General features: G+C 52.7%; 4 protein-coding genes across 11 annotated transcripts; 3 read left to right on the top strand and 1 right to left on the bottom strand.

Annotated features, from left to right (window-relative positions):
• The first annotated feature begins 2,554 nt into the window (after positions 1–2,554).
• On the top strand, positions 2,555–17,467 carry PTPN7 (protein tyrosine phosphatase non-receptor type 7). 8 transcript variants are annotated; one of them, XR_010140794.1, is made up of 11 exons: positions 3,368–3,842; positions 4,924–5,097; positions 6,083–6,266; positions 6,561–6,645; positions 8,773–8,849; positions 10,059–10,196; positions 10,585–10,695; positions 11,714–11,871; positions 13,992–14,105; positions 15,704–15,849; positions 15,980–17,461. XR_010140794.1 is itself a non-coding variant. In XM_054523168.1 (11 exons), the coding sequence occupies exons 1-10, from the start codon at positions 3,700–3,702 to the stop codon at positions 15,795–15,797; spliced, it is 1,278 nt and encodes a 425-aa protein (XP_054379143.1). In that variant the 5' UTR covers positions 3,368–3,699; the 3' UTR covers positions 15,798–15,822; positions 15,980–17,461. The 8 variants fall into 8 exon arrangements, 4 of the variants coding, with proteins under 4 accessions (XP_063581893.1, XP_054379143.1, XP_063581891.1 ...); XR_010140795.1 differs by having other exon boundaries at positions 16,024–17,461; XM_054523168.1 differs by having other exon boundaries at positions 15,704–15,822.
• A 2,273-nt stretch (positions 17,468–19,740) lies between these two features.
• On the top strand, positions 19,741–31,080 carry ARL8A (ADP ribosylation factor like GTPase 8A). Its single transcript, XM_009239332.4, has 7 exons — positions 19,741–20,037; positions 26,025–26,105; positions 26,433–26,506; positions 28,683–28,776; positions 28,957–29,024; positions 29,260–29,330; positions 29,970–31,080. The coding sequence occupies exons 1-7, from the start codon at positions 19,915–19,917 to the stop codon at positions 30,017–30,019; spliced, it is 561 nt and encodes a 186-aa protein (XP_009237607.1). The 5' UTR covers positions 19,741–19,914; the 3' UTR covers positions 30,020–31,080.
• Positions 31,081–33,236: 2,156 nt separating this feature from the next.
• On the bottom strand, positions 33,237–41,933 carry GPR37L1 (G protein-coupled receptor 37 like 1). Its single transcript, XM_002809608.6, has 2 exons — positions 41,215–41,933; positions 33,237–37,049 (listed from the first exon to the last, which is right to left on the bottom strand). Exons 1-2 carry the CDS (start codon positions 41,842–41,844, stop codon positions 36,234–36,236), a joined length of 1,446 nt encoding a protein of 481 aa, XP_002809654.1. The 5' UTR covers positions 41,845–41,933; the 3' UTR covers positions 33,237–36,233.
• A 22,114-nt stretch (positions 41,934–64,047) lies between these two features.
• Positions 64,048–64,536, top strand: LOC100454845 (large ribosomal subunit protein eL32-like). Its single transcript, XM_054523203.2, has one exon. It carries the CDS (start codon positions 64,075–64,077, stop codon positions 64,480–64,482), a length of 408 nt encoding a protein of 135 aa, XP_054379178.1. The 5' UTR covers positions 64,048–64,074; the 3' UTR covers positions 64,483–64,536.
• Positions 64,537–68,761: the final 4,225 nt, after the last annotated feature.

The raw sequence follows: 68,761 nt of genomic DNA on the forward strand, positions 1-68,761 counted from the left end.
CCAGGGACAACACAGAGCGGGAGGGAGACGGGAGCCCCTGGGAAGAAAAGGCCACATTGTAGAATAGATGTCCATTTGGCTGGCTCTGGGCTTGGGAGAGAGGGAGGGACTCTTCTACCCTAAAATCTTCCTGCCAGGGTCCTGAGTTCCAGCATCGGGCAAAGAACCAGGCATTTTCCTGGACCTCCTGGCAGGCTGGCCCTGGCATCCCAGTGCCGAGCAGGGCTGGATTACTGGTCCTCTCAGCCAGGGGTAAAGGGTATGGGATGTTCCCCTTCATCCAAAAGGTAGCAGGAGGTCCTAGCTGGCCCGGCGCAGGGTTGAAGCTTTGAGACAGGGGTGCAGTTGTCACTCTGGTCGGCCTGGACTCATCCCATGTCCCTAACAACACTTCCTTGCCCCCTCACCCTGTCTCCCCTGCTGTCTCCCTGCTTCCTCTGGGATGAGGCTTCCCAGATCCAGTTCTCAGTGTTTCTGTCTCCCCCACACAAACAGGAACAAGCCAGAGCCTGTAAAGTTGAGGCAGAACAAGCCAGCTCAGGCTGGCCTAGGATTTTGTGGGTGGGAAGGATGGAGAAGCAGCCACCCAAGATCCTAGTGCTTCTCCAGAGAGGAGCCGAGGAGGGCAGCTAGGAAGGGGGCAGAGCAGGTGGAGTGTGCAGGACCCAGCAGTCCTGGCCCCCAGCAGCTGACTCTCTCGCCAGGATCCTCCCCTTGGATTGTTAGAAGGTGGCAGCCTTTGCCTCTGGGGGCCAACTGCTCCCCAGCAAGGAGCTCCCTACTCCCTAGGGGCTGGCAAGGAGCAAAGACTTCTGGGAATTCCAGATGTAACGGCCGCCTTTCCCCAGGCCGGGGCTGGGGAGGGGGGTGCTTCTGACACTTGGGGCAGGGAGCTGCGGCTCACAGCCCTGGAACTGGGAATCACTAGAGGGGGAAACAAGAGAGTCAAGACGTGTGTGGCCAGAGCTTGGGAGGGCTGAGGGCACCCACCACAGCCTCAGATGGGACAAGGCTGACTCTCAGGATGCGTCATGCCCTGCACCAGTCCCTCCCCAGCCTGGCCTGGTGGCTTGGGACATCCCTCTTTGTCCTCCCTGGAGTGGACTCTGTCCCACCCGGGATGCTGGGAGACCCCTGGGAGTGACTCCTTCCTGAACTTCCTCAGTGCTCGGCTGGAAGTGCCCCGGCAGCCCGGGTTGGGCTGAGAAAGTCAGCAGTGAGGAGGAAGAGGGAGGCTGGCGAGAGGTGAGACCCGGCAGCCATGACCTCCTCACCCTGTGCTGCTCCCAGGCCCGCTTCCCCAGCCAGCTCCTCCCAGCTCCTCGGTCCTCTGGCTGCTGACTCCCAACCTCTCCTCCGTGAGCAAAGCACGCCATGAGCTGACAAGGGAGGTGCTATGATCATCCCCCAGTGGAGGGAGGAAGCTGAGGAGGAGACTGAGACTCAGCAATTTGCCCAAGGTCACACAGTTAATAAGCTACGTTTAGACTCATTATGCACAGATCTTTCTGATTTCCAACTATTACTATACTTTCTCTGGAGTCGAGGGTGGCTAGAACCTAAATCTCAACCCAGGAACACAAATCAATTCGAGTGATGGAAGTTTGAGAACTGCTGGGACCTTTTAGCCCCAGGGGTGGGAAGGTTCTGGAGGGGAGAGGGAGTCACTCCCAGGAGCCTTCCAGCAGCCCAGATGGGACAGAGTCCACTCCAGAGAGGGCAGAGAGGGGCGTCCCAAGTCACCAGGCCAGGCTGGGGAGGGGCTGGCGCAGGGCGATGACGCGTGTCTTGTGCCATCTGAGGTTGCAGTCTGCATCCTCAGCCCTCATGAGCTCTGGCCACACGCCTCCATGGATGTCCAGGAATCCCTAAGCACAGGAGAAGAAGAAGTGGGCAGGAGCCAAGGAGTGACGGTCCCCTCTACCCCACACCCACCCAGAGGGACCAGGGGATCCTTGAGAGGTCTTGCCTAATGCTCAGCCACTACCCGCACCCCCAACCCCAACTATCTTCCCCATCTCCTGGCTCCCAGTTTCCTTGCTGTGAAGCTCAGCTTCCAACTGTCCAGCCACTGCTAGGCCTCGGTCTGTGGGGGAAAGGGGTGGGCTCACAGCCAACAGGGCTCAGACCCTGGAAACTTGGGGGGACCAGGCAGACCTGTGTGGGGAGGGCTTTGCCGCTTCCTCCTCCCACCCTGTGGTGTCCTAGCTTCCTGTTCTTGATAACAATCAGCATAGGCTCAGAGCTGGGCCCTCTTTCCAACCCCCACCTGCCCCCTCCTGTGTCCCCAGGGCCCCCACTACCCACCAGTGGAAACACTGACTGGTGTAGGGGGTGAGGCAGAGGCCAGTCTCCAGGTCACTGCCCGCAAGCCTGTTAGGGATTCCCAGGTTCCTGCTTCCCTCCAGTCTGTCCTGAGCACGGGAACCAACCCCTTTCCCAGCCCTAATCGGCCTCCTCCTCAGGGAAACCCACCCCCTCTGGAGAGGAACGCAGGCTGCAAGGAAGGAGGCGCCAGGATCAGCTGGCCATGGAGGGGCTCAAAAAAGAGCCAGCCCCTGTCCCCACTGCCAAGAGCAAGGGCGGGTGCTGGGAGGCCTTCTGAGCCTCTGAGGGCCGTTCGTGTTCTTCATCTCAACCCTCCTCCCCAAGGGGCCAGCAGAAGGCCAGCCCCCTCCCGACCACCCCCTCCGGCGTGCCTACCCCCTGTGCCTAGGGTACCTCGTTTCTTTTTTGCTGTCACCGTTTGACAGCTGAATCAGGGAAGTAGGAGGAAGAAAGAGGACGTGGATTGCGCGTGCTGGGGGCCGGGAAGGGAAGGGCGTTTGAAATGTTATAAGGTAAAAGGAGGCATGCAGCGAGCATGAACCGGCTGGGCTGCTGGCCCGCAAGGAGCCTGCCAAGGTCAGGCAGGGGCAGTGGGCAGAGGAGTCTTGGACTTGGGGGCTACCCTTCAGGTCCCAGGCATCCAGGCACCCCAGCAGCGAAGAGGACATGGGAGTCCCCCGGTGTGAGGGCCAGAGACTGTCCACTGTCTGTAAGTCTTCTAAGTAGATGTCAGGGTTCTGGGAGGAGGACTACAGGGGGCTGGGGGCCCAGGGGAAGCCCCTCAGACTCCCTCCCACAAGTGGACTCTGCTATCTGCTTCCTGCTGGGCTGGCCTACACTCAGGCCGTGGGCTGTGGAGAGCTGGGCCATGGCTGTGGAGACGACCTTTTTGGCCTGGCCCCAGCCCTTTCCTTCACATTGTGAGGCATGGATTCTTGCCTCCTCTTTTTCCCCACCCCAAGTCTGTGCCACATCTGCTCTGGGAAGATGTGGTCTGTGCTTGGCCATGAATTCCCAAGGCTTGAAGCAGCAAGGGCTTTGAGGGAGAGGGCTGTGGGGCAGAAGCAGAGAAGGAGAAATAAGCCTCCGCAAGGTCAGGTTAAGCAGGAGAGCCTTGGGTTCTTTGTGGGACAGCACAGAGCTGGGGGTCAGGCGAGCTGTGCCCAGCAAGTAGGCAGCGGCTGGATGTGACAAAGACCCAGAGGAGAAACACAGAAGAGGGGAGAGGGTCTGGAAGCTGGGGAAAGCAGGACGGTCGGGAAGGCCTGGCCCCTCACCCATTCCCAGGGAACAGGGCCTTGGGCCCCAGAAGGGCACAGGCGGGAGGCAGCCGACCCCTGGTGGCAGCGGCAGCAGGCACAGGAGGGCAGAATGCAGCTGGGGTGTGCGTGGGTGGCAGCAAGGAGGGGCGGAGGGAGGAAGCTGGCTTCCTGGAGCCTTCTCAGCCCTCAAAGACAGACTGACAGACAGACAGACAGCTGGCAAGAGGCAGCCTGGGGGCCACAGCTGCTTCAGTAAGTATCTGAAGGGGGGACTGGGAGTCCTGTGGCCCTGGGGGGTGCGAACTCCGGGGATATAAGAGGGCATCTCTAGGAGGGAGAGCGGGAGGGCAAGTGGGGTGCCACAGTGCCTGGCTGGGGTATGGGTGCTCACAGACCTGATGTCCCCAAGACGGGGGTGAGCAGGGAAGCCACAGGGAGCTGCAAGGAGAGCAGAGGCTGAAGGGACCCTTTCTGCTGCCAGAGACCCTCGCTCTACCACTCACACCTGTGCCAGGCCCACTCTGTCCCCTCACCTCCGTCCCTGCTGCCTTGGTGACTCAACACCCCCGCCACCTCGCCCACTGTGACCCTGGCTCTGGGAGATAGGGACTGCCCCCAAGAGGAGATGGTCCCACCACCTCCGGGCCCCCTGTCTTGCCCCCAGCTGTCGCCTCACCATGCGCTGTCGCTCAAGGGCTTGGTGAGGCCATTTCCTGTGACGGTTACAGAGGCGGGAGACGGGGGATGGGCAGGAGGAGGAAGGAAACACCTCCAGGCTACCTCCCTGGACAGAGACCCCAGAAGCCAGAAATAGACTTGGGAGTGGAACAGCAGCAGTTAGGAGAGGACCCTGCTGGGGTCCAGGAGCCCGCCTGCCTGGCTGCCCAACCAGCTCCAACACTGCTGGAGGCCTCCATTCCCTGTTCAGGAGAAGGCCCACTGGTTAGCTCAGAGATGGCTTCTGCACGCTTTCTCCCTTCCGTCCTAGAGAACACATGTTTTCTGTTTCCTCCCTTGCCTTCTCCCACTTGGACCCACTCAGAGCCCTGTGTACTCTGGTGTGTGGCCTCTCTCCCCTCTCTCTTTTCCTCCTTCTGGATTCTTTCCTATATTCATCCACAATCTCTACCCTTTATCTTGCCGTTACTCTACCCCCAGATTGCCTTCTGCCCTGGGTCCCACCAAATAGATCCTGTCCTTCCCTTAGTGAAAACGAGACCACCTCCTGGGGAACAGAAGACGCCCCAGTGAAAACAGTGCAAACCCGGCCTGGCATGGGAGCCTCCTTCTGGCCAATCAGGCAGGCCAGAGACAGGAGGGCCCTGTCTTTCAGGCAGACCTCATGGCTGAGTGAGCCTCACTTGGGCCCAGCACCCCACCCCAGCATGGTCCAAGCCCATGGGGGGCGCTCCAGAGCACAGCCGCTGACCTTGTCTTTGGGGGCAGCCATGACCCAGCCTCCGCCTGCCAAAACGCCAGCCAAGAAGCATGTGCGGCTGCAGGAGAGGTGAGATCTTCCCTGGGGGAGGGGTCTTCCCAGCCCTGAGCCCCCATTCCGCTCCTCCCTTCCCTCCATCTGCCCCTCCAGCTCTGACAGCAGGGTCCAGAGGGCCCTCAGTTGTTGACTCCAATTTGGAAAGGAAACCAATAGTGCTCATTTGCATGTCCTTTGCATGTCTGGAGCACAGATTTTCACATCAACCATGAGCCTGCTCCCTAAATTCTAGGCAAGGCCAGCAGCCTTCTTGGTGCTGGATGCATGTCGGAGCCACAGGGCCTGACTGGGAGTGGGAAGAGGCAGGCAGCTGGAAGGAGCAGTTGAGTTCAAGGCTGCCCTGTTCTGGCTGACAAAGGGAGAGGGCTGAGCCAGGCATGGTAGCTCATGCCCCAAATCCCAGCACTTTGGGAGGCTGAGGTGAGAAGATCTCTTGAGTCCAGGAATTAGAGACCAGCCTAGGCAATATAGTGAGACCTCCTCTCTCAAAAAAAAAAAAAAAAAAGCGGGTACACAGCAGGGGCCCAAACCCTAAATTTACTGGGCCTCCAGGTTAAAGGAAAGATAAAGAGTGGCCCCCTCAGAGGTGCCTCATAACAGTAATACTTGTAAGAAAAGCAAATATGGTCAGGCACAGTGGCTGATGCCTATAATCCCAGCACTTTGGGAAGCCAAGGCAGGAGGATCACTTGAGCCCAGGAGTTCAAAACCAGCCTGAGCAACAGAGCAAGACCCTGTCTCTCCAAAAAAAAAAAAAAAAAAAAAATTTAAATTAGCCAGGTGTGGTAGCATGTGCCTGTGGTCCCAGTTACTCTGGAGGCTGAGGTGGGAGGATCGCTTCAGCCCAGGAGTTTGAGGCTGCTGTGAGCCATAATAGTGCCATCACACTCCAGGCCTGGGCAACAGAGAGAGACCCTATCTCTAAAAGAAAAGATAAAAAGAAAAGAAAGCAAATATGATTGGGTGCTCACTAGGCAGTGGTGGGCTATGCCTGCAGGCGGGGCTCCAATGTGGCTCTGATGCTGGACGTTCGGTCCCTGGGGGCCGTAGAACCCATTTGCTCCGTGAACACACCCCGGGAGGTCACCCTACACTTTCTGCGCACTGCTGGACACCCCCTTACCCGCTGGGCCCTTCAGCGCCAGCCACCCAGCCCCAAGCAACTGGAAGAAGAATTCTTGGTAAGAAATTGGGGTCCCCTCCGAATCGCTCTGCCCTCTGTATCAGAGGCAGCCAGCTGGAACCATTCTCTCACGGGCACCCTGGGCAAGTCTCCTCTTTGGGCCCCTTAGGAAAGAGAACTTCAGGGCCAAGGGAGGGGCTGCCCCCAGGCTTCCCCTTCTGCCCCCACCCCATCTAGGCCTACATACTAATGTCAAGAAGGAATGGCCAGAGTCCAGCTGTTCTAGAAAAAGGTAGAAGCAGAGAAAAGGAGGCTAGGAGTCAGCTGCTCACCCATTTCCTCCCTCTGCCAGAAGATCCCTTCAAACTTTATCAGCCCCGAAGACCTGGACATCCCTGGCCACGCCTCCAAGGACCGATACAAGACCATCTTGCCAAGTAAGAACTGCAGCTGGGATGAAGGGAGTTGGGTACAGTCCCTGGGCCTAGAGAACTTCAGAGGACAAAGTACACAGTTTCAGTCAGGGAAGACCAACCTTGCTTGGCACATCTTCTCTCAGCAGAGAAAGGGGGAAGAAGGAGCAAGAATCACAACAGCAGCAATAATAATGTTTGCAGATATGTACCCTGGGCCAGGCCCTGCTCTCAATCCCTTTTTTTTTTTTTTAAGACGGAGTTTTCACTCTTGTCACCCAGGCTGGAGTGCAATGGCGCAATCTGGGCTCACTGCAACCTCCGCCTCCCGGGTTCAAGCGATTCTCCTGCCTCAGCCTCCCGAGTAGCTGGGACTACAGGCATGTGCCTCCATGCCCGGCTAATTTTGTATTTTTAGTAGAGGTGGGGTTTCTCCATGTTGGTCAGGCTGGTCTCGAACTCTCGACCTCAGGTGATCCACCCACCTCCGCCTTCCAAAGTGCTAGGATTACAGGCGTGAGCCACCGCGTCCAGCCTCAATCCTTTATATTCACTCATTTCTCACAACAATCCCATGAAGTTGGTACTGTGATGACCATTTTACAAGTGAGGAAACTAAGGCACAGAGAAGTTGGATATCTTACCTAAGATATTCAACTTAGCTACTTGCACCAAGCCCTTTTCCTTGTCTTCCTCTCGCATGGGAAATGCCCAGCCAAGGCTTGCAGTGAAGGAAGCACCACCAGGAGGGGTCCCAAAGAGACTGCTTTGAGAAAGTCAGATGGAGACAGGGCAACGGCCAGGAAGAGAGCAGTGGAGGGGGGGATGGAGGACACTGTGCTAGGAGGGGGTGAGCTGACAGACCTGGGACAAGCTGACAGACCCGGGACAAGCACCTTTTATTTTTCAGAGGCAGGCATGAGGCCCCGGAGCCTCTCCCTCCCTCCCCTGCTCTCCCTACAGGGAAGCTACTCCCAGCTTGAGGCTTTAGCTCAGTGAGCACACGGGCCCTGTCTCCTGCTAACCCTCCTGGAGTGTCCTCTGCCTGCATGGGCGGATCAAGGTGCTATTAGCGCTATTCCAGGCCAGGGGGAGGAGTAGCCCTTGTTCTTGGCCTAATTCTAATCAGCCCTGCAGCCACCAGAAAAGGGAAAAATTCCTTTGCCTGAGATTCCCCTGGTCCCCAGGGTACCTTCTGTCCATGACCAGGCTGGCATGAGCAGAGCGAGAGTCTCTTCTCCTTTCCTCACAAGCCAGCTTCTTCATCCATGTTTGGGTTTCATTTAGAGAAATCCTTCCCCCTTAGAGGCAGAGGCCAAATGCCTCCTGGCTGAGTGGAATCTCAGTCCTAGTCCCACTTCACAGCTATGTGATATCTGGCAAGTTGCTCATCTGAATCCCATATTCACCATTAGAAAACAAATTCTTCTTCCTCTACATCTCTTTTTCCATCCCTAGTGGCATAATCTTATTCTAAACCTGTACTGATCTCAAGGATAGAATACTATATCTATTAGAATATTATATCTAATATTGTATCTTCCCATTTGGTCTCTGCTATTCCATTCCCTTTCTTCTCTAGTCCATCCTATACAGCACCACTCAGTTAATCTTCCCAAACTATTGTTTTGATCATGTCACTCTCCTGCTCAAAAACATTATATAGCTTCCTACTGTCTGCGTATAAAATACTTCAATAGGGGCCAGACATGGTGGCTCACACATGTAATCTCAGCAGTTTGGGAGGCTGAGGTGGGAGAATTGCTTGAAGCCAGAAATTCAAGACCAGCTTGGGCAACAAAGTGAAACCCAATCTCTACAAAAAACAGAAATAAATAAATAAGCCAGGTGTAGTGGCATTTGCCTATAGTCCCAGCTATGTCAAAGGCTGAGACAAAAGTATCACTTGAGCCCAAGAGTTAGAGGTCACAGTGAGCTATGATCACACCACTTCACTCCAGCCTAGGCAACAGAATGAGACCCTGTCTCTAAAAACAACAACAACAACTTCAGTGGGTATAAGGCCACCTGCTATACACAAAGTGCTATGACTGTGATGAGCACAGGAACTCTCCTCTTTCTGACCCTGCTGGAGTCTGTGTTAGTTGGTCACCTTCTGACCTCTGACCTCTGCTGATTTTTATTTCCTAGATCCCCAGAGCCGTGTCTGTCTAGGCCGGGCACAGAGCCAGGAGGACGGAGATTACATCAATGCCAACTACATCCGAGTGAGTGGCCTGGCTTCAGTGGTGGGCGGGGAATGGGGGAATTCTCAGACGTCTGAGAATATCTTCCAGCCCTGGCTGGTGGATCAGGTGCCTGCATTTTCTGCCCTCCCTGCTCCAGCTCACTGCTGTCATAGCCCTACCAAGCTGGGCTAGTACTGAACATGCCTCAAGGCACCAACCTAAAAAACGGAGCAGATGTTGAAAAATATCTGGAGAGACCACCAAGTCTCCCTAACCTCCGCTATCAGCCCTCCCATGCCGCTCTCCAAACTTAGCAGGAAGTTAGCATTGTTGAACCCAATCTCCAGCTATTTAAGGGCTCACAGCTGCCGAGAACTGCATAGGTGATTCCAGCACTAATGGGACCTCCCTGCCAACTTACCTTAACTGTCCCTCAGATAGCCCCTTTTATGTAAAGATGGTTGATTGATGTCAAGCTATAGGAAGCTCCAGGCTGGGTGGGTGCTCCACGCCAGCTTCTCGCTGCTGTGGGCCCTAAGGAGATGTAAAAGCAGTGCTCTCTAGTGACTCAATGTGGATAAGACATCAGTCAGGGGCGCAGGGAGGCGTAAAGCTCTTAGCTAGGGAAGCCATGGGGAAACATGATCTTACATCTGCCGGCCAATACCAGATCAACTGCAGTCTGGATTTCACCATCATCCTGAGAAGCAGGAAGCTGAGGATCCTGAAGGTGAGAAAATCAGGTTAGGGAAAGTGTGCTACATTTTGCTACTACTTTTATAGAAAAGTAACATGTAAATGTGAAACTGTCACTAAACAAATATTAAACACTGTTTAGGTATTTTGTGCTAGAAGAAAGCAGCAGAGGAGGAAGGAAATAAACATTTATACAGCACTTGCTAATGGCTAGACTCTCAATATATCTTACTAAATTTAATCCACTTTATATTCCTACAGGATAGATATTATTATGCCCAATTTACAGATGATATCACTGAGGCTTACGGAGGCTAGGTAACTGGCTTATAGTGGTACAGCCAGGAAACAGCAGAACAGGGATCTGATCCTCATTCCAGAACCCGTATCCTTTCCATCATGTGGCTTCTGAGTGTGCATGTTCGTGCATGTGTGTGTCTACACGTGTGGTTCACAGCTTCAAGCTGACCCCAGCACCTGAGGCATCCAGGATCTCCCCAGAGCTCTGCTCTCACTGCTCCCCACCCCTTCCCCTGTGCTTCCACCTTCCAGGGCTATGATGGGAAGGAGAAGGTCTACATTGCCACCCAGGGCCCCATGCCCAACACTGTGTCGGACTTCTGGGAGATGGTGTGGCAAGAGGAAGTGTCCCTCATTGTCATGCTCACTCAACTCCGAGAGGGCGAGGAGGTAGGAGGCAGAGCCACAGTTCATGATGAACCCAGAAAGTGCTATGCCTGCCCCACCCCCACCCCACACACAGGGCAGCTCAGGACCCCCACCCCCACCCCACACACAGGGCAGCTCAGAGAACCAGAGGTTTCCCTGGGAGCCAGCCCCAGCTCATACCTCTCAGAAAGTTCCCTGAGATGTAGCCCTGGGAGGCTGTCTATGGCCAAAATATGGGATAGGGTGAGCACTCTGCTTGCAGGTATCAAGCTCAGAAGAGCCAGGCTCCCTGTTGCTGACCTCCCATCCAGTAGGGGTGGAGGATGGGGAAGAGATACCAGCCCCTCTCTGCTACTCTGTCACCTGCTCCAGCTGACCCTCTTCTGACTCCCAGCTCCCTCCCTCCTAGAAATGTGTCCACTACTGGCCCACAGAAGAGGAAACCTATGGACCCTTCCAGATCCGCATCCAGGACATGAAAGAGTGCACAGAATACACTGTGCGGCAGCTTACCATCCAGGTACCACCCCCCGGAGCCAGGCCCAGCAGGAAGTTGGGCTGCCCACAGCATCTCTGGAACTCAGGCTGGCTCTTCACTAGGAGCTAAGGGTTTGCTCATCTAAACCATCTTAAACCCACATCTATAGAAGAAAGAGAAACTTGAGCACTGTCCTCAGCCTCTAGTCTAATAGGGCAGAGCCAACAAGCCAAATAGGACTATCAGGAAGTACCCGCCCATCTGTGTAAATGGTCAGGCAAGGACAGGCAGGATCCAGGAGCTGGGCCACGGCAAGGAGAGGAGGTTAAAGGAGATGTGGAAGGCCAGGTGTGGCGGCTCACGCCTGTAATCCCAGCACTTTGGAGGCTGAGGTGGGTGGATCACTTGAGGTCAGGAGTTCCAGACCAGCCTGGCCAACATGGTGAAACCTTGTCTCTACTAAAAATTACAGCTACTTGGGAGGCTAAGACAGGAGAATCACTTGAACCCAGGAGGCAGAGGTTGCAGTGAGCCGAGATTGTGCCACTGTACTCCAGCCTGGGTGATGGAGTGAGACTGTCTGTCTCAAAAAAAAGCAAACAAAATAAAACAAAAAAAAAAAAGAAAGAATAACATGTACACAAGGGCTTTTAAAATGCCTTCTATTATTTTATGGTGTTTTATATTTTTGAAAGCATTCCTTTATCAACTCATTCTCCTCCAAATATCCTGGCAAGTAAACCAGTAAGATACCACTGTCCCCATTTTCCAGGTGAAGAAAATGAGATCAAGGGACTTGCCCAAAGTCATGTGCTTACGGGAAGCAGAGCCAGGATTTGAATTTGGGTCTCTCCCCTCTCCCAGGACAATGCTCCTTCCCACGATTTTGAAGGGAGAAGTGGTGGAGAACGATGGGCACGAAAATTGCAACCTAGCTTGCTTTGAGTAGATGACACCCCCACAGGGTAATTCCAGCCCTTGCCCTATTCAGGCACCAGAGAAGAAGGTAGACAGTGCCCTCCACCCTGACCTTGGTTCTCATGCCTTGTCTCCAACCCAGTACCAGGAAGAGTGCCGGTCAGTAAAGCACATCCTCTTCTCGGCCTGGCCCGACCACCAGACACCAGAATCAGCTGGGCCCCTGCTGCGCCTAGTGGCAGAGGTGGAGGAGAGCCCGGAGACAGCCGCCCGCCCCGGGCCCATCGTAGTCCACTGCAGGTGCGTCGCCCTCCCTTCACTGCAGCTTGTGGACTGTGCTCCCCTCCCCTGCCCCCTGGGTCTCTCCTGGGGAAGGGTCTGAGCAGAAGAGCATCAGGCAAGCCTAGTCCTTACTCGGACATGACTCGCAAGGCCATTCAGCAAGGGCTCTGTTCTTTTCACCTCCTTCATGCAGAACCTAGACATCTGGGCTGGACACCCAGGCCCCATCCACAGAAGGGACAGAATATCAGGAAGGTCCCAGTTAGCTGCAGGAGGACATAAACAGGATTCCAGCTGTTGGGGAACTCATTTACTCATCCAACAAATATGTATTGAAAATCCTATTATTGGCCGGGCGAGGTGGTTCGCACCTATAATCCCAGCACTTTGGGAGGCCGAGATGGGCAGATCACTTGAGGTCAGGAGTTTGAGACCAGCCTGGCCAACATGGCGAAAACCTGTCTCTACTAAAAAATACAAAAATTAGCCAGGCGTGGTAGCACACGCTTGTAATCCCAGCTACTTGGGAGGCTGAGGCAGGAGAATTGCTCGAACGCTGGAGGCAGAGGTAGCAGTGAGCCGAGATCACACTACTGCACTCCAGCCTGGGTGACAGAGCGAGACTCCATCTCAAAAAAAGAAAACCTATTATTGTCAGGCACAGTGTTAGATGCTAAGGAAACAGCTATGAACCAAGCAGTTTGATTTCTTCCCAGACAGGTTTATAGGCTGGTGAGAAAGAAGGCAGATTAGGTTGGGCACAGTGGCTCATGCTTATAATCTCAGCACTTTGGGAGGCTGAGGCGGGAGGATCACCTGAGGTCGGGAGTTCAAGACCAGCCTGACCAACATGGAGAAACCCTGTTTCTACTAAAAATACAAAATTAGCCACACATGGTGGCGCATGCCTGTAATCCCAGTTACTCGGGATGCTGAGGCAGGAGAACTGCTTGAACCCAGGAGGTGGAGGTTGTGGTGAGCCGAGATCGCACCATTGCATTCCAGGTTGGGCAACAAGAGCGAAACTCTGTCTCAAAATAAAATTAATTACCACACAATGTGATGAGAGCTATGATGGGGATATTATGGGGACCATAGAACCAAGTCTCCAAAGCCAGACTTTGACCAGAGAAAGTTTTGCAAGAGAAAGGCCATCTAAGCCAAGCTAAGACCTGAAAGGTGAATTAGCGAAGTGAAGAGAGGGAAGGGAACATGTTCCAGGCAGGTGAAACAGCATATGCTAAGGCCCAGAGAAGAAATGTGAAAATGGATACACTGCTGGGAGCAGGGTTATAGGTTAGGCCCAGAGGTTATGTGTGGTAATGATGAGAGATGGGTTTGGAAGGCCAGTGAAGGTCAGATGATGAGGGGCCTTGTAGGACTGGCTAAGACACTTGGATTTGCCATTTTAAAAGAACACTTTGGCTATAGAGTGAAAAATGGATTGGGCTAGAGTGAGGGGGTGTCGTAGGGGACAAGACTAAAGAAAGAGACCATTTGGGAGTGCATATCCTAAATAAAACAGAGCACAGAGGCAAAAGGCATGACACAGGGGCCTCCCAGCCCACCCACAGGTAGCACTGGGACATGTGCAGGGAGGTCATTAGGGGCACATGCAAGAGGAAGGGGAGGCCCAGGGGTTTTGAAATAAAGAGAGGGCACGATGGAGCAAGCAGAACAGAGCGGAGAGAAGACTGTGGGAGGGTGCCACGGTGGGAAACAGAGGGGCCGGGCGTGGACTGCGTGGAAGATGAGTCTGAGCTGAGAGGAAGACAAGGTTAGATAAGGAGGGCTCGAGGGTCAGCACACCCACAAGTGGGAAACCGTCTGTTGGAAACCACTGTAGACTCAGCAGAAGGGAGATGGTCAAAACGTCCACAGGGACCAGAAGGTGGCCTGCAACAGGCTTACAGTGAGGCTGGTAAGAAATGTAAACTCCTCTCGTGCCAGTTAAAACCTGCCTCCAGCAGGGCCCCCAAGGGGACTGGAATGCAGAATACTGCTACCTGCCTCCATCTCCAGAGCCCTATCCCCAAAATATAGCACCTGCAGGTCCCATTTCTTTCTCCATAGTTTGGGGCCTGGCTCTCATATTCCCTGGTATCCCATGACCTCCCTCCGTCCCTGGCTATCTCCAGTGCAGGGATTGGCCGGACGGGCTGCTTCATCGCCACACGAATTGGCTGTCAACAGCTGAAAGCCCGAGGGGAAGTGGACATTCTGGGTATTGTGTGCCAACTGCGGCTAGACAGGTGGGTCTGTGGGTGTAAACAAGGCCAACAACGTTAACGGGTGGCATCAGTGCCTCTGGGCCCCAGAGCTCTGCTAGGCCCATCACCATCAAGCACTCCTGCAAGAAAGGAAGAAACCCTTTCTGCTTAGAGCTGTTTATTTTGCAACTAACAACCAGGAAAAAATATCTATCTGGATGGCTGGGCGCGGTGGCTCACACCTGTAATCCCAGCACTTTGGGAGGCTGAGGCGGGTGGATCACCTGAGCCCAGGAGTTCGAGACCAGCCTGGCCAACATGGTGTAAACCCTGTCTCTACTAAAAATACAAAAATTAGCCAGGCCTGGTGTGGGCCCCTGTAATCGCAGCTACTCAGAAGGCTGAGGCAGGACAATTGCTTGAACCCAAGAGGTGGAGGTTGCAGTGAGCCGACATTGTGCCATTGCACTCCAGCCTGGGTGACAGAGCGAGACTCTGACTCAAAAAAAAAAAAAAAAAAAAAAAAAGAATATCTATCTGGAATGTTGGTTTGGATGCCTGGAATTAAACATGATATGAGGCAGCAACAAGTAGTGCAAAGAAGCTCACTGGGTGGAGGCAGAGCCGGTGTTCAGATTCCGACATCTGTCTCACTGAGATGTCACTAGATTTCTCTGAGCCCCCATTTCTTTTTTTTTCTTTCTTCTTTTTTTAATAATAGAGATGGGGGTCTCACTATGTTGCCCAGACTAGTCTCGAACTCCTGGGTTCAACAATGCCCCCTTGGCTTCGCAAAGTGCTGGGATTACAGGCTTAAGCCACTGTGCCCAGCCCACTTCTTCTTTATCTAGACAGAGATAATGGCTTCTTCCCCTAGAAAACTGTTGTAAGAAATGAGTTAACTTATATGAAAGTGTTTTGGAAATGGAAACTACTATACAAATGTATGGAATCATTATTTTTACTTTTAAGATTATTAGAAAGAAGGAAACTTGAGGCTCAGGAGTATTCCTGGCCCGACCCAAGGCTTCAGAGATCTGGTTTTGTCCCAGGAGCTGAGTGGATCAAGGAAGACCAAGTGTCAACATGGGGCATCACCCCTCAGCACGTGTAAGGGGCAGAGGACTTCTCTCACAGCAGATCTGAGGAGCAGCAAGGAGGAGTAGCAAGTAGAAAAGATGAATACAGTGGTGGGGCATGGTGGCTCATGTCTGTAATCCTAGCAGTTTGGGAGGCCAAGACGGGCCAATCACTTGAGGTCAGGAGTTCAAGACCACCCTGGGCAACATGGTGAAACCCCATTTCTACTAAAAATACAAAAATTAGCTGGACAAGGTGGCAGGCACTTGTAGTCCTAGCTACTCAGGAGATTGAGGCAGGAGAATCACTCGAACCTGGGAGGCAGAGGTTGCAGTGAGCCGAGATCATACCACTGCTCTCCAGCCTGGGTATCAGAGTGAGACTCTGTCTCACAAAAAAAAAAAAAAAAAAAGTGAAAAGATGAATATAGGCAAAGGAGTTGGCATGTTCTTTGAGAAAGTCAGGACTTTCCCAGTAGGACCACAAGGATGTTTGACTGGAGCCATTCTGCCAGCACCCTGACCCTCCTTCACTCATGGTCTGTGTGTTTCTCCTTGCAGAGGGGGGATGATCCAGACGGCAGAGCAGTACCAGTTCCTGCACCACACTTTGGCCCTGTATGCAGGCCAGCTGCCCGAGGAACCCAGCCCCTGACCCCTGCCACCCTCCAGCGGCCCAGGTGCCTACCTCCCTCAAGCCTGGGAAGGTGGGTCTGGGGAAAGTGGGCCGAGTGATCTGGGGGTACCCCTTGGGTTGGTGTGGGGAAGGAGTGCCTCCTTAGTGGTGCTTGCAGTCACCGGAAGCAGCATCAGTAAGGACAAGGGGCCGGATTCCAGGTCTTCAACACTGGCCACTCCTCTGCTTCCTCTGTTGGCCCCAGATGGACAGTAAGGGGAACCTCCAATGTCTCTCTGAACTTAAAGACAGGAGCTGGCATTAATGACAGACAAAGAAAGAAGCCCAGATGTCCTGGACTTCTCTGAGACACTCTTTGTGAGCTTCAGTTTCCTCTTCTATAACATGAACATTAAGTGCTTAGCTGCCATGAGGGAAAAGCAATGAGAGAAGTTTCTAGAAACCACTCCAGCCACTCCTTCCTGGGGCTGACAAAAGGGTGATTCCAAGATCATCCTTCACCCGAGGTCCTACCCAAGCACAGGCCAGATGCAAGAATGGGGAAAAGTCTGGTCTTGATCTCCAAGTCTCAACATCTGTGCAGTGACTCTGCTCCCTGACCACACATCGGAAGGGCTGGACAACCCCAATCAAAAGAAAGAACAAGGACTCTGGTTACCCTTGCCTCCACCCATGTGTCCTAAGAGTAGGCTACAGAGGTGACCAGGCCTGGCAGTTGAAATCTCTGGAAGAGGGAACGTGTGGGGACTACTCAGAGGCAAAGAGGGGCTGCTCCTGCCTCCATGGTTGCTGGCCACTCCCACCAACTACTCTTAGGGAGGCTGAGCAGTCTGTGTTTTGCTTCCATGGCTCAAATAATACCCTGGGTATGCAGGAAGACAAAAGAAACAGGCAAGGGGAGAAGAGGAGGCAAAGTGCTCAGTATGATTTTAGATGACCAACCCCGCCATGACCCTCTATACCTTGCATTTGCTGAGTACACCCGGAGAGCTTGGCTGTTTCCAAAAACAATCAGGGTCATAACCATCCACACAGACATGGAGGCTCGGCTGAACCAGGACTCCTCACTGTCTACCCAAGAGAATGAGCGCCCCTCATCCATCTCAGCATCAACACAATTTCCAGGGGACCTCAGGTCTATCTCAGGACTGAACGCCACACCTCAGGATTCGTCCTCCTTGAATCTGAGACTGGCTGCCCATTCTGAGATGGGGATGAAGGTAAGATGCCGCATCACCGGGCACGCTGCCCCCGACAGCTGCCTTGATACCAGTTCTCTGTGGAAACCCCCAAGGAGCTGGATCTGGAGAACAGCTGGGCCTCCTCACTCAGGACTTCTCTCCTGAAGAATACGCAGTGCTAAAACTGAGGATGATTTCCCTAATGCTTCTGCTTGGCCTTATGGAGGAGCTGCTCCTTCCTTACAGCCTTGGGGATGGACTTGCCCATACCTCCGCCTCCCCTGAGCCCTGTGAAAGGCACGACTGTCTATGCCAATGAGGCTCGGTGGGGAGCTCTCAAGTGCCTGATCCTGCCCTGGGCTCAGAGCCAGCCCAGAGGAAAGCAACTGCACAGCCCCACAGGCCCTCCCTGGCACTGTCCCCCCAACCCCATCTCAGAGCTCAGAGGGTACAAGCTCCAGAACAGTAACCAAGTGGGAAAATAAAGACTTCTTGGATGACTGACTCATTCCTTCTTTCCATCTTCTTCTTGGCCCTTTGGGGCCTCTTTGTAGCAAGAGAGAAAGACTGCAGACCAGGGACAGGCAGGCTGCAAATCTTTGCCCTTGGGATATGCACTTTTCTAGCACTTCCAAGGACATAAAATAAGGTGAAACCAAAGTCAATTTAGGAAGTGAGACAGGGTGGACCCTCATAGCCTACTCAGGCAGCTGTAACAATTCACACTACCATAAACCGTGTGGCCTCTAAACAACAGAAATGTATTGCTGGCCTGGCGTGGTGGCTCATGCCTGTAATTCCAGCACTTTAGGAGGCTGAGGCAGGCAGATCATGAGGTCAGGAGATCGAGGCCATCCTGGCTAACACAGTGAAACCCTGTCTCTACTAAAAATACAAAAAAAATTAGCCGGACGTGGTAGCACACACCTGTAGTCAGCTATTCGGGAGACTGAGGCAGGAGAATTGCTTGAACCCTGGAGGTGGAGGGTGCAGTGAGCTATCGTGCCATTGCACTCCAGCCTGGATGACAGAGCAAGACTCCATCTCAAAAAGAAAAAAGAAAAAAAGAAATGTATTGCTCACAGTTCTGGAAGCTGGGAAGTCTAGGATCAAGACCCTTGCAGACTCAGTGTCTGGCTATTAGGCAGAGCCTTCTTTCTGTCCTTGCATGGTGAAAAGGTTGTGGGCTGGTATTCTTCCCCACAACCCTACCGGCCCCCTTTATAAGGCCCCACCCTCATGACTTAATCACCTCCTAATACCATCACCTTAAGGATTAGGACTTCAACCTATGAATTTGGGGGGACACAAACATTCAGTCCATAGCCTTTATCTTAGGAGCTAGAGGAGGACTTATAAAGGGCAGAGGTTAGAAAGATGGTGCTTAATAAACCAGAATATTGGCCAGGCTCATGCCTGTAATCCCAGCACTTTGGGAGGCTGAGGCAGGCAGATTGCTCGAGCTCAGGGCTTCGAGACCAGCCTGGACAACATGGCAAAACCCCGTCTCTACCACATATACAAAAATTAGGCGGGCATGGTGGTGCATGCCTGTAGTCCCAGCTACTCGGGAGGCTGAGGTGGAAGAATCACCTGAGCCCTAGGAGGTGGAGGCTGCAGTGAGTCGAGATCCCACCACTGCACTCCAGCCTGGGCCATACAGCAAGACCCCGTCAAAACAACAACAACAACAACAACAAAAAACACCCAGAATATTATGCTAGCCCAAACCTTGTGATTCTTCTACTTTGGTAACTGTTTGACTATTTGGGGTCATCTAACTCCAGTTGATTGGACAGATATGGTTGATATTGATAGTTTACCCACTTTTGACTAAAACAACAGACTACATAGGACTACATTTGAAAACCAAATCCCAACGGGCAGCCAGCATAGGCTGGGGACTGCCCGAAGCCTGAGCCTACCCGGGCCGGCCAGCTGGGGTTGTCAGCCTGCCTGAGCAGGCCCTATGGGTGGGTCCTGCAAGGAGGGGGGCAGGAGTAAGGCATCTTTGCAGGCACTCCACACCCACTTCAGGAGGAGAACTATCACTTCTCCTCCTGAAGAATACTCTGCTTTTCACCAAAACAGGGCAACATTTTCCGTTGTCACAGATGTTCCTCACTGGAAACCCCCTGCCAGGACTGTATCTGTTTGGGTATCTTGGGGATGCTGGTAAAAATCCGGAGCAAGTTCAAGCGTCCGTTTCACTTGGGGCCAGAGGCTTCCTAACAAGTGGTCGGGGTAAATTGTGGTGAACAAAACAAGATGGAGTATTAAAAGACCCGAATACGGTTGTCCCTCTGCACTGGGTGCATTTTGAGAGGATGGGACTGTACCCAGGGATGCTCAGAGGCAAGGGTTCAGGGACAAAAAAGCCTCCATCTGCCTCCCTGTCGTAGAGATCTAATCTCCGTGTCCTGGAAAGTGGGTGACCCACTCTCCTTCAACCTGGAAAGGCTCCTGCTTAATCGGGACCTCACCCACCTCGAGCCCACCACCCTTTAAGAAAGGGAGTGCCAGTCAGGGCGCGGCACTCGGGGACAGGGTCTAAAATAAATTAGACCCCATTTCCCAAGCGCCTCTCGACGCCAGCTGCCAGTCATCCCCCGCCGCTGAAGCCTGCGGGTTCCCTGCTCACCCCACCTGCGGGTGCGGCCCCTGGCCCCCCAGCTCCAGCGAGGGAGGAGCGCGCGCTCGGGTGCGAGCAGGACACGGCCCGGCCGCGCGGGAGGGCGGCGGCGGCGGCGGCGGCGGCGGAGGAGGGCGCTGAAGCCACACCCATCGGCGAGCCGATTCCGGGGCAGCGAGTCGTCGGCCGCCGCGCTCGAGCCTCCGCCCGCACCGAGCCGCGGGACCCGGGCCGTACCGGGGAGGGGCCGCTCCGGGCCGCAGCGCGAGGGCAGCGAGGGGCGGCGGGGACCTGGCACCGGGCGGGGCCGGCGGCAGCGACCATGATCGCTTTGTTCAACAAGCTGCTGGACTGGTTCAAGGCCCTATTCTGGAAGGAGGAGATGGAGCTCACGCTGGTCGGGCTTCAGTACTCGGGCAAGACCACCTTCGTCAACGTGATCGCGGTACGAGGGCGTCGGGCGCTGGGTCCCCGGGCGCGGGCCGCGGGTCAGGCCTGTCCCCGCCCGCGCCGCGCCCTGCTGAGCCGGGGTCGCCGCCTGGCATGGCCGGGCACGGCCGGGCGCCGGGCGGGGGAGGAGCCGGCCCCGAGCGCTTGGGGCCTAGTACGGCCCGTGCCGTGGGGGACCGGGGCGGCGCGCGACCCGCTCTCTCACCCAGGCCGGTACTGCCGGGGCAGGGGAAGGGGGACGAACAGACAGGGCCGGTGCCACGGGGCAGGCGGCACCGAGGGGCTCTCGAAGCAGGAGGGACCCGCTGCCGGCTGAGACAGACCCCCTCTGGCCCCCGCGCAAGGGGGCATGACGGGGCGAAAGTGCCCGGGCCTTCCTGTCCCGCGGGTAGAGGGTCACGGGACGGGGCGGCCGAGAGGCTTGAGGAGGGGGTCTGGGCAAGCCCAGCCCCACCCTGAGGGCTTAACCCCTCCTTGCCGGAAGAGGAAGCCCCGGCCCTGTTGAGGGGGAGGGGAGGTATCCCCCAGGGTAGAGGAGTCAGCTGAGGCCCTTGGCTCAAGCCCAGACTCCTCCCCAACTTCTCTCCGACCCGCAGTGTCTAGCCGGGGGTCCAGGGAGGATGGCATGGTAACGGGAGTTTGGAGACTCCGTCTGGCTCAGAAGTTGCAGGAGCAGGTGCTCCCGACAAGAGAGGATGAGGTGTAGGGGCACTGCCCACTGGAGCCTTGGGACAGTGGCTCTAAGGGCTTTGGGTAGTCAACACTGAAGAGGGTGATTGTAAGTCTTTCAGTGCCAGGGGAGTGGTGGGGAAGGAGTTAAAATCTCTCTCAAAAAAAGGGGAAGATGAGCTCCATGGGTGTGAGCTGAGGCTGCAGTAATGGCTGCGGCCTGCCTGTCAGAGCCAGGCTAGACAGGGCTTGTGGGTCGAGGAAGCATGGGACAGGGGCTGGGGTTGTCCAGGGACCTGGCCCCAGTCCCAAAGCTGAGGTTTCCAACAACTGTGAGTTGGCCAGATAGTAACCAAAGTATTCCTATACTGATGAGATAGGTCAGCAGAGGAATGTATCCAGCCGGCCTAGGTACCTCTACCTGTCCGTGTTGTTGCCCCGCCTTGCAGAAGATTGGCCTCCCCGACAGTTCTTAGCGTCCTAGAAGGGAGGGGATGTCACTTCATTGGACCTGAGGCATGAAGGCAGATGGAAAGCTCAAGGGGCGGGCATCCTGTGGTTACACAATTGAATACTGGCTTCCTTTCCCAAACGTGCTCTGCAAATGACCTCTGCCCTTCCTCGACCCAGTGTCTCGTGTCTCCTGTCTCCTGACCTGACAGGGCAGGATCATCAGGCCAATGCTGCGGTTTTGGCACGGTAATTTTCGGAACTAACGCCCCTGGGCTCTGTCTGCCTAGGCTCTGCCCTTGGGGTCAGAGACCCTCTGGTTAAACTTGGCATTGACTTAGGCTCTTGGATTCCCAGAGCAGGCACATAACACCTGGACTCTGACCTGACTCTGCAGGCCTAGGTGGCTTGGCTTCTAGGCGTTTAGGTCTGAGAAATGCAGCTGGGCCTAGGTATCTCCTCGTTCCCCAGGGTGTTACTACAGCTGTGCCCTAGGACAGGGATCCACAGGTACCCAGGTGGGTTTGGTTTCTGGGTCTGCAGTTGAGCCTTTGACAGGAGGGCCCCCTCTAGACCAGCATCATATCCAGAAAGTTGGAGACTATAGCAGGCCAGAAACAGAACCCAAGAGTCCCAAATTCCCTTGCCAGGGTCAAGAGTTTCTGTGATATACAGGAAAAGTCCCCCATTTCCAGCCCACATGGTCCCCCTTTTTATCTTAAATTTGCCACTTCCGCTGGCACATTCTAAAAGAGCAGGCAAGCTAAATTCCCTTCTTTAAAGAGGCTTCCCAAGGAAAACCACCCCATATGGGCTGCAGTTGGAATTCCAGTGTCCCGGTCACTCCAGTGTTTTCAGATCCTCTGGGGCTACCACACTGGCATTTCTGCCCACCCCGTGTATAATCACAGTTGAGTGTCTTCCAGAAAGAAACGAAGAGTTGGGACCCCTGGGCTCTGTTCCCATGCCTACCACTGAATTTCTGAATTACCTTTGCCTGTTCATTTGGCCTCTGTTTGTCTCAGATCTTTCGCCATTGGGTTTTTTCTACTCGCCCTATGAGGTCTGGCTGTAAATAGAAATTGAGTTTAGTGTGTCTAGCTGCTCAGCAGGTTAATGTGAGCTGGAAAGAAATTATATACAAAGCTTCTAAGAACCTGAAACATCGGCCGGGCATGGTGGCTCACGCCTGTAATCCCAGCAATTGGGAGGCCAAAGTGGGCAGATCACCTGAGGCTAGGAGTTCAAGACCAGCCTGGCCAACATGGCGAAACCCCATCTCTACTAAAAATACAAAAATTAGCCAGGCATGGTGGTGGCCACCTGTAATCCCAGCTACTTGGGAGGCTGAGGCAAGAGAATTGCTTGAACCCAGGAAGCGGAAGCTGCAGTGAGTTAAGATCGCGCCGCCACTGCACTCCAGCCTGGGCAACAAGAGCGAAACTCCGTCTCAAAAAAAAAAAAAAAAAAAAAAGAACCTAAAACATCCTTTGAGTTCTGAAAAAGTTGTGATGCTAGAAAAGTGGGAGATGTTTCGTCCTAGGAAACAATAGGGTCATTTTCAAATATTTAAAAGTGTCAAAGACTGTCCTATGGAATAACTAGTCTTGGAGTGGTGCCAAGGGGACTTAGGAACAATGGGTGGACATTCTAGGAATGATAGATTTTTTTTTCTTTTTTCTTTTTCTTTTCTTTTTTTTTTTTTTTTTTTGAGACAGAGTCTCGCTCTATTGCCCAGGCTGGGAGTACAGTGGTGTAATCTCGGCTCACTGCAACCTCCACCTCCCAGGCTCAAGCAGTTCTCCTGCCTCAGTCTCCCGAGTAGCTGGGATTACAGGCATACACCACCACGCCTGGCTAATTTTTGTATTTTTAGTAGAGATGGGGTTTCGTCATGTTGGCCAGGCTGGTCTCGAACTCCTGACCTCAGGTGATCTGCCTGCCTCAGCCTCCCAAAGTGCTAGGATTACAGGTATGAGCCACTGTGTCTGGCCGGATTTTTAACTCAATATAAAGAACTTTCTGATAGTTGGAACTGACCCAAGAGGGGATGGGGCAGAAGGGATTGAAGTCTGAGACAAGTTGGGCTGCATGACTTCAGGTTACTTCCAACCTTAAATGAGGAGCTTATGAGACAGGGAGGCATTAGCAGGGAAATTAAGTCGTAATCTGATTCCACCTTAGCTCCGATTCACAGCTGAACAAGACCTACTGGTGCTGGGGAGCCTGGCTCCTTGAAGGCCCTCCCAGCATCCCCCTCTGCCAAGGTCACATTCTGCCAGGCTGGGCTTCTCATTTACTTGGTAGCCTGTGGATCTTCTAGTTGCCAAAGAGCAGTGATGGTTCCCCATGCTATATCGAAACCATTTCCAAGCACGTCGTGAGTCTTATTTACAGTTCCTAGGAGACTGAAACCCTTCTCCCCAATTTTACATTCAGAAACCCTGAGGTCCAGAGAAGTTCAAGTTTCTTATCCAAGCACCCCCTGGGATGAGAGACAAACAAGAACTGGGCCTCCTTCCTCAGACTCTATTGTTGGGGAGGGGGTAGACTGCAGCGTGCTGCCAGGGTTTGGGTAATTACAGCACATTTAATTCTCCCTGCTTAGCTAGAAGAAGCCATTCCCTCTTCCTCAGTGGTTCCTAACTTTTGGGGCTCTCAGACCTTTTAGATATCTGAGAGAAGTTACAGACCCTTTCTCCAGAAAAATGTACACACAAACAAAACTTTGCACACACACAGATTGTGTACAATTTCAGGGGGTTCAGGGGATCTCTGAAGCCCAACTGTGGACCTCAGGTTGGAAACCGCTGCTGGACTTTGTCATTGGGTGTCAGTCCTGGGTACTCAGTAATTACATCATCCTAGGGCCCTGATGAATAGGTGGTTCCTGCAGATAAAAGGGAATTGGGCTGGGCGCGGTGGCTCACACCTCTAATCCCAGCACTTTGGGAGGCTGAGGTGGGCGGATCACGAGGTCAGGAGATAGAGACCATCCTGGCCAACGTGGTGAAACCCCGAATCTACTAAAAATACAACAACAAAAAAAATTAGCTAGGCGTGGTGGCACGCACCTGTAGTCCCAGCTACTTGGGAAGCTGAGGCAGGAGAACTGCTTGAACCCAGGAGGCAGAGGCTACAGTGAGTCGAGATCACACCACTGCACTCCTGCCTGGGCAAAAGAGTGAGACTCCGTCTCAAAAAAAGAAAGGGAATCAAAGCACTCTATTCAGATGAGACATCAGGGGTCTTCATGTGGACTTGGAGGCACCAAATAAGAGCCGATCATCTCCTACATCTTGGCTAATGGTCAGGGCCCCTGATCTCTTTATGTAACCCAAGGCAAATTATTCCTACCAGCTGGTGGGAGAAAAAGGCATGGTAAAGGAACAGGGCTTGGCCGGGCACTGTGGCTCACCCTTATAATCCCAGCACTTTGGGAGGCCCAGGTAGGCAGATCACTTGAGGTCAGGAGTTCAAGACCATCCTGGCCAATGTGGTAAAACCCTGTCTCTACTAAAAATACAAAAATTAGCTGGGTGTGGTGACACATGCCTGTGGTCTCAGCTACTGGGGAGGCTGAGGCAGTAGACCCTCGCTTGAGCCCAGGAGGCAGAGGCTGCAGTGAGCTGAGATCACATCACTGCACTCCAGCCTGGGCCATAGAGCGAGACTCTGTCTCAAAAAAAAAAAAAAAAAGGAACAGGGCTATCACCCTCAGGTTCAACGTTGAGTGAGCCTCATCTTTTTTTTTCTCGAGCCGGAGTCTTGCCCTGTCACCCAGGCTGGAGTGCAATGGCATGATCTCAGCTCACTGCAGCCTCCACCTCCTGGGTTCAAGCGATTCTCCCGCCTCAGCCTCCCAAGTAGCTGGGATTACAGGCACACGCCACCACACCCCGCTAATTTTTAGTAGAGATGGGGTTTCACCATGTTGACCAGGATGGTCTCGAACTCCTGACCTCGTGATCTGCCCCCTCAGCCTCCCAAAGTGCTGGGATTACAGGTGTGAGCCACCGCGCCCGGCTGAGCCCCATCTCTTTAGCCTGCTTCCAAGGGATAAGCAGAAGTGTCTTGCCTGTGAACATGGAGATACGACCTGGGAGGGAGTTGGGTCTGGCCTTATTTGAAGCCTATAGGTAGTTTAGAAGAATCCAGAAATCTTAGAGACAATACAAAATGGATTTTGGAAAATGGAATTACAGTCAACCCCCCAGTATTCAGCAAACATTTACTAACGGTGTTACTATAGACCTGGGTCCTCTCCCAGGAAGTGTTCTTTCTAGTGAGGAGACAGATAAGTAAACAGACAATAGAGTGTAGGTTATCCTTCCCAATAACTGGAGTACAGTACAAATAAACCGAACCATGGATAATCCAGAAATTGCTTGGCATGCACTGCATTTTCAGGATGACCAATATACTCTGCCTTAAAAAGTTTGATTTTTTAGTTTGAAAATGCATCTGCTTTCTTTGAGATCCTCCTTAACTATTAGAACATGACTTGCTTCAAGTTCTCTTGCTGGAAGGTAATTTCTTCTTCCTCTCCACTGGAGAGAAAGTGGCATCAGTTACTACAGAGAGATGTAGGTTAGACTTGAGGAAGAATTTTCCCCTAGTCTAGGCAAAGAGATTGAGACCGTCTGACAAAAGCGGGTCTCTTCACAGGGCATCCCCAGGTGTAGGGACACATAGGTTGGTGATAGCCCATCCTGCCTGAAAGCACGGGATGTGCAAGAGTACCCCACGGTGGGAAGTCTAGGAAGCTCTGGCCTGGCCTCTGCATGGTTCTCGCAGCCTCTTGGTCCGTGGCGGGGGCATATCGATTTTTGCACCGTTTCCCATTCTGAGTCTTCTTTCCAGTCAGGACAGTTCAACGAGGACATGATCCCCACCGTGGGTTTCAACATGCGCAAAATCACCAAAGGGAATGTGACTATCAAGGTGAGAGCCCAGAAGCTTGGGGGGTGCAGAGGACTGTGTGTGTGTGTGTGTGTGTGTGTGTGTGTGTGTGTTGGGGAGGGCAACGGAGGCCCCTGGGAGGAGCGAGCTGAAGTGGGGCAGAGGCCAGGGTGCCCCTGCTGAGGAGCTGGGAAAAGACAGTAGAAGACTTCTAAGGTAGACGGAGAGGGGGTGGAGACGGGGGAGAACTGGAGAGAAAGCCGGGGAGGCAGAGAAGAGTAGGGCAGGGTAGGAGGGGGCATTTGAGACCCAAGACACGTTTTGGTGGCCTGCCCACTACTGAGGCTATCTCACCCTCTTCTTGCTCAGCTCTGGGACATTGGGGGACAGCCGCGTTTCCGCAGCATGTGGGAGCGCTACTGCCGAGGAGTGAGCGCCATCGTGTAAGTACACGGGAGGCATCGCCAGACTCCAGCCTTACCTGACTCCCCTAGCCCTGCTACCTTCGAGGACCTCAGAGGCGCAGGGTTTTATTAGACATAATCCTTGGTTCATGACACAGTGTTGGTCCATGGCCTGCCTTTATTTTGCATGCCACTTGTTTCTTATTGGATAAATGCCCTGGGCACTCACTACCCAATCTAAGAAACAGACTATAGACTATTAACCAGCCAGATGCACCTGTGCATCCTCGTCATTGACTTGTCTCCCTCCCCTCAACCCAAAGTCACCACTGTCTTGAATTTTGTGTGGTTTAAATGATTCTTTTTTTTTTTTTTTTTGAGACGGAGTTTCGTTCTTGTTGCCCAGACTGGTGTGCAATGGTGCGATCTCGGCTCACCGCAACCTCCTGCCTCCCAGGTTCAAGTGATTCTCCCACTTCAGCATCCCGAGTAGCTGAGATTACAGGCATGCGCTACCACGCCTGGCTAATTTTGTATTTTTAGTAGAGACAGGGTTTCTCCATGTTGGTTAGGCTGGTCTTGAACTCCCGACCTCAAGTGATCTGCCTGCCTCGGCCTCCCAAATTACACGCATGAGCCACCGCGCCCAGCCCTCTCTTGCTTTTTAAAAATAATGTTTTTTTTGGCTGAGCATAGTGCCACACACCTGTAATCCCAGCTACTTGGGAGGCTGAGGCAAGAGGACTGCTTGAGCCTAGGAGTTTAGGGCCAGCCTAGGCAACATAGCAAGATCCTGCCTTTAAAAAAATAAAATAAAATAAATTTTAAACATTGAAAAATGGCAGGGCATGGGCCGGGCACAGTGGTTCACGCCTGTAATCCCAGCACTTTGGGAGGCCGAGGCGGGCGGATCATGAGGTCAGAAGATCGAGACCATCCTGGCTAACACAGTGAAACCCCGTCTCTACCAAAAATACAAAAAAAATTAGCTGGGCTTGGTGGCGGGCGCCTGTAGTCCCAGCTACTCGGGAGGCTGAGGCAGGAGAATGGCGTGAACCCGAAAGGCAGAGCTTGCAGTGAGCCGAGATCGCGCCACTGCACTCCAGCCTGGGCGACAAAGCGAGACTCTGTCTCAAAAAAAAAGAAAAAAAGAAAAGAAAAGAAAAATGGCAGGGCACAGGGGGAGGCCAAGGCAGATGGATCACTTGAGGTCAGAAGTTCAAAACCAACCTGGGTAACATGGTGCAACCCTATCTCTACAAAAATACAAAAATTAGCTGAGCCTGGTGGCATGCACATATAGTCCTAGCTACTCAAGACGATTGAGGTGGGAGGATCTCTTGAGTCCAGGAAGCCGGGGCTGCAGTGAGCTGTAATCGCACCACTGCACTCCACCCTGGGTGACAGAGTGAGACCCTGCCTCAAAAAATAATAGGCTGGATGCGGTGGCTCATGCCTGTAATCCCAGCACTTTGGGAGCCCGAGACGAGAGGATCATGAGGTCAGCAGATTGAGCCCATCCTGGCTAACATGGTGAAACCCCATCTCTACTAAAAATACAAAAAATTAGCCGGGTGTGGTGGCATGCGCCTGTAGTCCCAGCTACTTGAGAGGTTGAGGCAGGAGAATCGCTTGAACCTGGCAGGCGGAGGTGGCAGTGAGCTGAGATTGCACCACTGCACTCCAGCCTGGCAACAGAGCGAGACTCCGTCTCAAAAATGATATTAATAATAATAATAATTAAATTTATTCTGTATATATATGCCCAAACAATAGATTGTTTAGAATACACAATAGATTGCTTTTTAACCTGATAACAAAAAGTATCTTGCTAAAAGAAATCTTCTAAGGTTTCCTTTGCTTTTTTCACTCTAACCTTATTTAGTCTTTCCATGAAAACATAAGTGGGTCACTTAGAGAGGGACTTACAGCTAATCTCGAAGGGCCCACGCTTTTCCACATGAGTAACGGCTTCCCCAGAGTAGCACTTGGAGGCTAATGGCAGGCCTCAGGAGTCCCTGCAGCTGTTCACTCCCATAGACTCAGAAAACATCCGTGGAGCACCTGCCTTGAGCCAGGCCAGGTAGCCCATGGATCCCGAGGTGACCAAGCCGCAACAGATGCTTTCGCCTCCAAGCAGCAGCTCCTTCTCTTCCTTGCACCACCTCAGCCTGTGGTATCAACATGCTTGTCCCCACCTTGCCTTTTTCCCCAGGTACATGGTGGATGCTGCTGACCAGGAGAAGATTGAGGCCTCTAAGAACGAGCTCCACAACCTACTGGACAAACCTCAGCTGCAGGGCATCCCGGTGAGCAGACCTGAGGGAGTGGGATGGGGAGGGAGCTCGGCTGAGAAGTCATTGGTGGGAGGTCAAAGCCAGGCATGGTAGGGGCGCAGAGAGGAAACGGGACCCAGGAGGCCAGCTCACCACCCAGACAACCTGGGCACGGCTGCCCTAGACCTCATCCTCACCCTCCCTTCTCCGTAGGTCTTAGTCCTGGGTAACAAGCGAGACCTTCCGGGAGCACTGGATGAGAAGGAGCTGATTGAGAAAATGTGAGTTGGGTGACTATACTACTTTCTGCTCTCCCAATTCCCCGACCACCAGACCAATAGCCTAGGCTTGCTGCTGTTCTTAGTATTAGCCACACGGTGGCAGCAGAGCCGACCTTTTCAGGCACCTCACCCTCCCCTTTGCAGCCTCTTAAGTAAGAAAAAGGTCCTGCTGTCCCCTAGCCCCAGGCCCCCGGACGTTCGTAGCCTCAGCGGACTCTACTCTGGTTTCCCCCAGGAATCTGTCTGCCATCCAGGACCGAGAGATCTGCTGCTACTCCATCTCCTGCAAAGAAAAGGACAACATTGGTGCGTAGGATTGGGGAAAGGGAGGAGCGGGGAGAGGCATTTCTGGGTGTTTTAGTGGCTCTCAAAGGTTCTCCCTCCACAACTTTCCTTTAAGTCCAAAGCCCTGTGGCTCTTGGGTAGAAAAGGCAGCCAGGCAGCCCAGATTCTGGGCACTATCCCAGCTCGTCCCCAAGCGGTTATGTGATCTCAGGCAAATTGATCCCCGCTCTGGGCTTCACCTCCTCACTTCTAAGATTCCAGCGCTGGACCCGATGATTCTCAGGTCCCTGCTGGCTCTGACATGCTGTTGCTTTGTCTCTTTCCCAGCACCTGGATTCCGCTACTACTCATTCAGGGCCATGTGGTGCTTGCCAGCTCTGGACTTCTTGTTTGTTTGTTTTTGAGAAAGTGTCTCGCTCTGTCACCCAGGCTGGAGTTCAGTGGCGTGACCATAGCTCACTGCAGCCTCCAACTCCACTCCTGGGTTCAAGCAATTCTCCCACCTGAGCTTCCCACGTAGCTGGGACTCCAGGTGCCCGCCACCCCTCCTGGCACCTCTGGACTTCTGATACCCTTAGGTTTGGTATCTTGGGCCTCTCTGCTGCCCCAGCATAGCCAGTACTTGCAGGCCTTATAAGCTGTTCTCTTTTCTCCCGTCAGACATCACCCTACAGTGGCTTATTCAACACTCAAAGTCACGGAGAAGCTGAGACTCCAGCCCTTCTCCCTCAGACCAGGGACCGTCGTCATCTAAACCTGAAGCCGAGCTCCCCGCCCACCCCTGTCGTCCCCCTAAGCCCACCCCTCCTCACCCAGTGTGAGGAGGGCCCTGTGGGGACCCCAGAGTCCTGTTCTGCTGAGGTTTGAACTCCTGTTTTTATTGTAAAATAAATTGCCCCCCATTCTGGTCCCCTAACTTCTCACCCTTCCCCCCTGCCTTTGTCCCATCACCCAGCCCTGCCTCCCTCCCAACAGCCCTGGGCCACAGCCCCGGCCCCTGGCTTTTCCCCGGCCCACTCCTGTACCTCCCTTTTCAACACTCTCTGTTATTGTCCTGTGTGTACAGTATATATATGTATATATATTTTAATTTTTTAATTTAAGCAAAGACTAAAATCAACCATTTGATGCTGCAGGGGCCTTCCAGGATCTGGGAGGGGGCAGTCTGGAGAGAAGGAGGGAGATGCAGATGGACTTGGGGCAAGTTCAGATCAGGAGAGGTGCAGGCTGGCACCTGCGGCAGGTACCAGCCTGGGCACTGGTGGCCGCCTCCCTGTCCCGTGTGTTTCTACCACCCAATCTGGCTTGTCCTGACAGTGCTTGAATGCCACAGGCTGGCAGGGGCCTCCGGGGCTCCCTCCCCTCAACCCCCAGCCTGGGTAGAGCCACCAGGTACGATGACCAGGTACCAGAAACCACCAGGCACACGGGGCAGAAAGCCAGCGTCCATGCCCCAGCAGCCCCCTCCTGCCTGTTCCTGGCTCCCAGCTCCCGCCCCTCCCCAGGGCCCCCACCTCCACGGCCCACTTCATTTTCTGTTCTCATTTTGCAGAGTTGCACAAGGAGAGAACTCAGCATGGGGGGTTGGTTCTTTGGGTTCTGTTTGTTTATTTGTTTAATTTAATGATTTGTAAAGTGATGTTCCTCTTCCTTTTTTACACTTTTCAGCTCATATTTAACCTCTGTTTGGAAAATGATTCTTGTAACTGTACATTTTTTTGCCTCCTAATAACAATGACAACAAAAAAAATAAATGACCAGTTTTGTGTTGGGGGGGTGTATAGTGCTGGTTACTTTTCCGCAGTTGGCATGAGTTGCCCTACAGGCCCACAGGGCCACCAGCACACCCCCGCACGCTGAGCACCAACAGAGCCACAGAGCGCAAGCATGTGCCCGCCCGGGGAGCACAATGGCACTGCACAAAACGGCCTCCCACACGTGCATCCAGGCTCTTGCGCCACCTCCTTCTCATTCTCTTTTCAGACTTTCATGTAGTCCCAGCTTTGAGCCAGCAGCTGCCACGTGGGGCTGCAGAGCTCTGTTGAGGGAACTGCCCAGGGCTGGGTAGAGGCGGCAAGGGGACAGGGCTGGGTGCTGTTTTGTGTGCAAACTGAGCTGCGCTCTCCTTAGGCCCAGTTCAGGCCTCTGCCCCTCTTTCCCAGGCCCTGGATCTCACCAGCAGCCAAGGTTGAGCCAGAACCAGAACCCTGTCCCTCCGGCCCCCAGTTCCTACCCCAGAACCAGTTAACTGTGCTCCAGGGGTAGGGCTGGGCCCACAGAGCCTGGGGGAGTGTCACCGCCTTTGCTGCCTCTCAGTTAGTGTCAATGCTATGGGTTTCCTGGTAGGAGCCCTGCCCTCGCTCCTCTGCCGGATTCTAGTCCCCCACCCGACCTCACCATCAGAGCTGGTCCTCCCTCGGCACTGCTCACAGCTGCTGCCTCGGAGCCTGGTGACCCTGCCTGCTCAAATCCGAGGCCATCTTGACCCAGTTTCACAGTAAGCCCCACCTCCTCCCGCTCCACCTCCCTCGGCCTCTCCTTCACCCTGGAAAATGGAGCAGGCCCTTGCAGAACACCCCAGCCCTTCTCACCCCTCCCATCGCAGGAAAAAGGAGCCAAATTGTCCCTTAGTCATGGGAGTGAGGACCTTGACTCCCCGTCCTGGGCCCTCCAGCCCCTCACCTTCATTGGTGCCCAGGGCTTTCTCCTGGAGGCCGTCATCAGACCTGTCAGAGCAGTTCCCTGCCTGGAGAGGCAGTTCCCCACTGCCAGAGAGTTGGAGAAAAGAATGTGGATGGAATTTGGCATCTGAAGCTAAGTGATTCTAGGGTACCTCCCAACTCCTAACGACAATGGGACATGCCCTCCTGGCTAAGGAGGTTGAATGGGAGCCAGGGCTCTGTCCCCTGCCCTCTCCTGACTGCAAGCATGGCTAGGTTTTCCTGGGCCTGGGATCCCGGGAGAGGACCAGCAATCTCACTCATCTGGGGCTGTTTCCAGGCCAAGGTGCCTTTCTCAGATCCCGTGATCCTCACTGAGGATTGAGGTTTGAGATAAGAGAGCTGGTTACCAGGAAGCAAGCAAGCATCCTCCTTCCACAGTGCCGGCATGCAGCAGGTGCTAATATGACTTAAAGAATTTGTTCAGGGGCCAGGTGCAGTGGCTCACGCCTGTAATCCCAGTACTTTGGGAGCCCGAGGTAGGAGAATCACTTGAGTCCGGGAGTTTGAGACCAGCCTGGACAAAATAGTGAGACGCTATCTCTACAAATAATCAAAAATTAGCCAGGCGTGGTAGTACACACCTGTAGTCCCAGCTACTCAGGAAGCTGAGGCAGGAGAATTGCTTGAGCCCAGGAAGTGGAGGCTGCAATGAGCTGTGATCACACCACAGCACTCAGCTTGAGTGACTGAGTGAGATCCTGTCTCAAAAAAAAAAAAAGTGTTGGCCGGGCGCAGTGGCTCACACCTGTAATCCCAGCACTTTGGGAGGCCGAGGCTAGTGGATCACCTGAGGTCAGGAGTTTGAGACCAGCCTGGCCAACATAGTGAAACCCTGTCTCTACTAAAAATACAAAAAAATTAGCTGGGCATGGTGGTGGGCACCTGTAATCCCAGCTACTAAGGAGGCTGAGGCGGGAGAATCGCTTGAACCCATGAGGCAGAGGTTGCAGTGAGCCGAGATCACGCCACTGCACTCCAGCCTGGGCAACAGAGCAAAACTCTGTCTCAAAAAAAAAAAAGTGTTCAGCCAGGCATGGTGGTACACACCTGTAGTCCCAGCTACTCAGGAGGCTGAGGCAGGAGGACTGCTTGAGCGCAGGAGTTCAAAGCCAGCCTGGGCAACATAGTGAGACCCCCCAGCTCTTAAAAAAAAAAAAAAAAAAAAGAAAAAAACACACACAACCTATTAAAGTTGAACAGGGAACAGACCATGAGTATAGGTAAATTGTCATGTTTGGGGCCCTTTGATGCCAAGACCTGGGTGCATTTAAGAATCCCCTGGCCAAGCCTGCTGCATAACACTAGAGAATTGAATTCCCAAAGGAGAGGAAGGAATAAAAGGTTCGGGGCACCATGCAAAGTGCTTTATGTATCTTGTCTCATTAAATGACCATAATCCTCTGTGAAGGACAGATTATTCCCATTTTACAGATGAAGAAGCCGAGACTGAGTTTAAGTAATTGCACTCAGTTTCCAGGACAGGTGATGAGAAGGTGACTCCCAAGTGGAGCAGGGAGACCCAGTGGATTTCAGGCTCCCCTCAGCCCTGTAACCTGGTCAGGATCTGAGGGCTGGTCTGAAGTCTGCCCTTGGGTGAGCGTGTCAGTGCCCCCTCAGAGCATCCCAGCTCAAGTCCACCGCCCACCATGTGCCAACCCCCCCGCAAACCTGGGACCCCTAAGCAACAAACCCTACATTGTTCCCCCAGCTGGCCCAGGCTGCGAGGACAGTGGCTCTTTCCCAAGGCCGTTGGCCTGCTGACTGATTCTGCAAGCCATTCACGTTGGCAGGCCTGGGAGGCGGCGGTGGCAGAGCCTTGGAGCCACCATCTCTCCCCCTTCATCTCTGAGCTGGCCAACCAGCAGAAGGGAGAGGCGGAGGGCACCCTTTGTGGAGGAGGACCCCTAAACAGGATGTTGAGGGGTCTGACTCCCCTGCCCTGGACTTCACCTCAGTTCACCCGGCCCCTTTCTGCATCCCTTAGGAAGCTGGTGGTACCTCCGGGCCTGGCAGGGGGGTGGAGAAGGAGTTGGGGAAATGCAGAGGAAACGGACCCCAGGAGCTTCAGCACGACAGGCCTGCCTTTGGTCCCCACTCCAACCTGCTCCCCCACCCATCTGAAGTTTCTACAGACAGAGCTGGGGGCTTCAGTCACCGTGGCAACAGGTCTGCTGAGAAATGGGTGGGTGTCACTCCTCAGCACAAAGGGTGTGTGCATGGTGGCGCCATCACCTAGCAACAGCCTCCCTCTCTCTTGGCGGCATCACCCGCCCTGGGGGTGGGTGCCAGGGAGACAGAACAAGGCCGTTAAGATCCCCAGGAGAGGGGGAGGGAAGCTTGGGTACAGGGCAGGCTGAGGCCAACGGGTGTGGGTGGGTGGACAGAGGAGAATGGAGCCCCGGGCGCTCGGAACCCCTGCCCCTTGCCCATCCCTGGGCCCTGGGACCCTTCCTGAGGCCCCATATGGATGCTCTAGGTAGGCCTGGCAGGCAGAAGTCCGGTGGGACCCAGGACAGAGCTTCAGACGGGGTGGTGGTTCCGAGGAAAGCTGAGCTCCCAGGCAGGGAGCGATTGGTGGCCTGGCTGAGGCATCACTTCTGGTTGATGCTGTGCCAGCTTCCCAGGGACCCACAAGGCTAAGGGTGCCCTCTGGAAGGGCCCAGAGGTGGGGCTGGGGGAAGTGGGCCTTCAAGGGCAAGACCCCACAGGAGGAGCTGCGTGAAGGGTCTGCCAGGGGCAGTGGGAGCTCTGGCGGGAAGAGTGGTGCACTGGGGGCTGGGTGGGGGCAGGCCAGGGCAGGCAGCTGGGCCATCTACAGGCAAAACAGTCCGTTCTAAGAAACTGAACAAGAGCAGCTCTCAGAGTGACAAAGGCTGGGAAGCCCTGGGGCTCACAGAGGAAAGACCACTGGACTCCCTCCAAGGGGGGCTTTGTGGAGAGAGGACATAGCAGAGATGAAGGCTCCAGAGGAGATATTTTCCAGGCTTTTGACTTCCCAAGGAGCATGGGGTTTAAGCCAGGATGAGGACTTAGGTCCTCCGGCTCCCCAAGCCCTCCATCCTCTCTGTCCCTCAAAAGCCATAAAACCCTTGGAGTCGCCAGGGCCACAAGGCTGTTCTGAACATCAGCCACAGGCCAGGCCAGGTCAGGAGAAATTCTCCTAGGCACTGCCAGGCCAGGAAGGCCCAGGTGCATCTGGGCCCTGCCAGAATGTGGCACAAGAAAGTGGATGGGCATAGGGGTAGTTCTACCTAGTTTATTGTTTCTCAAGAAGGGCCTCCTATGGGAAAGCACCTAACAAGGAGGTTGGGACAGGGCAACCTGGGGATCCCAAAGAAAGGAGGAGGAAGGAGAGAGAAATCCTCTGGGAGAAAAGAAGGCACCAGTAGGAGGAGGCGTCCAGGACTGGGACAGATCCGGTCCAGAGAAAAGTATACTGAGGCCGGACGTGGCGGCTCACACCTGTAATCCCAGCACTTTGGGAGGCCGAGGCAGGCAGATCACTTGAGGTCAGGAGTTCAACACCAGCCTGGCCAACATGGTGAAACCCCGTCTCGTCTACAAATACGAAAATTAGCCAGATGTGGTGGTGCACACCTGTAATCCCAGCTACTTGGGAGGCTGAGGCAGGAGAATCGCTTGAACCCAGGAGGCGGAGGTTGCAGGGAGCTGACATCAGGCAAATGCACTCCATCCTGGGCAACAGAGCAAGACTCCATCTCAAAAAAAAAAAAAAAAAAAAAAAAGAAGAAGAGTGTGGTGAGCCACACTGGGCTGGCCCCAAGGAGCCCCCCCCATTCCAAGATGGGGCCCCAGGTTGGTGGTAGAAAGGTGATGCCTGGGAAGGGCACAACTAAAGTATGGTCAGGTTCCAAGGCAGAGAGAGAGAAGAGAGACAGGAATCAAGGGATGGCAGGCAAAGTTTTGGCTCCCAGCTGCTGGGACTCAGAGTTTCTGGGCAGTTCTAAGGACCTAGAAGCATCACCGCCCACCAGTGGAAAGGACAGGGTTGGAAGGCCCCACAAGGGACAGGAAAGGCCCTGTGTGGGGAGGGGGCTTTGACATTCCCAAACCTTGACAAGAGGAACCAAGTCCATCTCTGGACAGCGAGACAGGCAGCAAAGCAAGACCTATGGGGAAAGAACAGCAGACACCGGCGGGGGTGGCGGCCCCTCCCTCCCTCCCTACCCCTACTGGGGCCTCAGCAAGGTGTGCCCAGGGGCAGGAGTGGGGGTGACTCCCTGGGCTTGTGGAAGTAGATGGAAGAGGACACCTCGGTCTTGAGCTTGTTGTCCGACCCATTGGCAGCGGAAGCCTCCGAAGCCCCGCCGCACTCCTCGCAGCAGCAGCAGCAGCAGCAGTCCAGGAAGGCCTGGCCCAGCGGCCTGCAGATGCATAGGAGCAGCACCGGGGTGATGGCGCCCTTGAAGAAAGTAGAGAACTGGTTGATGAGGCCCAGGAGGTCCAGGGTCTGGCGGGTCAGCTCGGTGGAGAGGTAGGCCACCACGATGTTGCAGACGTTCTCTGGGAGGGTGCAGAAGGCGTAGACCACGGTCAGGCCCACCACGGTGCTATTGAGCTGGCTCTCACACTGCTCGTGCTTGCTGGCCCTGCATTCTGACTTCCTCCCCGGAGGGCCTCGCACCCGCCACGTCACCAGCTGGCAGGTGACCGTGAAGAGGATGGGCAGGCAGAAGTAGCAGCCAAAGTACCACCACATGCGGGCGTTCTGGTAGGTCATCACCAGTGAGTATAGGGACTCGGGCAGGCTGGCTGAGGGTTTCATGATGCACGAGTCCAGGGTGCCCATGGTGGGGGTGGGCTCCTGTGCCAGCTGCCACAGCAGGAGCTCAGGCACAGCCAGCGTCATGGAGCCCACCCAGATGACAGCCAGCTTGGCCAGGATGGATTGGCACCGCTCGATGGGCCTCACCTTGGGCAGGGTGCTGGTGGCCACGTGGAAGCGGTCAATGCCCAGGGCACAGAGGCTGAAAGTTGTGACTCCCAGAGAGGAGACCTGTGGGCAGGATGTGAGGGAAGAGAGAAGCACTTGGTCAAAACCTATGGGGACAAGGAAGGACATCTGGCTTCTGGCTCAGTTAGACCATGAATTGAGTGATAAGCATAGAAATTATAGTAATGGGCCAGGCGCGGTGGCTCACACCTGTAATCCCAGCACTTTGAGAGGCCAAGGCAGGCAGATCACTTGAGCCCAGGAGTTCAAGGCCAGCCTGGGCAACATGATGGAACCCCGCCTCTACTAAAAATACAAAAAAATAGCCTGTTGTGGTGAGGCACGCCTGTGGTCCCAACTACACAGGCACGCCTGTGGTCCCTCCTACTGAGGTAGGAGGATGGCTTGAGCCTAGGAGGCTTGGTGAGCCAAGATCACCACACTGCACTCCAGCCTGGGTGACAGAGTGAAACCCTGTGAAAAGAAGGAAGGAAGGAAGGAAGGAAGGAATTATAATAATGGTAACAACTCCATTTAATGAGCATTTCCTATGGGTCAGGCACTTTACGTGTTATCACATTCCCAATCAACCACCTTACCGTTGAAAAAGCTCAAGCTCAGGCAGGAACAGTGACTTGCACAGGATCACACTGCTGATGAATGGCAGAGCTGAGGTTTACACACACACCTGCCTCCTTCCCCCTTGTTCTTTGCCTCTCAGGCTGGGGGATGAGTGGCCTGGCTCCCCTAGACCCTGATGCTCTCTGACAGACTTCGGAAAATCATCTCCAAGGAAGAACCAAGATAAAGACATAGAAGTTCTGGATCTTTGCAGGTCCTTCCACTTCCCACACCCCATTATCTGCATGCCTGGGATGAATGGTCTCGGGGAACATGGCTTACATGTGCGTGCGTGCACACACACACACACACACACACACACACACACACACGGTCCTGCTCCTGGCCCTGTCCAGAGAAGCCCAGGGCCTGGCTGTGTGGGGAAGTGGCCCCCCTCCGAGCAGCCTGTGCCCACCATGCCCGCACTCTATTCATCAAGCGCATGGAAAACCACCCTGTGAGCCAAGAGGAAGCAGCCCGAGCGGCAGGGGAGGAGAGTGCCAAAGAGCAGGAAGGAAGAGGGGACCCTCCCGCACCATCAGACGCTGCTTGGCCACACTCAGGGATTGTGCTCAGATCCCCCTCCTGTCCAAATTCTTCCCTCTTCTGGCTGGGGGAACACAATCCCCGACTTTTAGCACGGCCACCAAGTGTTCTCTGTGGGAACCCCAACCCCCTCTCTTGGCAGGGGAGCCCAGGCCTGCGGAGGCACAGCCTTCAGGCTTGGGTAGAAACGCCATTCTCTCTCCTTTTTTTTTTTTTTTTTTTTTTTTCCCGAGAGTCTCACTCTGTCGCCCAGGCTGGAGTGCAGTGGCGCAATCACTTCTCACTGCAACCTCCACCTCCTGGGTTCAAGTGATTCTCCTGCCTCAGCCTCCCGAGTAGCTGGGATTACAGACGTGCGCCACCATACCCAGCTAATTTTTATACTTTTAGTAGAGATGGGGTTTCACCATGTTGGCCAGGTTGGTCTCGATCTCCTGACCTCGTGATCCGCCCACCTCGGCCTCCCAAAGTGCTGGGATTACAGGGGTGAGCCACCGTGCCCGGCCCTGCCCTTCTATTTTACATCTCAAAAATATCTCAAGTTTTATTCCAAGCTGCCCTCTCCTGCTCCCTCCTCAGCACCATCCTGAGATCCTCCCTATAAAAGGGTGTTGCCGGGCACGGTGGATCACGCCTGTAATCCCAGTACTTTGGGAGACCAAGGCAGGCAGATTGCTTGAGCTCAGGGGTTGGAGATCAGCCTGGGCAATATGGTGAAACCCTGTCTTTACCAAAAATACAAAAATTAGCCGGGCGTGGTACCGCACACCTGTGGTACCAGCTACTCGGGAGGCTGAGGTGGGAGGATTGTTTGAACCTGGAGGCGGAGGTTGCAATGAGCTGAGATTACACCACGGCATTCCACTCTGGGTGACAGAATGAGACTCCATCTCAAATAAAGAAGAAGGGTGTTGTGGGTGACAGAGTGAGACTCTGTCTCAAAAAAAGAAAGAGTGTTCTCTCCCTCCTCCTGTCCCACCACCCAGCCTAGAAGGAAGACTCTCTACCAGCCTGTGGATCATCTCTATCCTCCAGGAGGTGTGGAGGGGCTGGCCCAGGAGGACATTACATATGTCAGGACCCATAGTCAGGTAGGGCCAGGTGTTCATTGACCTACCAGCCACATGCAAGCAAGAGGTCGTATGTGTCTGCCCTTTCCCCCTTCTCCTCTATACCATGCCCAAATAAAAACCATCATCAATTGATTTTAATTCTAAGCACTGTATAGACATCACCCATTTAATCCCTGAAAAATTCACCCAGATAGCTATTATTATTATTATCCCCAATTTACCAGTGAGGAAATTGAGATTTAGGTAGTTAAAGTAATTTACCAAATCACACAGCTAGTGATGGGAAAAGCCCAGTTTCTAATCTAGTCTGCTCAATTTCAGAGTCCTGTGTCTAAGCATGCACAGCTCACCTGGGTTGTGAGCACAAGATGATAACTGAGATGCAAAGGCTCTCTCCAGTTGCAGGGTCTTTTTTTTTTTTTTTTTTTTTTGAGACAGAATCTCACTCTGTCACCCAGGCTGCGCAATCTTGGCTCACTGCAACCTCTGCCTGCCAAGTTCAAGCGATTCTCCTGCCTCAGCCTCTTGAGTACCTGGGACTACAGGCGCGTGCCACCATACCCGGCTAATTTTTTATTTTTAGTAGAGACGGGGTTTTCACCATGTTGGCCAGGCTGGTCTTGAACTCCTGACCTCAAGTGATCTGCCTGCTTTGGCCTCCCAAAGTGCTGGGATTACAAGCATGAGCCACTGTGCTGAGCACAGGGTCTTCTTTCAGGGTGGAGTACATTTGTACCACTGTTAGTCCATCTCCCTGGGTTGGGAAGGACAGGAAAGGACTGTACCCACTGCTGAGATTCAGGGAGTCTGTCCGACTGTGACATCATCATTGTTACATGGTGAGGTGGGGACAGACCTTGGAATAGGACCTGTGTCCGTATGCCTGATCCTGAGCCCTTCTCCGGCCAGGCAAGTCCCCCTTGTCATGCAGCATCATTCACGAAGGAACAGCAGCTTCACAGGGAGGCCACAGTCACTCCATTACACTCCACGGAGCCAAAATTTGAAAGACTGTTCGCTTATTTTGTCTTACAGAGAGAGGGTGGCCTTGCTGTGTCTTGCATAAATGCACACATCAGTATGTTTCTGCAGTGTTTTAAGTTGTCTCTCTATGCTCTACATATCCTTTGACACCCATAGACTTATCGTAGACGCTCCCAGAAGTGAGGGCATAGTGATATACTTTAGAACTGTGAAACAGGCCAGCTGGAAGGACCATCTGGTCTACCCGCCCTGGTTGGGAGATAAAGAAATTGGAGAGGTAATGCAACCTGCCCAGTGACGCCTGGTATGTCAGTGGCAGAGCTGAGACTAGAGCCCCCTATTAGCTCCAGTGCCCAGAACCAGGTATCCCTTTCAGAGAGGATCTAGGAAGTTGCTGGTGGAAATGATAACGATAACAATGAGAATCCCAGCAGGGAGGGAAGAACGGAGCGGTCTTTTGCTTCTGGTGCTTGTATTCTCGTGGAGTGGACGCTGACTTGATCCGGAGGGGTGTGAAGGAAATTGGGCTCTCCCTTCAGGCACTCCTTCGGGAGGCAGGAGACGGAGGAGCAGCGAAGGGAGCTGTGGGAGCAGGGCAGCGGCAGGGGGTACAGAGGAAAGAAGAGGAGTCGCAACAAAGGACAGAGGGATCTTGGGTGGGACAGGGGAGAAGGGCTGAGGAAGGGAGAGGGCAGCTTAGGGTCTGGTGAAAGTGGCAGAAACCCGCCTTGAGATTGCTCCCGAAGCAGAAGATCAGGCTGGGGCTGGAACCCAGGGGCCCCACACACCCGCCTATCCCCCTGGCCTGCCTACTTCTCTTGAGAGCAACCAGAAACCAATACCGTATTTGTCTCCTTCTCCAAGGTAAAGAAGAAGCAAGTCAGAGCTCCAAGACTCAGGTTTTGCACACCCACAAATTCCATTTCCAAGGACCTGATGGAGACTTTGAACCCCTTCCCTGGATTGCAGCCTCCCAGCTGAGCTCAAACAGAACACACACTCACCTCCATGAAGGGCACGGCCCGACAAGAAACGTCACCCAGTAGCCTCTGCTTGGTGATCTCGTTGAAGATGACAATAGGGAGGCAGAAAAAGAGGACCAGAAAATCCCAGAGGGCCAGGCTGGCAAGGATGGAGTTCCAGGCGCTCTTCAGATAGTAGCTGTGCCACACGATGCACATGACCGACAGGTTGCCCACGATGCCCACCGCAAACACCACCAGCGCCAGAAGCATGATGGCATAGGCACTGTAGGAGCTCTCGGTCACCGGATACAGGGGGTTCTGGATCTGCAGCCTCTGCCCCGGTGCCCCCGTCAGATTGCCCCTCAGTTCCTGCCCGCTGTCTGGGGTGCCCCCATCCTTGTCGGGGTTAGGGCTGGTGGCCACCAAGGGCTTGGTGGGCTGCAGGCCAGCAGGGTGAATGGGCCGGGGGTACTCCGCCCACTCCTCAGGCACATACTGCTGCACGCCCTTGGCCTCCTCATCCTCGGTGCCCCTCTTGGATCGGCTCTGCTGCTCCTGGGTCTCAGCTCTGTGCCTGCCCAGGTGCAGGGGGGCACCCCCAGAGACCCTGCTTAGCCCCACAGCCAAAATCACAGCAAGAGAGACAGCCAGGGGCCACAGCCACCGCATAGCTGGATGCAGGAGACAGCCAGCCCAGGAAGAGCAGGTGAGTGCAGGGGGCCCAAGAGCTGGGCTCCAGAGAGGCAGCTGGCCGGCTGGATCCGCCTCCAGTCAGGCGTCTGGCATCACTCGCCTGCCCTCCCTCCCAGCCTCCGGCCACAGGCCGGGCAGGGCCCTCTGCTGGACACACAGCACTCTGTGCTGCCCTCACACATCTCGTCCTCCACGACGCTGCTTCTCAGGCCCTACAGCATGTCAGGCTGTGGGGCCCTAAGAGGGCACCTGCTTCAGGTCCCTGAAACTAGGGAGGAAATGTGGCCTGCCTAGGGTGACATAGGGAGGTGGGGCAGAATGGGAACTGGGGCGCAGGTCTCCTGATTTTAAGGCAGCTCCTCCATTCAAAACTCAGCAATAACCATCACTGTCACTTATTGAACACTTACTAGGTGCTAGCACCCAGCTGGTTTCTCAATTAACCCTCGATTAATCTCAGATCACAAATCTGAGGTTTGTAGAGGTCAGTCACTTGCCACATAGTTGATACAAGGCAGAGCAAGGCCCACAACCCAGATCTGACTCCAGAGATTTCTAGTTTTTTTTTTTTGGTTGCCCAGGCTAGAGCGCAATGGTGCGATCTCGGCTCACTGCAGCCTCCACCTCCTGGGTTCAAGTGATTTTCCTGCCTCAGCCTCCTGAGTAACTGGGATTACAGTTACTGTAGTGCACGCCACCATACCTGGCTAATTTTTGTATTTTTAGTAGAGACAGGGTTTCACCGTGTTGTCCAGGCTGGTCTCAAACTCCTGACCTTAGGTGATCCGCCTGCCTCGGCCTCCCAAAGTGCTGGGATTACAAATGTGAGCCACTGCACCCGGCCTAAAACACCATATTCTGAGCCAGACACAAGATGTGTGGACATTTGCAATAACACGTCTTTACTGACTACATGCTGTGTTCCAGACACTCAGAATACAAAAATGTAAAGGATTTCTACCACCAATGAGCTTTCGGTCCAGAGAAGGAAGTAAATGTGTAAGTTCAGCGTGATAGATGCTATGAAAGGCAAAAGTCATGATGCTGAGGGAACCCAAGAAAATCTGGGGGATATCTGGAAGGCCTCCCAAGCAAGGTGACGTTTGAATGGATCCCGAGAAATGGCTGTGAGCTTGCCTGACAGACTACGGGAAGGGAGGGTGCTCCGGGCAGAAGACACAGCACACACAAAGGTGGGGTGATGTGGAATTGGGTGATGTTCCTGCAAAAGAGCAAGTCTGTCAAGGGGACTGGAGTGCAAGGGAGGTGGGGAGAGAGCATGTGCACTTGGGACAAAGAGCCTGGAAATATCAGCAGAGGAGGAACTGGACTGTAAAGGACTTTGTATGCCAAGCCAAGGAGTTTAGATTTTATCTCATAAGCGATGGAGAATATCACAGGTTGTTAAGTAGACAAACAATGACTCAACTAAGTTATTTTAGAGGGGTCCCTGATGGGCAGCTGGGGTCCTAGCAATCTGGAACAGGAGGATGCAGAGACCGGGGGATCTGTTGGGAGGCAGTGGGTGATGGAGAGAAGCCCAGAGTCAAGGAAAACCAGCAGCTTTGAGGGGCTTTGGCTGTGCATGGGAGGGAGAGGTCGAGGCAGAGCCCAAGCATGGGGTGGATAGTGAATCCACCCAGCCACATTAGGGAGGCACAGTTCTGAGGACGGACCACACGATGCCCAGGAGAATCCACTGGAGAACTAACCTGAAGACCTGCCCCAGAGTGAGTCAGATCATTCCCTCCTCCCAACTCCCATGGCATTATGCTGCTGTCATTGAAACCTACCACCTTCACCAGCCCAGCCAACGTGGTGAAACCCCATCTCTACTAAAAATACAAAAATTGGACTGACATGGCAGTGCACACCTGTAATCCCAGCTACTCAGGAGGCTAGGGCATCAGAATCACTTGAACCCAGGAGGCAGAGGTTGTAGTGATCTGAGATCATGCAACTGCATTCCTGCCTGGGCAACAGAGCAAGACTCTGTCTCAAAAAAAAAAAAAAAAAGGGCCAGATGCAGTGGCTCATGCATGTAATCCCAGCACATTGGGAGGCCGAGGTGGGCAGATCACAAGGTCAGGAGTTCAAGACCAGCCTGACCAACATGGCAAAACCCCTTCTCTACTAAAAATACAAAAAAAATTAGCCAGGCGTGGTGGCAGGCACCTGTAATCTCAGCTACTCAGGAGGCTGAGGCAGGAGAACCACTTGAACCCAGGAGGCGGAGGTTGCAGTGAGCTGAAATTGTGGCCAATGTATTCCAGCCTGGGTGACAGAGGAAGATTCCGTCAAAAAAGAAAAAGGAAAGGAAAGGAAGGTGGGGGAGGGGAGGGGAGGGGAGTGTAGAGGAGAGGAGAGGAAAGGTGTGGCTATTTGGGGATTTGGGTAACTAGAATCATCCATCATCTGCAGCATCACCACTCACCAAGTGCCACACTCTGTGCTAAGTGCTTGCTGTAATTATCACTTAATCTTTATATTATTACCCTAGACTCTGAAAGGTAAGGCAACTTTCCTAAGAACACACAGCTAGTGAATGACAGCTGGGATCCAAATGTAGGTTTGTCCAACTCCAAAGCTGAAACTCTTTTTTTTTTTTGAGACAGGGTCTGGCTCTTTCGCCCAGGCTGGAGTGCAGTGGCATGATCTTGGCTCACGGCAACCTCAGCCTCCCAGGCTCAAACAATCCTCCCACCTCAGCCTCCCGAGTAGCTGGGACCATAGGTGTGCACCACCACACCTGACTAATTTTTGTATTTTTAGTAGAGACAAGCTTTTTGCCATGTTGCCCAGGCTGATCTCAAACTCCTGAGCTCGAGTGATTTACTCGCCTCACCCTCCCAAAGTTCTGGGATTACAGGCGTGAGCCACCTCACCCAGCCCAAAGCTGAAACTCTTAACCACTCCTTTGTGTGACTTCACAGAATTCTAACATAGGAAGAGATGCTAGAGATAATCTACACCAACCTTCTTATTTTTCAGGAGTGGAAACTGAAGTCCAGAGAAGCCAAGTGACCAGGCCAGGCACTCGGCAGTCCTGTCTCTGCTATGGGATCCTCAGTGCTCCACAGGCACGTGCCAACACAGTATGCACCCAAGCCCAGGGCTGGTACATGTGAGCAGAATAAATGTTAGTTCTCTGCTCTTTAACAACAACAACAAAAAAATTCAGAGACAGAGTCCTGCTCTATTGCCCAGGCTAGAGCACAGTGACATGATCATACTCACTGCAGACTTGAACTCCTGGGATCAAGCAATCCTTCCACCTCAGCCTCCAGAGTAGCTAGGACTACAGGTGCACACACCCTGCCTGAACTTCTGCTTCTTATTTTATTTTATTTTATTTTATTTTATTTTATTTTAGAGACAGGGTCTCGCTCTGTTGCCCAGATTGGAGTGCAGTGGCAGGATCTAGGCTCACTGCAGCCTCAACTCCTCCTGGGCTCAACTGATCCTCCCACCTCAGCCTCCTAAGTAGCTGAGCCCACAGGCACATGCCACCATGCCCAGCCTTTTTTTTTTTTTTTTTTTTTTTTTTTTTTTTTTTTTGGTAGAGATAGGGTCTGCCTGTATCACCCAGGCTGGTCTAGAACTCCTGGGCTCAAGCAATCCACCCACCTCAGCCTCCCAAAGTGGTGGGATTGCAGGTGTGAGCTACCGTGCCCAGCCTCTTTATGCTCATGGATATGCCTCCATCAAACCTCACATTTTGCCTCACACATAGTAGGTGCTTAATAAACACTGAATGCCTGAAAGGGCACTCCCTTGTGCTGGTCTCTGTGAGAATGGTTGGAATGTCAGAGGCCACTAGGTGGAACCAAATGTCCAGTGATGGTAGTTAAGGACCTGGCCTCAGACCTTCACCCCATCTGATCCTAACCCATCCCACTCTGCCCAGGTCCTGCCCACAGACCTTCTGTGGCTGTCTGAGGAGGCCATCTGAAAAGAGATGATAGGGGACAGGGTGGGTTCCCAGGGGCTGAGACTAAAGGGATGGGGGATGTGCCTACTCTTCCCCTCCACCCCCCTGGAGGGTGCCCAGCATGGGTCCCCCAAAAGTACTTTTCTCCTACCCGTAGTTCTACTTTAGGAAGATTCCTCTCTCTGGACAAGCTGGAGCCATCTCCCCCATTCAGAAGCATGCCAGGCAGAGATGGAAGGCTTTCCTAGCCCTTGGGAGTGTCTCTCCATGATCCCAGGAATTCCCCATTCCTCTCCCTGGGGAGTTTCCCCAGTGCTGGCTACAGAAAAGGTACTTAGCTGGGGCTGGGCGCGGTGGCTCATGCCTGTAATCCCAGCACTTTAGGAGGCGGAGGTGGGTGGATCACGAGGTCAGGAGTTCAAGACCAGCCTGACCAATATGGTGAAACCCCATCTCTACTAAAAATACAAAAATTAGCTGGGTGTGGTGGTACACGCCTGTAATCCCAGCTACTCAGGAGGCTGAGGTAGAAGAATCGCTTGAGCCTGGGAGGCAGAGGCTACAGTGAGCCGAGATCGTGCCACTGCACTCCAGCCTGGGCTACAGAGCGAGATTCCGTCTCAAAGAAAAGAAAAGGTACTTAGTTGGAACCGGGTGGGAGGGAAGCACTGAGGTGGCACTGAGGGCATCTGAGCTGGTGTGGAAGTGCCACCCATGAAAAAAATGAGCCAATGTTGTACTGAGCAGATTCCACGTGCCATGCATTCTCCAGCCAAGAGCACACTCTGGAATCAGACTGCCTGGATTTAATTCCTGGCTCTGCCATTTACTAGCTGTGTATGTGACTTTGGTCAAGTATGTAACCTCTGTTCCTCGGTTGCCTCATCTGTAACGTGAAGATAATAACAGGCTTGTTGTGAAGATTAAGATTAAATGCTGGGTGTGGTGGCTGACCCCTCCCAGCACTTTGGGACGCTGAGGCAGGAGGCTCTCTTGAGCTCAGGAGTTCAAGACCAGCCTGGGCAACATGGCAAGACCCTGTGTCTACAAAAAATACAAAAATTAAGGCCGGGCGTGGTGGCTCACGCCTGTAATCCCAGCACTTTGGGAGGCCGAGGCGGGTGGATCACCTAAGGTCGGGAGTTCAAGACCAGCCTGGCCAACATGGTGAAACCCTGTCTCAACTAAAAATACAAAAAAAAATTAGCTGGATGTGGTGGTGGGTGCCAATAATCCCAGCTACTCTGGGAGGCTGAGGCAGGAGAATCGCTTGAACCCGGGAAGCGGAGGTTGCAGTGAGCCGAGATCGCGCCATTGCATGCCAGCCTGGGTGACAAGAGTGAAATTCTGTCAAAAAAAAAAAAAAAAAAAATTAGCTGGGCATGGTGGTGCATGCCTATAGTCCCAGCTACTTAGGAGACTGAGGTGGGAGGATCACCTGAGCCCAAGAGATCAAGGCTGCAGTGAGCCACGATTGTGCCATTGCACTCCAGCCTGGGCAACAGAGCAAGACTCTGCCTCAAAATAAATAAATAAATAAGATGAAGTTATGCTAGATGTGGTGGCATACACCTGTAGTCCCAGCTACTTGAGAAGTTGAGGCAGGAGGATCCCTTGAAGCCAGTAGTTCAAGACTGTAGTGTGCGGTGATCTCACCTGTGAATAGCCACTGCATTCCAGCCTAGGCAACACAGCAAGACAGTACCTAAAAAAAAAAAAAAAAAAAAGGCCGGGCATGGTGGCTCACGCCTGTAATCCCAACACTTTAGGAGGCCCAGGTGGGTGGATCACAAGGTCAGGAGTTCGAGACCAGCCTGGCCAACATCGTGAAACCCTGTCTCTGCCAAAAATACAAAAATTAGCCGGGCATGGTGGCGCGTGCCTGTAGTCCCAGCTACTCAGGAGGCTGAGGCAGGAGAATCGCTTGAACCTGGGAGGTGGAGGTTACAGCAAGCCTATGTCACGCCACTGCACTCCAGCCTAGGCGACAGTGCAAGACTCAGTCTCAAAAAAAAAGATTAAATGAGTTCATCTATGTAAGTCATTACAGTAATATCAGGCATATAATAAGCACTATATACATGTTACCTACTGGCTGGAATTCATTTGATTCTCACAGCAACCTTATGAGGTAGGGTACTATCATTATATCTACCCGTTTTACAGATTTGGAAATTGAACAAGCAGAAGGCAGCCAAAGAGGCAGAGAGGGCAAATTCTGAGACGAGTTCTTTCCCCTGCCCGGGTTCCAGTTCTGAACAGGAGCATGGGTCTGGCCTATATTGGACACAGACTAAGGCTGGGGGAAGCATAGACAGTCTGACCCCACAAGATCTCACTGTGTCATTCTCCTCCAAGCTCTGGGCCCCTGGCCCCAAGTGGCACTTGGGTCCTGCTCTAGGGGACAGGTGAAGGGCCACTAGTGGGAAAATATGCTTCTAAAAGTCAGGAGATCTGGGACTGAGTCCCAACTTGGCTACTAACTAGCCCTGTGATTTCAGGAATAAGTCAGTCACTCATTTTGAAAATATTTGTTGAGCACCTACTATGTGCCAGGCATTGTCCTAGGCATTTGGGAAACAGAGTGAACAACACAGCATGGCCTCCACCCTCATGAAATTCACATTCCAGGCCGGGCGCAGTGGCTCACACCTGTAATCCCAGCACTTTTGGAGGCTGAGGTGGGCGAATCACGACGTCAGGAGATTGAGACCGTCCTGGCCAACATGATGAAACCCCATCTCTACTAAAAATACAAAAATTAGCCAGGCGTGGTGGTGGGCACCTGTAATCCCAGCTACTTGGGAGGCTGAGGCAGGAGAATCGCTTGAACCTGGGAGGTGGAGTTTGCAGTGAGCCAAGATCGCGCCACTGCACTAAAGCCTGGCGACAGAGCGAGACTCCGTTTCAAAAAAAAAAAATAGGAATTAACATTCGAGGCCAGGCACAGTGACTCACGCTTGTAATCCTAGCACTTTGGGAAGCCAAGGCAGGTGGATCACCTGAAGTAAGGAGTTCGAGACCAGCCTGGCCAACATGATGAAACCCCATCTCTACTAAAAATTAGCCAGGTGTGGTGGTGCATGCCTGTAATCCCAGCTACTTGGGAGGCTGAGGCAGGATAATCACTTGAACCCAGGAGGCAGAGGTTGCCGTGAGCCGAGATCATGCCATTCCACTCCAGCCTGGGATACGGCGTACAGAGTGAGACTCCGTCTCAAAAAAAAAGAAAAAAAAAAAAAGAAAGAAATTCACATTCAAGTGAACGAGGCAGGCACTGAAAAAGCCAAATTCCAAGTAATATAGCTATAAATTGTGATGAGGTCATAAGATCATGAGACCTCTCTGTCTTTCCAGTTTCCCCTCAGTAAAAGGTAAGGGGTATTCTCCTGGGCCTGAAGTCCCCCCAAGCATGCTATGGTAATAAAATGCAGTCATTGCGAAGGCATTTTAAAAGGTAATATGGACTGCTAAGATACTGTAAGTCAGTGGTTTTTTATTAGATCATCAGGGTCAGAAACACCTGGAAACTGTTTTGAAATGCACATTCTCAACCCCCACCATAGACCCGCTAGATCAGAAACAGGGTGGGCCCAGCTTCTAGGCGTTTTCTAGCAAGTCCTCTGGGGATTCTGATGAAGGCTAGAGTTTGAGAACTACTATACTAGGCATTCCCATTGCACTCAAATGGTGGGGGGTGGGGGTGGGAGGATGCTTGTAGGAGGGGACAGAGGGAGAAACACTGTGCCCCTGGAGCTCCCAGATCAGGAAGTCACTGAACCTCTGGTGAGCAGGTCCTGTGTCTCCCTATCTTGGTTCTCAGTGCCTGGCATTCAGTAGATGCTTGATACATGTGTTTCAGGGGAAAAAAAAAAAAAAGAACAAGTAAATGGTAAGTAGAAACAAAAAACTGCTAAAAAATCCTACCTGTTATAAAATACCAAAATCTCCTTAATGGGGGTGGGAGGAAACTTCTGGCTTCCTCAACAAAAGTAACACTTAACAACTTCCAAGGCCGGGTGGCTCACTCCTGTAATCCCAGCACTTTGGGAGTCCAAGGTGGGCAGATCACCAGAGGTCAGGAGTTCAGCCTGACCAATATGTTGAAACCCGTCTCTATTAAAAATACAAAACTTAGCCGGGTGTGGTGGCGTGCGCCTGTAGTCCCAGCTACTGGGGAGGCTGAGGCAGGAGAATCGCCTGAACCTGGGAGGCGGAGGTTGCAGTGGGCTGAGATTGTGCCACTGCACTCTAGCATGGGTGACAGAGTGAGACTGTCTAAAAAAAAAAAAAAAAAAAAAACCTTTCAAGATGGTCAGCAGAAAGTCTTTCAACCGTCTTCTGCTCCTGCCCCAAGATGCCCCTTTCCTTGGGGGAAAGGGGGTTTCCTCCCTGCGCTGTGACTTTCCCCAGCCATGGCAGCTGGCTCCCTTGCATGCAATGTTTTGAGCACATTTCACCATCTTTCCTCACTGGCCTACAGCACAGCTAAGGCAAGGCTGGAATGTTCAGATGCAATAAAATCCTCAAGGATGCTAAAGAGATACAAGTATAGTTGGTTACAAGGAGCCCAGGGATCCAGCTGACAAGGCATGATCCTACCTCCCAGATCCCAGAGCCCCCACTATCGTATCTCCTAGCTGGCACCAAGTGCTAGGAGCTCTCTATAAATACCTACTCTCTTCCAAGTCCACACCAAGAGATGGGTGGAGAGAGGTCCCCTTCTGCTTACTAGGATTGCTCTCTAGGTTAGTTTCTTAGTAAGGACCCTTTCAATATCAGAATAACTACAGGCAGGGACTAGCCTCTGAGGGCCCAACTGGCTGCCCCATCAGAAAAAAACCCCAAGCATTTATGAGACGTATAGTGGCTGTGGGGGGAGAGAAAGCCAGCAGGTTGTTATTTGTTTAACAAATGTGTACGGAAAGCCTTTCATGTGGCAGACACATCACTGCTACCCAGAAGCATTTGGTATTAACCCCTCGTTTGATAGCTCACTACTTTCAAGATAGCCCATTCCAATGTTTAGATGGCTGTGATCACGCCGAACTTGTTCCCTTATCAGAAATGTGACTCAAGGAAAATCCACCCATTGGTTCAGGTTCTGTTCTCTGGAAGAGACACACACACACACACACACACACACACACACACACACAATCCAGGTGTGAGACACAGTCAGCAGGCATAATATCAAATACATAAGGAGTAGGCACTGGCCACAGTAACAGGTGGAGGTATGTGAGGATGGCAGCAGGCAGGAGAGCCCAAGGGAATCAGACAGGCTTGGGTGAGTCAAAGAAGGCTTCCTGAGAAGTTCTAGAAGGGATTTCTTCAGGAGCAGAATTTGAGTGGAAGTGAGAGAGTTAGTTTGGCAGAAGGGAGGTGGGGCAGAAGTTCCAGGCAGGAAGAGAGCTGGTGGGGAGGAAAGACTCTAGGAAGAGCCAGCTGCTGGGTGGAGCCCAGCATAACTCAGCTGGAGGAGAGAGTCTGGCCCCTGTAATCACAAGACAAAGCAGTTGAGCCAGGGCAGGAGTCGGGTGAGGCTGGAGGAGCCTGGGAAACCCCACAGGGCACCCTGCATCCTCTCATATCTCCCTTCCCCAGTGATTCCAGGCACATTTGGCTGTCCCCTACAGATGCCTGTACCAGATTTTCATCCTTGGTAGCTGGAGGGGCAGGCTGCAGGGCCCTCTGGAGTCTAGAACTTGGTTCTGAAGCCCTGGGGCGGGTGGAGAGGGATGGGATAGAAGTCTTACAGGGAGATCCAAGTCCTAGGCTGTAGCTGTGATAGGTTTGGCTGCAGCCAGGGGCAAACATGGAAAGCTGCCATAGTTCCTGTTTAGGTGGCTGTCTGGGAGATGGAGCAAGTGCTAAACATAGAGGAGTCTCAGGTCCTGCCTCCAAGCTGGCTGGCCCCCTCCCCAAGCCCTTGACCCCAGGTCCTGGCACTGCCGCCAACCCCACCCCATCCCACACAGCCACAAGGCAGCAAGGCCACGACAAACAGATTATTCATTGCCAGGTGCCCTAGCCATGTCCTTTCTGCCTTCTTGCCCTGATGTCCTGACACAAGCTGCCAGAGAGCTCAGCACAAAAGAATGCAGGGCAGAGCCAAAGTGGAGGGTTAACCCTTCCCTGGGCAGTATCTGCCTGGACAGCTTTCAGGGGGCCGGTTGGGTGCGTGGGGAGGGAAAGGATGGTTGAACTTCTGCCTCTGAGTCCCTCTGAGCCTGAGAGTGGCTCTTCCTGCCCTTCTCTGGAGTTGATGGGTCATCCTAGACACATGGAATTGGATCCACAGAAATCCACATCCCCTCACTTCCCAGCTGTGTAGCCATGGGCAAATCACTTAACCTGTCTTTTTTTTTTTGAGACAGAGTTTCACTCTTTCACTCAGGCTAGAGTGCAATGGGGCGATCTCGGCTCACTGCAACCTCCCCCTTCCGGCTTCAAGTGATTCTCCTGCCTCAGCCTCCCGAGTAGCTGGGATTACAGGCGCTTGCCACCACGCCTGGCTAATTTTTTTTTTTTTTGAGACGGAGTCTCGTTCTGGAGTGCAGTGGCGCAATCTCTGCTCACTGCAAGCTCCGCCTCCCGGGTTCACGCCATTCTCCTGCCTCAGCCTCCCGAGTAGCTGGGACTACAGGCACCCGCCACCACGCCCAGCTAATTTTTTTATATTTTTAGTAGAGATGGGGTTTCACCATGTTGACCAGGCTGGTCTCAAACTCCTGACCTCATGACCCACCTGCCTCGGCCTCCCAAAGTGCTGGGATTACAGGCATGAGCCACCACGACCGGCTAACCTGTCTTTATCTCAGTTTTTGATTTTTGTTTTTTGAGACGGGGACTCACTCTCGCCCAGGCTGGGGTGCGTGGCGCGATCGTAGCTCACTGCAGCCTCCAACTCCTGGGCTCAAATCATCCTCCTGCCTCCGCTGGTATTATAGGCCCATGCCTGGCAGACCTCAGTTTTCTTTTTTTTAATATTTTAAAATAAAATCATTTCAAAATAGGACAGGCACAGTGGCTCATGCCTGTAATCCCAGCACTTTGGAAGGCCAAGATGGGCAGATCACTTAAAATCAGGAGTTCAAGACCAGCCTGGCCAACATAGTCTCTACTAAAATTACAAAAATTAGCTGGGCGTGGTGGCGGGCACCTGTAATTCCAGCTACTCGGGAGGCTGAGGCATGAGAATTGCTTGAACCTGGGAGGCGGAGGTTACAGTGAGCCAAGAATGTGACACTGCATTCCAACCTGGGTGACAGAGCGAGACTCCGTCTCAAAAAAAAAAAAATTAATAATAATTATTTTATTTTATTATTTATTTTTTTCAGACAGAGTCTCGCTCTGTCACCCAGGCTGGAGTGCAGTGGCCTGATCTCGGCTCACTACAACCTCAGCCTCCCACGTTCAAGCAATTCTCTTGTCTCAGCCTCCCGAGTAGCTGGGACTACAGGCACGTGCCACTACGCCTGGCTAATTTTTTGTATTTTTAGTAGAGATGGGGTTTCACCGTGTTAGCCAGGATGGTCTCGATCCCCTGACCTCGTGATCTGCCTACCTCGGCCTCCCAAAGTGCTGGGATTACAGGCGTGAGCCACCGTGCCCAGCCAATTATGTTATTTTAAAATAGAAATAGAGTCTTGCTGTGTTGCCGAGGCTGGTCTCAAATTCCCAAGCTCAAGTCACCCCCCGCCTCAGCCTTCCAAAGTGCTGGCATTACAGACAAGCACCACCACACCTTGCCCAACCTCGGTTCTTGACTGTAACTGAGGACAATAACATGCATCTCCAAGGTTGCTCTGAACATTAAATTATGTAACTTGAGTGGTGCATTCCTGACATAAAGCATGTTCTTGATGAATGTCAATTTCCTTCCTCACTCCCTCTATTCCCTCCTCCTTCACACACCTGCCTCATTCTCCCAGTCCCACTAAGAGTGCTGTCCAATGCCTTCAGGCACTTCTGCTTACAGGGTGCAGCAGACCCTGAAACCCCCAGGCTAGGGGGTCTCGGCCTGCTGTCCTGCAGCCTGGTAATGTGGCTCTGACTCAGACTGCTGCAGGACCTCAGGCTGTGCTGCCATGATCCCAGACATCCCAAAGACTCCGGAATGGGTTTGAGGGTTTCCTCTTCCCCTCCTAGAGTGATGAGTCTATTTTATGTCCCCCTTAGCCATTACCCCATACTGGGGGTGGGGAAGAGGCAGAGAGTGCTTCAAAGGGAGGGGGGCAAAGTTCCCTGGCCACACCTCCCTGTGGGAGAGATGGAGGAAATTTCCTGTATGCAAAGGAGGATAAAGACAGACACAAGGGGCCAGGCGCGTTGGCTCACGCCTGTAATCCCAGCACCTTGGGAGGCGGAGGCTAGTGGATCACTTGAGGTCAGGAGTTCAAGACCAGCCTGACCAATATGGTGAAACCCCATCTCTACTAAAACTACAAGGCCGTGCATGGTGGCTCATGCCTGTAATCCCAGCACTTTGGGAGGCCGAGATTGAAACCATCCTGGCCAACATGTTGAAACCCCGTCTCTACTACAAATATAAAAGTTAGTTGGGCATGGTGGCGCACGCCTGTAATCCCAGCCTCTTGGGAGGCTAAGGCAGGAGAATCTCTTGAATCTGGGAGGCGGAGGTTGCAGTGAGCCAAGATCGTGCCACTGCACTCCAGCCTGGCGACAGAGTGAGACTCTGTCTCAAAAAAAAAAAAAAAGACTCAGAGATCCCACCCCAGCCCTTAGCTCTGGAATCGGAGCCCAGCCTCTATTCCCTAGAACAGGCAAGGCCAAGCTGGCTGCCCAACATCTTGGGTGAGACTTGATTTATGCACGAATAGAATGATTTCTACCCATGGGCAAAAGTCCTCCTACCTCTGGCTGTCCTTGGCTGTAGGGGTCAGATCTTGCCCCCTCTGAATCTTCCTGGGATTCATTCTGTTTCTCTCCTGTCTAAACCAGCACAAAAGTCCTGTGAGTCTGTAGGCGCAGTGTTTTGCCCGTTTGGGGGCCTGTGGCCTTGCGGGCTGAGGGAGGCCCTTTGCTGAAACTACCCTATATACCCTACGTGAGAACAACCTGCAGGGGCCTGGGAACCTAGTTCATGTCTGTCTCCCCAGTGCCTAGCACAATTCCTGACACAAAGTATGCACTTCATGCATATAAGTTGTTTTTGTTTTTAGCAGGGCTCTGCTTGAAGATGTGGCAGCCTTCAGTCAAGGTCATGTCTAGAGGCTCAGTACTGGGTAGTATGAACGCCCTGCATCTGGAAGGCTCGAAAATTTGAGGGTTACACTGAAACAAATTTGGATTGTCTGCATCTCCCTCTATTGAGGTCCCTCTGGCATAGAGCACTGAAATGCTAGTTCATCTAGCACCTAGGCGCTAGTTCATAGACCCTGAAACCCCCAGGCTGGGGGGTCTTGGCTTGCTGTCCTGCAGCCTGGTAATGTGGCTCTGACTCAAATTGCTGCAGGACCTTGGGCCATGCTGCCATGATCCCAGAGACCCCGGAATCACAGGCACTAGTTCAACTAAGACCTATGAACTAGCATTTTTCCCTTATAGTCGACAGAAGATCCCTATTCTCCCAGCCTTTGGGCAGGGCCTGGGGTAGGAAGATTGGAGGACACACAAGCATAGTGCCCCTTTCCCAGGGCTTCCTCTGGGCATGCCTGATCCACTATGGCCAGCTGGGGGGCACCCCCCTGCAGGAAATCCTCCAGGGTGGGACCATGGGGCCAATATCTGACCTGGATCCTGGAACTTTGGCAAGATGCCCTTGCCAACAATCACGAGCACTGAGCCCTCCTCTGGATGCAGAAACCCTCCCTCTGGGCCTAGCTTTGCTAGGGGTACTCTCAGTCCCCTCCAAGCACTAGTATTCCCAGATAAACCTATGAATGATGCCCAGTCAATGTTTTTGTTTGGTTTTGTTGTTTTTTGCAGAGGATGAGGGAAAATGTCTGGACCACTGTTGGCCTAACAGTTCACAGAAAGCTGCCACTGTGCACTGGAAAGGTAAATTTAGGTCTCTTGTAGTATCCTTTTCTCTTTTGCCAATTTCTGACCCAGGAGGGTGGAGGAGAATAGAGATGGTGGTGACCTTGGCGGAGGCAGGAAGGAGCAGGGCTGGTAGATAGATTTTCATCTGTGCAGGTGCATGTTTATGCATTTGTGTCTGTCTCTGAGCTCAATATAGATCAGTGTGCATCTCCCTCCATATTAGAGTTACAGAGCTCTCCATTTACAGCTGTAAAAGAGATTTATATTTCTTTCTAGAATGGTTGGGGCAGGGGTGTGGTTCAACAGATGGCTAGCAGGTTACAGGTGTGTCTAGCTGAAAAAAGTATCTGGCCCAGGGCCTCCTGATTGGCTGTCAGTGAGTCACAGCGGTTGGGTTCTTGGAGCGGAGCTAATTGGCTGTCATGGAGTTGGGTTCATGCTCTGCCTTATCTTTAGGGCCTTCTCCTGCCAGCCTAGACGGACAATGTTCCCTGTATAGGCAATGGCGCTCGCAGGCTGCTGACTGCGGGTCAGTGGGACGTGCCCCTTGGGTAGATTTCCCAGCAGCGTGTGGTTCACCTTGACCTGGCCACACCCTGACTCCTCAGCCCTCCAGAGCCGGATGGATGGCACCCTACTGGGGAGTGATTCCAGGGGCCAGCTGGCTGTGACCTGGCAAAGTCACAAATGTATTTCCTCAGTTCTGGAAGTGCCATCCGAACTGACTGGCGACAAGAAAACGTTTGTGGGTAAACATTATAGAAACCAACTCTGGATTCTGTAAAAGGCCTCTGGAGAGATGGGCAGGGAACTGTTGCCATGGTAACCAGCTCAGGGGGTCTGAGCAGAAAGCAGAAGAGAGGCAGGCAGGAGGGGTCCCTGCCTTGGCTTTCCAGATGCAAGGAATCCTTGAACATGCAGGCTCTGGGAGTGGTCTGCCTCCCAGCCTCAAGTCACACGTACACACAGGGCTTTTCACTTCTCCTAGGCCTTACATGGGTGTGGCTTCATGCCCTTCCAGGGAGCAGGACCCAGACAGTTATTCCAGGGTTAGAGGTGGGCAAAGCAAGCCCTCCAGGAGCATACACACTGCCCAAGGTCACAGGGCAGAGACCAGCAGCCAGCAGGAGCCCAGCCGACACAGGCACACTTGACAAAACTCGTTTTCTGTCTGTCCGCCAAATTAGCTGCAGCCCCCGGTCCTCCATTAAGAGTCCCAGGGACCACTCAGCTCAGGGCAGTGGGAGGAGTTGGCGTAATCTTCTTGGTTCAGGGCTACAACTTCTGAGAAGTTCAAACAACCACATATTTCCCCATCCTCCTCCTCCTACCTGTCTGTCCACCTGAGTAGAATACAATTTCTGTGTCTGAGCAGTGGGGGGCAATTGAACTGGGGAGACCTTGACAGGCCCCTTACCAGCTCCCTGGGGCTGCCAGGCTGCCTGTTGGTATCCTGGACTCCCGGCTCTTGCCCGCCCAGGCTGGCACAGTTGCCATCCAGGGTGCCTGGGCAGAGAGCCAGAGGGAATTTTCCACCTGCCTGCCTTTGTTGTCTGCTCTGCGGTCTGGATCCTGGGCCAGGGGAGGGGCAGGCCCCCTGGGTATCTGCTGGAGGTCTCCGAGGTTGCCTTGGGCTGCATCACACAGGAATTGCCAACCCTTCCTGTGTTCCATGACCCAACGAGGTTTCTTTTTCTCCATGGGGGAGATGCGGGAGCTAGTGGGGATAGGGGGAGGTCGGGCGCTGGGGTGGGGATGCCCACCTGGGTAACCACAGAGTGCCAGGGTTAGAAGGAGCCTAGGCTTATCCAACTGAGCCCCTACCTTGTACAGATGGGAACACTGAGGCGCCTGCCTTGTACAGATGGGGATAAGAGGGCAATGGACATGGCCAAGGTCACAAAGGGAGGGTAGATGCCAAGCCATGACTCAAAGCCACTTTCCAGACTCACATCCCAGTATCTGTCACCAAACCTTTCAGTCCCCCCATAACTTCACTCTTCCATTCGGGGCTGAATCAGGCTATGGGTCTCCCACTCCAACCCCTCCTTCCACACCCTGTCCTCTCTTCTTCGCACAGGATGTGTGGGCCTAGGCCTGCCTTCCACACCTCCTCAATGTGAGCACCAGCTCCCCTGGCCCCCAACTGCCTTCAAGGGGCCCTCCCCTCCTGGAACTGGCTGAGCTCTGCACGGGGTCCTCAGGCTGAGGGCGGGGCCTGGGCTGCTCTAGGGGCAGTGGGTGAATGAAGACACACCCATGGGAAAAGATGAGAGGCAGTGGGCTGAGCTCAGCAGCTGGACAGGGTGGTGGGCCCACTTGGAGCTGTTTTATGCTCCCCAAGTGCCTCACCTTTCTAGAGAGCTCCAACCCCTGTGCTGGCCTTGGGCAATCTGTGGGTGTGGGGTCAGGCAGTGCCCCAGAGCCTTGTATCTCTCCCTCCTGTGGTGAGGTGACCCAGGTGCACCTGCTCCTGGGGGGTAAACAGCAAATGAGACGCCCGGGGCAGGGGTGGGGCAAGGCTGAAACTGGGTGCCTGGAGCCGGATGAGTCACATTCTCACTCCGGGGCCACCAGGGATAAGAGGGGGAGTGAAGGATGGGGAAAGGACAGATTAGGGCCATGACAGGGCCAGCTCAGAACACCCCCCACCCCCCGATCCTCCTGCTCTCCTATCTGGGCCTCTTGAAAGAGTCCTCGGCAATCTCTCCTCCAGCCTCTTCATTTTACTGAATTAGGAGGCTGTGCCCTAGAGATGGCCCAGAGAGGACAAGTGACTTGTTGGGGACACAAAGCACGTTGGTAGTCTCAAGTCTCCTGAGCCAGTCATGGGTTCAAATCCCAGAGCCAAAAGCAGAACACCAGCAAGCTTTTCCTGCCCAGTGGTTCGGAGAGCAATCTGTAACTACAATCATCGCTAAAATGCAGTCAAGCCCCTGAACTGCCCTGGGGATAGGAGGGACCTGCGGCTCCTCCACCTTCCTGACGTCAGCTGGTGTCACCAATCCCCGGAAGCCCTGCCCAGTGGTGTGACATCACAGGGCTGGGCCAGCTTTGCTGCAAGGGGCTCCACCCTAGAGAGGAGGGTGGAGGGATTCCGGTCTGGGTCTGTTGCTATCGTACAGCTATCCGTACTGGGTCTGTCGCTGTCTGTCGCAGCCTGCAGCCTAAGTGCAGTGGGGTTATCGAAACTCAAGGGCCTCTCTGCTGCCCGCCTCCCACTCCCTCTGAAACCCAGGACTCCTGGGGCTGCCACAGGAGTCTGAGTCAGCTCTCAGGGCCAATGAATAACATAAAGTCAGGCCTTCCCTGACTACATGTATTGTGTTAAGAAGGTGGAATTTAGAGAATTCAGAGTGTCAGGTCATCCTAGCAAATCTCAGCTCCTCACTAGTCAGCTGTGAGACCTGGGCCAGTTTCTGACCTCACAGAGCCTCTTCTGTAATTTTGATATGAGATTACCTATCTCACAGGATTGTTGTGAAGATTAAATGAAGTGACCTGTGCATCACTCGGGCACACAATGCTTGGCATGCAGCAATATGGGCTCAATTTTTGAAAGATAAAGCATAAATATTATAGAAGAGAACTCCACCGGGTGTGGTGGCTCACACCCATAATCCCAGCACTTTGGGAGGCCAAGGCAGGCAGATCACTTGAAGTCAGGAGTCTGAGACCAGCCTGGCCAACATGGTGACACCCTGACTCTATAAAAATACAAAAATTAGCGGGCATGGTGGCGTGCAGCTGTAATTCCAGCTACTCGGGAGGCTGAGGCATGAGAATCACTTGAACCCAGGAGGCAGAGGTTGCAGTGAGCTGAGATCACACCACTGCACTCCAGCCTGGGCGACAGACCTAGACTCTGTCTCAAAAAAAAAAAAAAAGACTGCGTGCGGTGGCTCACGCTTGTAATCCCAGCACTTTGGGAGGCCAAGGCGAGTGGATCACCTTAGGTTGGGAGTTTAAGACCAGCCTGACCAACATGGAGAAACCCTGTCTCTACTAAAAATACTAAATTAGCCAGGCGTGGTTGCACATGCCTGTAATCCCAGCTACTCAGAAGGCTGAGGCAGGAGAATCGCTTGAACCCAGGAGGCAGACGCTGCAGTGAGCCAAGATCATGCCATTGCACTCTAGCCTAGGCAACAAGAGCGAAACTCCGTCTCAAAAAAAAAAAAAAGAAAGAAAGAAAGAAAATAACTCTTATAGTAATGATAAACCAAGGTTTGAAACTTTGCACTTACATCACAGAAAAAGAGTGTAAGGCACTTCTCGGCTTTATCTATCTATTCAACAAACTTTTCTGAAGACCGGTGAGGAAGCACCCCTCTGACCAAAGTGACAAAGGGAAGTGATGGGCTCCTCTTCCAGAAGTAGAGGGCTCAGGACGGGATTAAGAGGAAGGACAGAAAGAGACAGGAGCTTTCCAGTTACTCCAAAAACAAATGCACCTCCTTTTGTCTGTACCTCTACACGGGCAGGTTTTTTCGGACCAGAACTTTTTGCTATTCACTCCAAACCTCTTCTTTTTTTTTTTTTTGAGACGGAGTTTCGCTCTTGTCACCCAGGCTGGAGTGCAATGGTGTGATCTTGGCTCACTGCAACCCCGCCTCCCGGGTTCAAGCAATTCTCCTGCCCCAGCCTCCCAAGTAACTGGGATTACAAGCATGCGACACCACACGCGGCCATCAAATCTCTTCTTTACCAGCAGATAACTACTCCTCCTTCAGAGCCCAACTCAGGCTTCACCTCCCCTGAGCAACAAGTCAGGGCCAACACCCTACTCGGGGCAGGGTGAGGTGCCCCTCCTATACACTCCCATAGGACTCTGCTTCCTTTCCTTCTGTTTATCTTAGCATTTTGCACACTCTTTTGTGATGAATTGTCTCTTCCATTAGACTGTAAGCTTCCCTAGGCCAAGGACCTCTTGTTATCTGGAATTCCCAAGAGAGGTAAGAGTAAGCGTTTGTGGAATGAATACATGAAAGAAACGGACTGTTCCTGTGACAGATGTTTCCCTGGGGTTCTGTGCCCATGAAAGGGGCCTGACTGACCATACATCCTAAAGTGCCCAGGACAACCACGGCTTATGCTGTTGTACTGTCATGATTATTGATAGCACCCCCTTTTACCTGCCAGATGTCCAGGTTGAAGGATAAATTTTACAGTCACCCTTCTGTCAGAGAAACCTAGAGGAAACCCAGTTTCACCAACCAAAGGTTTCTTGTTACTTTTTTTTTTTTTTTTTTAAGACAGGGTCTCAGGCCAGGCATGGTGGCTCACACCTGTAGTCCCAGCACGTTGGGAGGCTAAGGTGGGTGGATCATGAGGTCAGGAGTTCGAGCCCAGCCTGGCCAAGACAGTGAAATCCCGCCTATACTAAAAATACAAAAATTAGCTGGGTGTGGTGGTGGACACCTATAATCCCAGCTACATGGCAGGCTGAGGCAGGGAACTGCTTGAACACAGGAGGTAGAGGTTGCAGTGAGCTGATATTGCGCCACTGCACTCCAGCCTGGGTGACAGGGCGAGACTCCGTCTCAAAAAAAAAAAAAAAAAAGAGGCAGGGTCTCACTCTGTCGCCCAGGTTCACTGCAACCTCTGCCTCCTGGGCTCAGGTGATCCTCCCAACCCAGCCTCCCAAGTAGCTGGGATCACAGGTGCACACCACCACGCCTGGCTAATTTTTTTTTTTTTTGAGATGGAGTTGCGCTCTGTCACCCAGGATGGAGTGCAGCGGCGCAATCTCGGCTCACTGCAAGCTCCGCCTCCCAGGTTCACACCATTCTCCTGCCTCAGCCTCCCGAGTAGCTGGGACTATAGGCGACCGCCACCACGCCCGGCTAATTTTTTGTATTTTTAATAGAGACGGGGTTTCACCATGTTAGCCAGGATGGTCTCGATCTCCTGACCTCGTGATCCACCCACTTCGGCCTCTGAAAGTGCTGGGATTACAGGCTTGAGCCACCACGCCCGGCCGTCTGGCTAATTTTTTTAAGTTTTTGTAGAGACGGGGTTTCGCCATGTTGCCCAGATTGGTCTCAAACTCCTGGGCTGAAGAGATCCTCCCGCCTCGGCCTCCCAAAGTGCTGGGATTACTGGTGCGAGCCACTGCACCTGGCCTTCTTTTTACTTGTTTGTTTGTTTGTTTGTTTTGAGATGGAGTTTCGCTCTGTCACCCAGGCTGGAGTGCACTGGCATGATCTTGGCTCACTGCAACCTCCGCCTCCTGGGTTCAAGCAGTTCTCTGCCTCAGCCTCCCGAGTAGCTGGGATTACAGGCGCCCGCCATCACACCCAGCTAATTTTTTTGTATTTTTAGTAGAGATGGGGTTTCACCATCTTGGTCAGGCTGGCCTTAACTCAAGACCTCGTGATCCACCCGCCTTGGCCTCCCAAAGTGCTGGGATTACAGGCGTGAGCCACGAAGCCCAGCCCTTTTTACTTCTTAATTATTTCCTTTTGTCATCCCTTTGTTCATTTTCCCAGCTGTGTTAAGAGATATGGGTGGAATACCCTGGCTCAGCCTGGCCTGGGTTAGAGGGGAATGCGCAACAATAAAAAGACGTGTGGCCGGGTGCAGTGGCTCACGCCTGTAATCCCAGCCCTTTGGGAGGCTAAGGTGGGCAGATCACTTGAGGTCAGGAGTTCGAGCCCAGCCTGGCCAACATGTCGAAACCCCGTCTCTACTAAAAATACAAAAATTAGCTGGGTGTGGTGGCGGGCGCCTGCAATCCCAGCTACTTGGGAGGGTGAGGCAGGAGAATCGCTTGAACCTGGGAGGTGGAAGTTGCAGTGAGCTGAGATCACACCACTGCACTCCAGCCTGGGCAACTGAGAGAGAGATTCCATTTCAAAAATAAATAAATAAATAAATAAATAAATAAATAAATATAAAGAAACCTGTGGGGAGAAGGACCAAAGGAATGGTGCAAGCTGCGGCAGTACCTCCCAAGAAGAAAAGGTCCCCTGCTAGGAAATTTAGGGGTGCCCCATTTAAGTAAGCCCGAAAGAAAAGGCACTGCAGGTACAAAGAAGAATTCAATAGGCCCAGCTGGTAGGTGAAGAGGAAATTACCATACAATCAGGCTCTTTGTGTCTAAATCCTCCTGAGGCCTCAGCAGGGCCAGCCCATCTCTAACCTGTGAGACTGCCAAGCCCCAAAGCACCCACGGTAAAGCTGTGGAGATCTAAGAATCCTCCTCCCAGATGCAGGCAACCTGATCCCTGGGCCCACCAGGCCCCAAGGACAGTGCAGGCTCACCCTCGCCCCTGGCACCCTCTCAGGGATGGGGTTGCCTGTGTTTCTCTACGGCCCCCAGCTGGAATTTCAATGCAGTGTGTGGGGAGGTGGGAGGAGGAGGTCTGAAAGAGACAGAAGAGAGAGACAGAAGAGAGAGAGAGAGAGAGAGAAACCATGGCAACCAGTCCATAAATGAAGACTCATCAAGAAGTCTGGAAGAGACCTCGAGGAGGCACCTAGCCAGCACCTCATTCAATTATTCAATTATTCAGCAAACATTTATTAAGCCTCACAGGGTGCCAGGCACTGGGCTAGGCCCTGGGGATACAGAAATGGAAAAACAGCCCCACCCTGTGGAAGCCCACAGGCTTCCGGAGGAGGCCAATGAGCAAACAGATGCTGTTAAGGACTGGCAGGGATGCTGGGCTGGAGGGAGGCCAGAAGTGTTGCTGGGGCCAAGGAAGTGCCTGAATCCAGAGGAGGCCTGGTACCCAGACGAGGCTGGGGGTGGTCAGACACACGACCCCTGACCTCAGGCCTGAAGACTTGTAGAATCAGCCAGGCCAAAGCAGGAAATAGACAGGTTTAAGAAGGGAAGAAGCACCTCAGGCCCAGTGAGAAAGAAGCTCTATGTTGAGGGAGACAGAAGAGCGCGGAATTCGCTGACTTGAGTATTTTAGTGTGCCTTCTTAAGAAAAATTATCCAGAATTTGGAAATTAGACCAAAAAATGTCAGCATGTCTTTCAAAATTATTCTAAAAATTAGCTGGTGTGCTGTCAGCTGGGAGAGACAGGAGGCAGGAAGACTGCTTGAGCTGGGGAGGTGGAGGCTGCAGTGAGCTGAGATCCCACCACTGCACTCCAGCCTGGGTGACAGGTTATGTCTGCAATCCCAGCACTTTGGGAGGCCAACCAGCCTGGGCAACATAGTAAAACCTCGTCTTTACTAAAAATAAAAAATTAGCGCTCTCTTCCTCAGCACTGCCTACGGAGGTGGCAGCCATCTCCTCCTTGGCATCATGGCCACCCTCAGACCCCTTGTGAAGCCCAAGATCGTCAAAAAGAGAACCAAGAAGTTCATCTGGCACCAGTCAGACCGATATGTCAAAATTAAGCGTAACTGGCAGAAACCCAGAGGCATTGACAACAGGGTTCGTAGAATATTCAAGAGCCAGATCTTGATGTCCAACATTGGTTATGGAAGCAACAAAAAAACAAAGCACATGCTGCCCAGTGGCTTCCGGAAGTTCCTGGTCCACAACGTCAAGGAGCTGGAAGTGCTGCTGATGTGCAACAAATCTTACTGTGCCGAGATCGCTCACAATGTTTCCTCCAAGAACCGCAAAGCCATCGTGGAAAGAGCTGCCCAACTGGCCATCAGAGTCACCAACCCCAATGCCAGGCTGTGCAGCGAAGAAAATGAGTAGATAGCTCATGTGCACGTTTTCTGTTTAAATAAATGTAAAAACTGCCATCTGGCATCTTCCTTCAAAAGTAAAATAAAATAAAATAAAAAAATAAAAAATTAGCTGGGTGTGGTTGTGTGCACCTGTGGTCCCAGCTACTTGGGAGGCTGAGGCAGGAGAATCGCTTGAACCCAGGAGGCAGAGGTTGCGGTGAGCTGAGATCGTGCCATTGCATTCCAGCCTGGGCAACAAGAGCAAAACTCCGCCTCAAAAAAAAAAAAAGAAGGCAGGATAACCCTTACTGACACTTGGGTTGTTCCCCATCTGCCACTGCCGCCGCCCCACCACCGCCGCCACACACTGTTCAGGTTTATTGAGGGCATGAGGGGCTACAAGGGAGCCCTGGATGTCTGAGTGTAAGGCCTGGCATCTGCCCAAACGTTGGTTCAGTGGGTGGCCAATGAGGATGGAGTTTCCACCACCTGGGTTTGCTTGAAAATGTGACTCTCTGGCTGGGCGAGGTGGCTCACGCCTGTAATCCCAGCACTTTAAGAGGGCCAGGCGGGCAAATCACCTGAAGTCAGGAATTCCAGACCAGCCTGGCCAACATGGTGCCTGTCTCTACTGAAAACACAAAAATTAGCCAGGAGTGGTGTCGGATGCCTGTAATCCCAGCTACTGAGGAGGCTGAGACACAGAATCGCTTGAACCCGGGAGGCGGAGGTTGCAGTGAGCTGAGATGGCGCCACTGCACTCCAGCCTGGGCAATAGAGTGAGACTCTGTCTCAAAAAAAAAAAAAAAAAAAAAGGAAGAAAGTGTGACTCTCAGCTCTACTTTACCCAAAGCCTTTGGGCCCAAACATGGCATAGCAGCAGGGGTGGTTTCAGTAGGGCTTGCCTTCGCATTCAGCATGCCCCAGCTTGGCCTCCAGCATCTATATACATTTCTCACACTTCAGGCAGGGCTGCTGTTGCTGCTGCTGCTGCTGATGATGACGATGGTGACAATAACATCTATTGGGCACTTACTATGTACCAGCACTGTTCCCAAATGTTTCCATATGTTAACTCACTTAATCTTCAACAGCCTTTCATAGTAAGTACCATTACAATCATTCCCATTTTACAGATGAGATAACTAGGGATCAGAGAGACTACAAACTTGCCCAAAGTTCTCCTACAAACTAGCAAGGAGCAAAGCCCAAGTTCAAACACAGGTCATCCATCCTAAGGGCCTTCTCTCAACCTGTGGTCTGTATATCAGCGGTTCTCAAACTTTTTAGTCTCAGGGCCCCTTTAAATCTTAAAAATTATTGAAGACTCCAAAAATCCCCAGTTTATGTGGGTTATATCTATTGCTATTTATCAAATTAGAAATTAAAACTGGCCAGGAGTGGTGGTTTATCCCTGTAATCCCAACACTTTAGGAGGCCTAGGCAGGAGGATCACTTAAGTCCAGGAGTTTGAGGCTAGCCTGGACAACATAGGGAGACCCTCATCTCTACAAAAAATTTAAAAATTAGCTGGGTGTGATGGACCACACTTGTGGTCCCAGCTACTCGGGAGGCTGAGGTTAGGTTGGAGGATCACCTGAGCCCAGGAGTTTGAGGCTGCAGTGAGCTATGATGGCACCATCGTAGTCCAGCCTGGGCAACAAGCGAGAACCCTTATCAAAAAAAAGAAAGGTAAGGCCGGGCACGGTGGCTCGTGCCTGTAATCCCAGCACTTTGGGAGGCCGAGGTGGGCGGATCACAAGATCAGGAGATTGAGACCATCCTGTCTAACACAGTGAAACCCCGTCTCTACTACAAATACAAAAAATTAGCTGGGCGTGGTGGCAGGCACCTGTAGTCCCAGCTACTCGGGAGGCTGAGGCAGGAGAATAGCGTGAACCCGGGAGGTGGAGCTTGCAGTGAGCCAAGATCGTGCTACTGCACTCCAGCCTGGGCCACAGAGCGAGACTCCGTCTCAAAAAAAAAAGGTTAGGGGGCGATAACAAGACACATGGGATGGAATGAGGGAGTATGGGGTGTTTGTTTGTTTGTTTTTTGAGACAGAGTCTCACTCTGTCACCCAGGCTGGAGTGCAATGGCACGATCTTGGCTCACTGCAACCTCTGTGAGGCAGTTTGAAATAGACGAGCTGGGATTGGGATCATCTCTCACCTTAACCAATTATAGCCCCTGTAGTAAAGTACTTTCCTATGCATAGGGAAGGGATTCACAGTAAGAAACCCATTATACATTAACATAAGTAACTTTTTTAAATTAAAAAACTACATTTTCCAAAAGCAGAAAAACTTAGTGAGAAAAATGACATTGTTTTACATTTTTCCAAATCTCTTTAATATCTGGCTTAATAGAAGACAGCTGGATTCTTGTACCTTCTTCAGCATTCAATCCTTTGTGATATGTTGTTTTGGTTGATGTACATAAATAAAATCCAGCTTCACACAGATTTGCAGTTTAAAGAGTGAGGAGTATATTAATAGCTTTTTTTTTTTTTTGACACAGGGTCACCCTCTGTCACCCAGGATGGGGTGTGGTAGCACAATCTCAACCCACTGCAACTTCTGCTTCCCTGGGTCAAGCAATCCTCCCACCTTAGCCCTTCCAGTAGCTGGGACCACAGGCATGCTCAACATGCCTGGCTAATTTTTGTATTTTTTTTGTAGAGATGGGGTCTCACCATGTTGCCCAGTCTGGTCTTGAACTCCTGGTCTTAAGCAATCTTCCCACCTCAGCCTGGGATTACAGGCAAGAGCTGCCACGCCCAGCAGAAATAGAAATCTTAGAGGTTAGTTGCAATGTAGACTCTGAAACCCTATCAATGAACTTTTTGTCCTCTGTAACATTAAAATCCATTGTTCCTTCATTTTGTAGGAAACTTTTAGGGGGTGATAAACATATTCACTGTTTTTATTGTGGTGTTAGTTTCATGGGTGCATACATATGTCAAAATTTATCAAACTGTACACTCTAAATACATACAGTTTATTGTATATCATTATTACTCAATAACGATTTTTTTTTTGAGACGGAGTCTTGTTTTGTCACCCAGGCTGGGGGTGCAGCGGTACGATCTTAGCTCACTGCAACCTCCATCTCCTGGGTTCAAGCAATTCTCCTACCTCAGCCTCTGAGTAGCTGGGATTATAGGCGCCCGCCACCACACCCAGCTAATTTTTTAGTAGAGACAGGATTTCACCATGTTGGCCAGGCTGGTCTTGAACTCCTGACCTCAGGTGATCCGCCTGCCTCAGCCTCCCAAAGAGCTGGGATTACAGGCATGAGCCACCATGCCTGGCAGGATATTTTTAAAGAACAATCCTAAGAACCAGATTGTCCTGACCTATTCAGAGAAGCAGCATGGCATGAAGGAAAACAACTTAGTTTTGGAAAACAACTTAGCTGGGTTTGCCTGGCACTTCTTAGCTATGTAAGCTTGGGCAACATTCATTAATTCACTCATTTCACATGTATCGAACCCCATGAGACTCTATGAGGTGGGCCTAAAGCAGTGAACAAGGCACGATCCTCACAGTCGAGGAGCTTATGGTCTGATTGGGGAGACAGGCAATGGCAAGACAGAGTGGCGGAGAGCTCTGTGGAAATAGCTGGGAGGGGCAACCAATCAGAGGGTTGTAATCAGGGAATGCTTCCTGGAAGAGGTGCCATCCCAGTGAAAACTTCTCTAGGCAAAGGGTAGGAATTCATCAGGCAAAGACAGGGAAAATGAGCTTTCCCAGCAGAAGGAATGTGATGGCAAAGGCCCAGAGACACAGAGTGGCCCAGCAAGGCCACAGTAGAGTGGAGATGGCAGGTGGGGTTGGAGGGGGACGATGCCGAGAGACCTGCAGTCAGACCCTGAAGGGCCCTGTCTAGGCCTATCCTGAGGACAACAGAGAGGCACTGAAGGGTTTTAAGTAGGAGTGATGAGATCAGAGGTATGCTTCAGAAAGATGACTCTGCTGCAGTGTGGAGAATAAATTAGAGGGGCTACAGGGACAGGAAAACCAGTTAGCAGGTTAGTACAGTACTCTGGGCAAGAAGTGTCAGTGGTCTGAATGAAAGTAGTAGTACTGGGCCGGACACAGTGGCTCATGCCTGTAATCTCAGCACTTTAAGAGGCCAAGGCAGGGGGATCATTTGAGGTCAGGAGTTCGAGACCAGCCTGGATAACACAGTGAAACCCTGTCTCTACTAAAAATACACATATTAGGGGTTCCCTCTTTTGGCTTGGAGCCCCCCTTCCTCTGTCTCTGTACGGGGGGAACCTCTTCCCTCTTTCTTGCCTATTA

Source organism: Pongo abelii, chromosome 1, assembly GCF_028885655.2.
Source record: "Pongo abelii isolate AG06213 chromosome 1, NHGRI_mPonAbe1-v2.0_pri, whole genome shotgun sequence".
Taxonomy (NCBI): Eukaryota; Metazoa; Chordata; class Mammalia; order Primates; family Hominidae; genus Pongo; species Pongo abelii.

What these genes read in the sequence shown, in the direction of transcription:
- PTPN7 (XM_063725822.1), top strand. Translation starts at nt 4,586, where the DNA reads ATGTTTTCTGTTTCCTCCCTTGCCTTCTCCCACTTGGACCCACTCAGA. An exon ending in TCAATGCCAACTACATCCGA is followed by an intron (nt 8,850 to 10,058) that starts GTGAGTGGCCTG and finishes TCCACCTTCCAG; the next exon opens with GGCTATGATGGGAAGGAGAA. An exon ending in CCCATCGTAGTCCACTGCAG is followed by an intron (nt 11,872 to 13,991) that starts GTGCGTCGCCCT and finishes GGCTATCTCCAG; the next exon opens with TGCAGGGATTGGCCGGACGG.
- ARL8A (XM_009239332.4), top strand. Translation starts at nt 19,915, where the DNA reads ATGATCGCTTTGTTCAACAAGCTGCTGGACTGGTTCAAGGCCCTATTC. An exon ending in AAGGGAATGTGACTATCAAG is followed by an intron (nt 26,106 to 26,432) that starts GTGAGAGCCCAG and finishes CTTCTTGCTCAG; the next exon opens with CTCTGGGACATTGGGGGACA. An exon ending in CAAAGAAAAGGACAACATTG is followed by an intron (nt 29,331 to 29,969) that starts GTGCGTAGGATT and finishes TTCTCCCGTCAG; the next exon opens with ACATCACCCTACAGTGGCTT.
- GPR37L1 (XM_002809608.6), bottom strand. Translation starts at nt 41,844, where the DNA reads ATGCGGTGGCTGTGGCCCCTGGCTGTCTCTCTTGCTGTGATTTTGGCT. An exon ending in GGGCCGTGCCCTTCATGGAG is followed by an intron (nt 37,050 to 41,214) that starts GTGAGTGTGTGT and finishes TCCTGCCCACAG; the next exon opens with GTCTCCTCTCTGGGAGTCAC.
- LOC100454845 (XM_054523203.2), top strand. Translation starts at nt 64,075, where the DNA reads ATGGCCACCCTCAGACCCCTTGTGAAGCCCAAGATCGTCAAAAAGAGA.